Below are 72,089 nucleotides of genomic sequence, written 5' to 3'. Positions count from 1 at the left end.
ACGAAAATTCTTCCGCTAATTTGTATTTGAAGTGAGCGAGGACAATTTTCATTTACCATTATAAAGAGAAAATTAAGAATTATTCTATTGTACAATAATAATAAGAATTATACTAACATTTAAAGTTATCACCATATATATTCCTTTAAAATCGGTTATGGGGAAAAACTGATTTTGAAATCGACAGTGATGGTTGAAGTCCTAACCGATCATTTAACAAAAAAATGGTTCACCTCCTTCTATACATGAATTTGTGTCAAGTTCGAGTGATAAGAAATAGCAAAACTTTTCATACAAAAAATCAGATTCAAGAAAGGAGTGTATTGGTGTGGATATTACCTGTTCCTCCGAAAATAGATAAATTTTATGTGTGGTCATAGATATATATTGTGTGGTGATCAAACCGACAAGTTGTCTGTGATAGAAATCATCATAGGGAGAACTGCAACAATTTTTCAGAAAAAAAATACAGCATCTTTTCAAAAACGAATTCATGACTGAAGTGTTGACTTGGATTCGGTATGAAACTATAATGTGTCTATGAACATCGAAGATCTATTACGTACGTATCGCTGTGCCTGCGCCTGCTCCTGTGACGGGGCGGGGGGGGCCGCCACCTCGACCGCTGCCTCCGCATATGAGCGGCGCGGCCCCTTACCATGCCTCCTCTGAGCATTACGTTTGTTATCTTTGTGAACAATAAAATATCACATTAGGGCAAAAATTATTCATTCGGAAGGTATATACCACAGTGCGTGTAGTATATACAGAATTAATGGGGATTTCCACGCAAACTCGTCAAGCCTCCGTCCCTCACCATTTTTGTTCCCATCCATCCTTTTTTCTGACATTCAACTAACTCAGGATGGGTGAAAAAAAAAAATTTTTATAATTTTTGCCCACACTCGAATTCCGTCACCGGTTTTTGAGAAACAAAAAATTGTTGCACGCAACTATATGTTCAACGGTCTATTATATCTAGATCTGTAAATGGTATCGGACTTCGATACTAGGTCGATTTGTTCGTCTTGAACACTACTTTTCGATGTATATCTTATCGATTGTTTACGAATTTTTCGAAGTCAGTTTCGAGAATTCAAAAATCAAAGAACTGAATTTTCGTAAAGTATGGCATTTTTGAGTGCTTTGAAAAAAATCTCAATATATCTATGATACAACCTTTCCTTGATAATTATAATTTTTGCGCTATTTTAATTATTGTAAGGCATACGCCAGAAATAAAATAATACAAATGAAAAGCGTGGGGCGCATACGCCCCACGCGGCCTGAACGGGAAGTCTTCAAAAAACGGTCTGGCAGGGAACGTGTTAAATGTACAAATAAACCGTGAAATAAAAAAAGATAATGATTTTGCTCGAGTAAAATTCACAAGTGAGCTATAAAATAAACAAGAAAGTAAAGTTAATTGCACCGTATTCACAAATAAAATATGACATAAATCAATAAGCTAATTCCTCTTGAATAACTTATAAAACAAATAACAAAGTGACTCTTTTGGAATTGAATTCACAAATAAACTGTATAATAAAGAAGCGGAATGATTTTTCTCTAATCAAATCTTTAAATAAACTATGAAACAAAGGACAAAGTGACTCTTTTGGAATTGAATTTACAAATAAACTATAAAATGAATGAAAAAGCGAATTCTGTTGAGTAAACAAAAACATCAATGATACAAAATTATCAACTGACGGGATAGTTTTTTCCACAAGATAGAGATGGCTATTTGGATAAGCAATACCGAAGTAAATTTGAATACAAAGCTATTTGTTACGACTGATTGACTTAAAATAAGAGAATGAATAAAAAATTCAGCTAAGAGCAAATCACGGCCAAGTTTTTTACGAATTCTCATGAAGGAAAATTTTTTCTTTGTGTGTGGAAAAGATGGGTATTGTAGCATTACAAAACCCTGAAATTTGTCAGAATATGCCCAATGATCTCTACACCCATAACGCGAAAGTTGAAAGATTTGAAAACATAGCAGATAAAAGCGTAGCAGATTTCTATGACGCGATTGCAAAATCTTAATTCCCCTGAAACGTAAGCAACAATATCTATCCCTGAATGACAAAGAGCTTCAAATTTATGTGATGATGCCCAACAATTTCTATGTTACTATCATGAGATAGATTGCCCAGAGAAAAAAGCTTCCAGAAAATACGATGCTTGCCTTTTCTACGAATGATATGAATTGAAAGCTAGGAGGTAGTTACAAAATATGGAAAAAAGGCAAAATAACTATACTCATGATCATTCATAGAAATAAGTTACTCGGAAAGCAGTGACAAATAGACTGAAGAAATTGAAAATAAATACGGATCCTATACTATAAAATGTTATACTAGAGAAGAAAAAAACACCTTAGACAAATATCTAGTTAAAATGCCAATTAAGTTCTATTGTTGAAAGCAACAGCACAGTGCAAAAGGTAAAGAGTACTCAGCTCATATTGATTGATGCCCCACCAACTACACAAGTACTCAAAAACAAGGCGGTGAAATTTAGGCGATTACGTCCTCTTTCAATAAATAATCCACCAACCATCATTATCGAGTACACTATGCATTCGACGGTTCATCAAACCAACAATTGCATCAAAATACTCTGGCCTGGCGCGCAGTTCTTCCCACTTCGCTTCGACACGGAGACTCAGGCCTTCCTCCCTTTCCCTGGCTACAGGCCTCCAGCCCCGGACCATTCCAGACCAACAGTTTTCTATTGGATTTAGATCTGGAGATTTGGCTGGCCAGTTGAACCGCTGCAGTTCTGGGTGCTCTCCGTACCAGTTCCACACGCTTCTGGCTCTGTGCACTGCGCTATTGTCTTCAACAATACAAATAACTGGCACGGCTTCTACTGAGTAGAGGGCTCTTACGGAAGAAAGCAATGAATTTTCCAGAATACCGGTGTACTGCTCGGCATTCATACCTTGACTAATTCCCCTGGTCCAGCGGCCAAAATCTACCCCCAATACGCTGCAGTTACGCACCCGCTGTGGTGACCTGCTATCACATTTTGTGGATGGTAGCGTTCCCCATCTTCCCTCCACACGTCCAATCGCCCATCTGTTTCTGAGGAAAAGTCGTTCTCGTCAGTGAACATCATCGGACTCCACTCTTTCTCGGTAATCCCCACGGTGAGTGATCGTCAAGTCCATCTTTTCCGCCGCTCTCCTGCACTTCAGTCTTGCTTCCTTAAGTCGGGCTCGTACGATCCAGGGGCTGGCAGCGACTCCCACGTTGGGACCGATAGTCGTTGCTGCCTGAAAAGGATCAGCCCTAGCTTGCGCTACGATGGTCTAATGAAAAAATAATTGATTGAAGAAATCAATGAATTTACAAATAAGAAAAGAAATAAATGAGACTTATTGAAAAAACAGACCTGATCCTCGAGAGGTGTCGTTTGGCGGGCAGCTCCATTATCTCTTTGGTGGTCCTGGAGTCTCTTGATGCCACCTTCTCTGAATAATTGAATCCACCGCTTCGCCGTAGACCTGCTAATTCCTACTTCAGCTATGAAGATGAAATAGTCACAAAAATCGATTGAATTGATCAGGAAATAAGCTCTGTCTACTTTTCATGAACTATTTCACCTGTAATAGCCGGGATGGATAGACCAGACTCCTAGAGTCCTATCACTTGTCCATGCTTCGTCAGATCCATTTTTTTAATGGATGTTTAGAACTTTTTATGCTTTTTTTTCAGATTCTTTCCGAAGCGAGAATATAAAAGGCCCAAGTAACGCTTTTACACGATGAATGAGTAACAAAATTTCGTATTTCAAGTGTTTTTCCGATGCGCGGGCCCTCGATTCTCGCGCGTTGTCAATTGTTTTCGAATCCATCTCTGTGATTGGTGAATCACGCGCAGCTTTTGCATTCAACTAACTAATAATGAATCTTTGACATCTGAGAAATGACCGAATTTGAAGTTTTGCTCTTCAAAGAGAAGAAACACAACAATCGAGGAGATATTAGTCAGGCCAGTTTGAATTACTGGAAAACTTCACATTGTCAAGTAATGCTATTGAGATAATGTTCTTGCTTGTGTTTTGCTAATCTGGTCTCACTTCATAGTTAAATCGAGGATGCGTAGTCTACGCTGACAGAAGTAAGATCATTTGTGGAATCAGTAGGATTAAATGATGCGTATTCATTTTTCGAAGAATACCAAAGTTTTTATTCGCAAATAATCTTGTATATCCTGAATTTATAGCTCAGTATTTATTTTGGTTTTTCTCCATTTTCAACAAATTCTGTTTTATCAAATGTAATTTATGCTTTGTTTTTGCTTAGATTTAATACAAGCAACATACATTGTTTTGCACCTCCTATCGGATTTAATGGTTCCAAGCTTTATTCTCCACTTACATGTTTCTTCTGTGTCTATCAAGGATGGATTTATATAGCCTAAGAAGACTTATCCAGAATCGACGTGAGTATATACATTTAATACAAAAAATACTGTGAGTATCCTAGGCATCCTAGTATGAATTATAATAATGCTTCCGAAATATAATATCGAACATTATATTGAAAATGCCCATTTCTTTGTTGCTTGTACTCAACTGATCTAGTGTTGCCTTCTTTATCCCGGAAATTTCCATATATTGTCATATTTTTGATTGGTTTTCGTTTTTTTCCCAGACCCACAATTCAGGTGGTTGATGATAATTTTTATTATCGGATTCTCCGTTAATTACCAGTTGCTTAGTAGCTTCTCGTACGAAACGTACGATGTCACTACTACTGGTAGCAATGTCATCACTATTCTCAATTCTAATTTTTTTTTTGACATAATGATGGGAGATTTTACAATACTTCTTGCATACGATGTGACTATTATTCATATATTTGCAAAGTTACGTGAAGCACAGAACAATATTCGCATGAAGCAAGAAGCGACGTACACAAACCCGCTTTCATAAGTGGAGCATGTAAACATTGCGCGATTTGATTTAGGTTCTCGCAAAATGTGACTAGTCGAATTTACGGCAGCGCCACAGAACCTAATTTTGCAACCTAAACGTATATTTGGATTTGGGACATAATTTGCAATTTGCAATTGCAAGTTGTAGCAGCCGTCAGTCATTGCTGCACTGGCGAAACTACTACTACAGCTCCCAGTTGTTACTTGTAAAAACTCAACGGACAGACGCCCTTGAATAGCTTTCAAAACAATTATTAAAATAAAAGTTGAATTTTAAAATAATCTGAAAATGTATTGTACCGGTTCGCTTACAATCGGCTGATTTTATGTGAATATTGGGCGCCAAGTTGAAATTCAACTAATTTTGAGACTCTCCTTCTCGGTCGATTGGATATACGTCCTGCGGCCGGATACAAAAAATAAACAGGATTGGAATACGAGGTTTTTTTTTATGATTGCGTCGTAGGAAGGAAGGATTGATAGTGGCACGTAAGATTTTATTCAGGACACACACAATGACATGGAAGTGAAAGGAATTTACAGAGATTTTTTCTTAAGGCTGAGAGGATTTCTTTCCTTTTTTCACAAATTTTCAATTAACAGATATCCTTTTTTAGGGACTATCCTATCTATCTCTACAACTCTTTCTGTTTTCTCACGTTTATACTGACTTAAGGGTTCTACTATTTGCTAGACTAGGGTCTCTTATACCAGTAGGGAACAACCATATCCCGGATTCTAGACACAAGGAGGGAATTTAATGCAACCTCAATGCGTTGACTTTTAGTATTTCGTGAATTCAATTGAATTTAGGGGGAAAAGAGTATTGCTTTTGCTGGGCAGTTTTTCGGACATTGTGTTTCGAGGTGGTTATAACTCCGGACAGGCAGAGAAACCTAAGCGTCTCCGCGATGCCGGCATGCGAACCAAAAAATAGGGGAAAAATCAGAGATCTGGACAGGCAGAGAAACCGAAGCCCCTCCGCGATGCCAGAAACTTTACCGGGCAAAAGAAGTTTTTTTAAAAGATTTTTTGAAGATCTGGACAGGCAGAGAGACCGAAGTCACTCCGCGATGCCAGCAACTTCGTCTGGGTGATCAGGTACAAGGGATATGGAAGTCTGTTTAAGTGGGGAATTCGGCGGATTATAAATCTCCTTCATCCTTCTGTTTTTACGAGAGCCCCTCTTCGCTCATCTCCCTCTAGGAGTCACATATTCAACTTAGCTTGTTTAAACTATTTGCTCGGGGCCTTCTGAGGTACTCCCGGCGATCGCGAAATTAAAACAAGTGCAAGCGCGCTTCACGTATACTGGCCTACACACTTCCGTGGATCAGTATTTGTGTCGCTTACTTCTACGTATCGTTTTCTTACTATTTTTTAGAAGATTGGGCGCACCACGTTACAATGCCCCCCTAATGAATAGGTCTAAATGAGGAGAGTTGATCGCAACGTTTTCCGTTGAGTAGATCTCGATGCTTTCAGACATATTTATTACAGTAAGGACCGTGGTGTCGACCTAGTTTACATTTTTTTTTTTTTTGTTTTTTTTGAACGGAACTTGAACACAACACATAAACATAAACATGTAATACGTAACTAATAATAGTATTTCTAAAATTGTCTCTCTTTCATAACATTGGGGTTCATCACTTTCTTGGGATTTAGAAAAGTGTTTCCAATAAATTTATTTTGTTTTTTTATAGTTTTCGAGGAATTATTCTGTCGAGGTCGATGCACACTTTTATCGGGGACTGTCTTTTCGGGGCCAGGGATTTTGGGGGGACAGGGCTGGTGTTTTTCTTCTGGGGTTCTGGGGAAGATTTGCACGGGGAAGGGGGTAGGGGCGTGATGAGTTCGGAGACCTGGTAGAACTTTTGTATCAGCTGGTCGATCAGATCTTCTTCGCGAATAGTGGAAGTGGCGAAGATGGATGGATGCACAGGGGTGCAGCATCCTTCTTCGTTTAGGTATCCATGGAGAAAGAGCGGGTTACTCAATCCTGGTGTATTATTTTCTATCCCGATATAAGAGCTGTCGCCTATCCACCATAGATGAGCGGGACACGGGTATGGACGACGGGCCTTCCTTTCAAAGACGATTCCTGGTTGGTCTATCGGAATGAGTTTCCAGGATTCACCCTGTTCGTCTTTTTCTGGCGGTGCCACCGTTTGGATACCGCGATGAGTCCTGCTGCTGGGACGAGTTTTTTGCTGGCATCGCCCCAGCACATGGCGCCCCTTGGTTAGTGCCCAGGGTCCAGGCATCAGAATTCTCTAGGCGGCATATCTTGCGATTGCTCAGAGGAACACTCCTTCCTCACTGGTCTGGGTACCGACCTCCCGGGTTCCGGGGAGATAGCAACTACTTTCTCGGTCAGGCATCTTCTTCGTTGATTACTCGATTTTGAAATGTGACATTCCGTCAATTAACTGTGATTTATATGGGGATCCGTTTGCCATTGCCCGCACCAATCAGATGCGATTTCTTAGAATGCGTTTTTTGTCTTTTTCATGGCATTTCTAGTTTTGGCACGGATTTTGAGTTTTCGTGGTGTCGTGTGCATCGCCATCATGGCTTACCTGAGCAGGACCACTTGGAGTCTGCTGGGTTTGATCGGTTTTTGTTCTCCCGGCTGATTCCTTCTCCTCGTCGTTTTCGTAGGTTCGTGATGTCCCTCGTTAGGTTAATTTTGTTTTTATTTTTATTTTCATTAAGGGAGGAAATACTATTACTATACTACTCCCTATTTTACTTTCCCAGTTTTAATTTTCCTTATATCTACGGAGGTTATTCCGGTGGAACACCCCTTTGATCCTATTGTCCCTATGGATATCTGTTAATTCATAGGCATTTGCATGAGGTCGACCAGTTATAGTGAATGGTCCCTCATATAGGTGAAAAAATTTATTTATTTTCTGTTCCCCGACGGCGGAGGTCCTCAATGCTGTCACTAAAACTTGCTCACCTATTTCTAAGGGTGTTGACTCGATGCTGACTTTATTTCGTCTCGTGGCACTCCGCGTTAGATTTTCATGAATTAATCGTATTTGGAGGTTGCGCGGCACCTCGGAACTCCACGGAATTTTCAATAATTTTCTTATTTCATCGTCTGGTTTCTGACCGAAATGTGCCTCGTATGGAGTGAATTTGGTACTTTCATGGGTTGTTAGGTTAACATATTTTTGAATCTGGGGAACGATGTTCGCCCAACTAGTGTGTCTCGCACTGCAATACGTGCGAAAATAACGCCCAAGTTCCCTCATGATGCGCTCGGTCAGGTTACTCTGCGGATGGCGAATTGGAGAAAGTAATAATTTAATGTCGTTATCCCTGCCGAATTTCTTCCACGTGAGTGAAGTGAATTGGGTATCGTTGTCTGACAAAATTCTCTCTGGCTTTTCAAAGTTTCTCAAATAACTCACGCAAGTGATGGCGTTTGCCTTATTTATCGGGTATAGTGTGATGAATTTGGAAAATAATTCCATGGTGACGAATAGGTATTTTACGCCAGCTGTAGATACGGGTAGGGGACCATAGATGTCTACTGTTAGAACTTCATTTATGTTCGTAGGGATGTAACTGGACATGTGCACGCTATTGCGCTATTATTAGGCTTCGTTTGTTGACATATATCGCACGACACGACATACTTCCTAATATTCCGGTGATATCCCGACCAGATGAAAAACTGATCCACGTACGCGATGCATTTCTTACTACCCGCATGCCCTGTGATTCGGTGAACATGCTCAATCATTTTAGTGGTCATGAGGCGCGGAAGGCAGATCCTCCATGACGGATCACTACGTGTATTTTGACAAAGAACCCCATTAATGATTCGGTATTGAGGGTTTGAAGAATTCTGATTCTCTTCGACTTTTTGAATAATCTTACTATATTTTTCGTCTTCAGCTTGGAGTTGAGCTATATTCTTGATATTATTTTTCAATTCGCGACTGATCCCTACTTCGAGACGAGAGATATGGACCGTATCCCTTTTTTGTGTTTCGACTTGAGTTTCGTTGTCTTCCAACGGATTTCGACTGAATAAATCGGCGACCACATTATCGCGACCCTGGCAATGATATATCTCAAAGTCATATTCTTGCAAGAATATAGTCCACCGGGTGATTCGATTATTGTGAAATTTTGCCTTCATTAAGAAGGATAACGCTTTATGATCTGTGATGATTGAAAATTCTCGCCCTAACAGATAACTGCGGAATTCCGTGGCCGCGAACACTATGGCTAACAGCTCAAGTTCGGTAATGGAGTAAATTTTTTCAGCGGAATTCAGGCAACGGCTGACGAGGGAAATGATTCGAGCATGATTTTCATGATCATATTGATAAAGTATAGCGCTGATCCCCATCAGACTCGCGTCGGTTTGGACATGAAACTTTTGATCTAGGGAATAGTGACTGAGGACCACAGAGTTGAGAAACTTTTGTTTTAACTCGTCGAAATGGCGGTTATGTTCCGGTGTCCATTCCCATTCATTCTTAGGACTCAAGAGGTTTCGAAAAGGATCGGTATAGTTTGCGTATTTGGTGATAAAGCGACGGTAATAGTTACCGCTACACACCGAAGAATTTCTGTAGTTGTTTTAGATTTTTGGGTGGAGAGAAACTTTGTATTGCCCGTATTCGATCCGGGTCAATTTTCACTCCTGTGGTTGTTAAGATATACCCGAGAAACGTGATCTCCTTTCGGCACAGAAACGTCTCTGATAATGTAAGCGTGAACCCACATTGAATTATTCGCTTAAGTACTTGATCAAGGTAATCAAGGTGTTCGGAAAATGTCTGTGACGTTATTAGTAGATCGTCCACATAAACGGTAGTAAATTTGGCCAGATCGTTTCCAAAAGCGAGATTGACGGCGCGTATGAATCCGCTGCTTGCAGTTTTGATTCCGAATGGGATTCGGCAGAATTGATAGAGAGAAGAGTCATGTAAGAACGCGGTGTAAGGGCGTGACTCGGGAGCAAGGGGTACCTGCCAGTATCCGTTCGTAAAGTCCGTTGACGTTATATATCGGACATTGTCATATTTCTGAATGAGATCATCTACTGGTGGGGGTCTTTCATGATCAGCCTTCATGTATGAGTTTAATTTTTGAGCATCAAGGCAAATGCGAATCGTTCCATCTTTTTTGACGACAGGGGTAATCGGATTGAGATAAGGCGAGCTTACTCCGCTCAATTATACCATCATTTATCATTCGATTGATTTCCTCACTGACCGAGGCCCGACGTGAATGGGGAACTGAATAAATGGGACCAGTGATGGGACTATCTGTAGTTAAATGTATTTGATGTGCGTATCCCTGAACACATCCGGGTCTATTACTGAAAGCTTGGGAATTTTGTAAAAGCACTTGCGTTAGATCTTCTTTCTCGGACTCATTCAGAAAATCTAGTTTTGTTATCATCTCCTCTATTCGAGCTGGAAATGACACTCCTAATGGCACGGGTACGTCTCTTGGTACAAGTATTTGCTCAAATAAATTATTATCTGGAGGATTGGAATTTCCCTCTAAAATGTGATTTAGGCCTGCAGTTGGAGTCTGGGGCATCTCTTCGGATGGCATGAATTTCAATTCGTGACTGTTTGTTTGAGGAGGTCTGGGGTTGCAACCGAAAAAAGGTTCCGTCAATGTAATCCCTTTTATCCGAATTGATTGTGACTCACTATCGAAAGCTACCTGATTGTTACGAATCCAGTCGATTCCCAGAATTAAATCTTCATGAGCTAGCGGAAGTACGAAACAGATGGTTTCAATTCTCAATGAATCTACTCGTAAATCTAACATAATTTCGTGTTTCACGATAGGAGATTTGTGAAAGAATGCCCCGTGAACTTTCATGTTTTGAACGGGCAGAATTGCTAATTTATGACTCTTCTTGAGCTTTTCAAAGAACTTTTCTGACACGCATGTGATTTGGCTCCCTGTGTCTACCAACGCTTGAATTTGAATGTTTTCTACGAGAACCTGGAGTCATGGACAGCCGATTAAGTTAGATGAATTTTCATTAATTTCGCGTGGAGGGTTGACCTCGTCCATGACTTCCTGTGCGATATTGTGAATGCTCTGATTAGGGTCTAAACTGAGACTAGGGTGGTCTAGACCCGACGTCGGTTTAAAGAATCTCTTGACTCTTCATTTTAGGGTTGTATTGGCGCGCGAGTTGCTTCTCGAGCTTGGGGTAAGGTATTCTGATTTTGCTGCCGTGAGTTTTGATTCGAGGGTGGACTATTTGAATTCAATGAATTGATCTGACTACGCGGTGGTTCGGAGTTTTGAGGTGGCGAATTTTGACTTGGCCATCTCGATCGCGAATTTTGATTCTGCCCCTGCGAGCTTTGATTTTGGCAACGTGAGTTTGAATTCTGCCAACGTGAGTTTGAATTCTGCGCATTATAGTTTTGATTTTGAGAGTTGTTTGGATGCGTATTGCGATTGACACTCTCCTGATCCTGAGTAGATGCCGATCTTTGGTTCTAGAAAAACCGATTTGGAGAGCTCCCAGGTGGGTTTGGGTAATCTAGATACATTGGATGCTCCATGATGCTTAACCGTTGGATAATTGAGTCGGTATTGGCGCAATCAACACTTCCGATGAGTGATTGTACTACTTCGAAGGGAAATTGCCTAATTACATTGTAATTTATTTCAAACGTCGTCATGCGACTATCAACTTGAAGAACTCGATGCACTTGGTCGTAGAAATATTCCGTGAATGATAAATTTGCCCGGGGATCTCACCTACGATTCAACCATTCAGTTTTTCGACCAAGACGAATTGCCTCGTTTCAATAAGTCCGTAAAAATTCTTCGACAAATTCTTCGTAAGTTCGAATTTTTGTTTTTACAACTCCAAACCAAAGCTTGACACTCGGACCGAAAATGTTGTTACGCGTTTTTATCTCTGCCAGTCGGGCATCCCCTATGATACCCCATTTTTCGAACTAATCATTTAAATCGCTTAGAAATTCAGTAGGAAACACATTGTCTCTATTAGTAAACACGGGTGGGTTACTTCTAGCTAGATTCGCTAAAACCGGTGAGGGAAACTCAGTTAAATTCCGCGGTGGAGAGGGCTCGGGTATGACGTCATTTTCACCTGCACTTCCTAAATCATGGATTAGGACTTCTACGGGATTCGACCTAACTGTAATATGATCGATCTTTCGTTGTAACCATTCTTCGGTAAATTCTATTTTTTCGAGGGTTTTTCGATTTTGAACTGTTAACTGGTGCGTCCCATGTCGTACTTCGGTGCAAAAGCTATTAAAAAAAGATACTAGTGAAGCTATGGTACTACTTTCTTTGTCTGCTATTGAGGAACCTTCGTCGACAGAGTTATGTTCGTGAGGGCTTGCCTCTTGTGTTACGGTTTCCTTATCCACTAAGGACACGGATCCTAAGCGTCCTTCACCACGGGTACGCGGCATAGTATATATTTTTTTTTTTTTTTTTTTTTTGAATGAATTACTTTTTGTTTCCAAAACAAGCCCCGCGTTGGGCGCCAATTGTACCTGTTTGCTTACAATCGGCTGATTTTATGTGAATATTGGGCGCCAAGTTGAAATTCAACTAATTTTGAGACTCTCCTTCTCGGTCGATTGGATATACGTCCTGCGGCCGGATACAAAAAATAAACAGGATTGGAATACGAGGTTTTTTTTTATGATTGCGTCGTAGGAAGGAAGGATTGATAGTGGCACGTAAGATTTTATTCAGGACACACACAATGACATGGAAGTGAAAGGAATTTACAGAGATTTTTTCTTAAGGCTGAGAGGATTTCTTTCCTTTTTTCACAAATTTTCAATTAACAGATATCCTTTTTTAGGGACTATCCTATCTATCTCTACAACTCTTTCTGTTTTCTCACGTTTATACTGACTTAAGGGTTCTACTATTTGCTAGACTAGGGTCTCTTATACCAGTAGGGAACAACCATATCCCGGATTCTAGACACAAGGAGGGAATTTAATGCAACCTCAATGCGTTGACTTTTAGTATTTCGTGAATTCAATTGAATTTAGGGGGAAAAGAGTATTGCTTTTGCTGGGCAGTTTTTCGGACATTGTGTTTCGAGGTGGTTATAACTCCGGACAGGCAGAGAAACCTAAGCGTCTCCGCGATGCCGGCATGCGAACCAAAAAATAGGGGAAAAATCAGAGATCTGGACAGGCAGAGAAACCGAAGCCCCTCCGCGATGCCAGAAACTTTACCGGGCAAAAGAAGTTTTTTTAAAAGATTTTTTGAAGATCTGGACAGGCAGAGAGACCGAAGTCACTCCGCGATGCCAGCAACTTCGTCTGGGTGATCAGGTACAAGGGATATGGAAGTCTGTTTAAGTGGGGAATTCGGCGGATTATAAATCTCCTTCATCCTTCTGTTTTTACGAGAGCCCCTCTTCGCTCATCTCCCTCTAGGAGTCACATATTCAACTTAGCTTGTTTAAACTATTTGCTCGGGGCCTTCTGAGGTACTCCCGGCGATCGCGAAATTAAAACAAGTGCAAGCGCGCTTCACGTATACTGGCCTACACACTTCCGTGGATCAGTATTTGTGTCGCTTACTTCTACGTATCGTTTTCTTACTATTTTTTAGAAGATTGGGCGCACCACGTTACAGTATACATAATCACTTGTTCAGTACATCTTAAGCCGGAGTATACTCCAGCATATTTTAACTCGATTGCATCAATGTTTGGGGTCGATATCATGGGTGCGCTTGCCGGGCCAAAAAAATTAAGAACCGTGTTACGTTGCACAGATAACTGAAAATTTACGAATTCTTCTCCACGTTTATTGTATAAAGGCTCCAGAGGTCATGCCTCGACAATAATCATTTCAATTACCTGCCAAAAATTTCGAAATGATTATTCACCAAATATTAATTATATTTGTTCAAAAAATAAAATATGTTTTAAATATTACTCAACGAAATTTGATGCGTGATTCATATTCACTTATTTGATCCTCCCAAATCAAAACAGTAACTCCACAGTTATCTGCATTGTTCGAAGTGAATCATGCTGATTAATTATACTTAACACGAGACAGATTTTAGTTGAACATTGTACGCACTAAAGTAAATGGGAAAATGAGAAGAGAACAATAATAGGTATGTCAGTCACAATCAACTCACAAAGTGTTGTCCCCTGCAAGAATTTCATCCAATTTCTCTGTAGAGGTGTACTCTGGTATAGGTTTACGCCAATGACGAATGGCTATCAAACTCGGGCAGCAGAAAATCGGTTTCGGTTGAGTTTTTCGTGTCGTTATCAATTAATTAATTCTGAATTTTTTTTTGAAAAAAGATCGGATGAGCAATTTTGATATGAAGATGTGAATGAAGTTTTTTTTAAGTTGTTTTGAATGTTCTCGCTAGAAGAATCTTTACTCTCAACATGATGTTTTATTGTGTCGCGTTTTGATTTGATTTGCTTACTCAATACGATTTTATTTATTGAGTTTAACAAATAATAATATATCCAAGTTTGAGCTGATTTGGTTGGTAATTATATATTTAATTATTCCAAAATAATATTATTTAGTATTATGTAAGTGTTCGCTTTATGAAAGCAAATTAGTAACTAATTTGAAAAATAAAAATGCGCAATTATAAAAGCTGAACGAATTTATTGAAAAAAAATACAAACGTCAACTATTGAACCAAAGACAAAACATTCCCACTAATCGTTGTTTTATGAAAATCAAAATGTATAACATGTGCAATTAAATTATAAAGAATAAAAATACAATAAATCATGTAAACAATTTGAAAATTGATTTGAGGCGTCGGTATACACTTGACGACAATGTATACGTGCAAAAAAAATCGGAATCGGAAAATAAAATTCAAATAAGGAAAAAATCATAATTAACACGGATTTCTGGAAAAGTACGCACTTAGTCGCAGTAGTGCCACAAGTCGAATTTGCTATTAGCAATTCGTAAAAACTATCAGTAACCAATGAAAGTTCTGTTACTATCGTATAAATAACCGTCCGATTCTGTATTTCTTACCGACGAACTTATTAAAATACAGTATCCCGAAATTACGAATTTGCTTTGTGTTTTGCTTTTATTTTTTTTGTGCCCAAATTGTTGTTGACCCACGCCACTCTATCATTCATTCCGCTGTTGAACAGCCTCTGCCCAGCCAGTCACTCCGCCGGATCTGCATTCGTTCATTTAGTAAGTTTTGTTGAATTCGTTGAGTGTCGCGATAACGCGTCTGGCGCCCAACAATCTTTCGTTCCGTTTTTCCTTTTCATACAGATCGCGCTGAAGGCATGCCTAGATTTCCTGGTTGAAATCCGCCTTGGGTAAATAACCCAGCGTCGCACTGCGTGAAAAGTGTTCAAAGGTGTTACGCAATAGATTGTGCCCATCGCATGCAAATTACCATATTCATCTAGAGTGCCCTAGCTAAAATCTGCATTGTCGAACACAAATTGAGAGGAAGTGAATAGAACAAGCTAGCGAAGAGGACGCCTGGTACAGGCTGCTACAAATACACAGTTTTCATCATATGATTCGGAAAACTCCAGTCGCGAAATGGTATCAATAAAGCTCCGGGAAGCAAATTCTTCATAGAGGAAGAACTCAGCACTCAAAAGTACAAATGCCACGAAGGACGAAGGTCATGTTGCAAATATTATCAAGTGTGCTATAAATGTGCACTTTCTTTGCACTATTTTTGGGTCACCTCTTCTTTTTTCGCTATCATCTTGGACGGAAGAACGCAGAGGATTTCGAGAACAATAGCATCGGCGTTTTACATTAATTTATCTGCCAGAAGATAAGTTCTGGACTCGTACACTTGCAAACGTACGGACGCAACAATGATCGCTGAATTTTCCCGAACAATACGCAACTTCTCATCCTTTGGATGAGGATTTCTATTTGAGCACCAGTTTTCGGCGAGCAACTTGTGGCCTGTATTTTCAAAACAAACTACCAACTTGCGGCGGTTTTGAAGATCGTGATATTTTTATATTTTTGTTCTTAACGCCGTTTGACCGTTTGACAATCTGGTTGATAATCTGCTAACATCTGGCTCATCAATTCACTGATCGTAAATTGGCATTCTATGGAATTTTTTTACCAGAAATCGTAAAAACATTTCACAGCTGTTTCGATATTGGTAGACTAGTCGGATTTCACTTTTGTCTTTTTTCGAACTCAACCAACCGTCGCAATTTTTCTGTGGCGGTGCTGACGGTGGCGTCGATGAAGATGATGAAAATGATTGAGACGTGGAGAGGGTAACGCTGTTTCGACGACGAAGGCCCGTGTTGAAATATTACTTTTGCCCTAATTGAAGCCAGAACATGTTTTCTCAATTATAACTGGGCCCTATACAGGCACTATAACTAGGGCTCTTCCAGAAGTGTAACGGTGGCCATATTGGGCCCCGACTAGTTACCAAGTTCGGGGCCTGGTCTGAATACCTATCTGGCGCCACCATAAGATCCCGAATAAGCCCCCAATATATCCCCGGAGACGCTCTAATACAGTCCCGGACAAAATTAAGTGGACAGTCGTAATTATCGACAAAAATCATTTATTATTTTGACAAGAATCATTTTTGCGTAAAAATCTACATTCACTTTTCACAGAATGATACTCAATTAAACCGAATGAATAAGTATCATATTTAGATGAAATAATATAGATGAGTTTGTCGTTCTAGTTGAGAAAAATCTCAAATTATGGGTGGACAAAATTAAAAGGACATTATTCGGATATGTACGAAATCATAAAATAACATAATCCAAAATCAACGATATGGATATTTAATACTTAGTATTATTGCCTTTAGCCTTGATGACTGCTTCTAACCTTCGAGGAATGCTTTCAACCAATTTTTTCAGATAATCACAGTCAATTTTTTCAAATTCCATCTGTAGTCTTGACAAAAATTCTTTCTTATTATGTCGGTACTCCAGAGAGATCGTTCCATCCAACAAACTCCACAAATTTTCGATCGGGTTAAGATCTGAACTCTGTGGCGGCCATTCGAGAACTTCAATCCCACAATCTCTGAAAAACTGTTTCGTTTTTTTAGCAGTATGTTTGGGGTCATTGTCTTGCTGAAATATGAAATTCTCTTCCATATCCATTTTCAATACCGATTCCTCCAAATTCTCATTCAAAATATCAATATATTTATCAGCATTCATAATTCCTTCAACGGAAGCTAGATTTCCTACCCCATGCCATGAAAAACACCCCCAAATCATGATTGACCCACCTCCATACTTTACAGTAGGCGTAACATATTGCTTTTTGAGGGGTTCATTTGGCTTTCTCCAAACACGTTCTCTTTTTTTTTTATTGAGTAACTCAAATTTACTCTCATCACTCCAAACTACCCGCTTCCAGAAGTTGAGGGGCACATTAACGTATTTTTTTGCGAAACTCAATCGTTTCTTTTTATTCATTTTACTAATATGTGGCTAACGCACTGCTGCGCAGCTCACCAGGTTCGCTTCTTTCAATCTCCGTCTTACAGTTTTTGGACTGATATCTAGTTTCAACTGTTCGACTATTTTTCTCTATGTTACGTTTGGATTACGTCGAGCTTCTCTTACAATTTTTCTGTCACCGTGAGAATTAGTTTTGCGCTTTCATCCACGACCGTGTAAGTTTTCAATGGTTCCATGTTCCAAATACTTTTTGTAGATTTTTTCCACTGCACTCTTCGAAACTTTATGTTAGTTATTCTAGGTTTATATACTTAATAAAATCAACTCTTTATTCAATCGTTATTTTACTTTTACATAGTATTTGATCTTTGGTGTTCGACACAGCTTACTGTTACCTACTGACTTACTAACATGGTACAATAGCGCTCTTTATATATTCTTGTACTATAGTCTAGATCTTTCTAGTATATTTCTCCTCTAGTACTTTCTACTATCTTCTCTGCCTTTTATGTCTAGATGTTTCTAGTTTTCTCTTTACTGTCGCTAACTTACTTTCCTTCTTTACCTGTAATAGATTAGTTGGTATTGCTTTTTTCTCAACACTTTATATTTCCCAGCTATTTTCCGATAACTTATATTATTTTTGACGTCTGATATAATAAAATTTCGAATCTCTGTGCAGATTTCCCTTTTTTTCGTGGCGATATTGAGGTAATCTTTACCAACTCGATTATTACAAGTCATAATGCTTACTCATAACATTGTTGTTCACCTAATGGTTACGAGTGTTGACATTCATGAAAGTCGATATACATCTCACAACAGAATCAAAACATAGAATTCTGTACGTGTCCACTCAATTCTGTCAACTTGAAATTTTTCATCATTCCGATCTTGATCGAAAAATTCGTATGAAATATTATTTCCAATAGAAATGCTTGTTTGTTCATTCGAATTGAAAACTAATAGGTAGAATGAAAACAAGAAATTCCATTTTTATTGATTTTTTTTATTGAATCAAGATGACGTTCGTGGAAAAATTACGTGTCCACTTAATTTTGTCCGGGACTGTATATCCCAGAGGGGCCCTGCTTGGGCGCTCCCCAAGTTCCTAAGTAGTTCCCAAGATCCCCCCAACAAATCTTGACGTGGCTCCTGCTTAGACCCCTAATGCATCTACAGCCCGCTTTTCATTTACCCCTAGAAGATCCTGGCCTAGCCCAAGTAAGCCCTCTTCGTAACCCTAAGATAACCACAATGAGCTTTCCAGACATCTCCGATAATTTTTCAGCCAAATAACTTGCCATAGTACCGTTTTATTGAGAATGAACGATAACAGAGTAAATATATTGTAACGAAAATCTCTTTTTGTTAGTGAAAAAAAAACTTAATTAGTAAAATATATATATGTTATGTAATTCTGGAGGGAAATTAGATAAACCGATAACACCAGATTTCTCTGTAAAACAAAGTTTATGTTGGCTTTATTACATACGAATACCTATTTGCCATAATTACTATTTCACCTGTAAAACAAAGCAACTACATTCAATGTTAATTGTTACCGTTCCCTCATATACAGTTACACGTTCTAACTGTAATATGTCTAACTTGCTTCTGCGCTATTCGCTCTTTCTGCTAATCCGCACACTCATTCACCTAACCTAAGCTGTTTTGACTCTATCGTCCAAATATGAAATTATCGTCAAGCCCACCTGCGGCCAAGTACAAGTCATCTTAAGGCAGTATACTTCCTTACATATTGTTACTCCGGGCGGATAACCGGAGTGGGAAATAAACGGGTCAGGGGATTAGATTGGCAATTAGTCTGTTTTATTCAGAAAAGGTACGTGCGCTCTCTTCGCTAGTTCTGAACAGACTGTTATTTACAATAATAACAGCCAACTAGGCAACGTCAGATTGACAGACGTCAAAGACATCTGACGAAGAGTTTGGAGGTAGCGCCAAGGGGAGGCGGCTGACTGCCCGCGGTCAAACATCATGACGTTGGTCACAACGTCATGACAGCGCGACAGCAGCCCTTCCTGACTGGCACTAACCCACCTATCGGACCATGCGATGCGTATACGCCAATATCCCGTAAAGAAATTTCCCCCAGCGTAACACTGCCCTCCCCTTCGGAAAAGAGTCGTCCCGACTCCAAATCCTCCAAGGGGAGTCGCATCCATGTCCGGGCTCTTCATGGGTTGGTGTCAAAGAAATTGAGGTTGGCTGGAGGCTGTGGACCCTTTACAAAACGCCATTGCCCCTTAGCGAGCCGGCATTTGCCTAAAAACCTCAGGTAAAACCACAGAAAACCCTGAGGAGTTCGCTCGACACCCTAGCCTAGTATTAAAAACTAGATAATTCCGCGGGAAAGCGGATACGACTTTCTCTTCGTGACATCGTTGAGCCTACGATAGTCAACGCAGCATCGCTTAGTTCCATCTTCCTTGGAAACCAAAACGTCCGGGGTGGCCCACGGACTCGGAGGAAGCTTCGGACAATGTCCGCCGTTTTCGGGTCCGCTAGCAGACGCTTCCCGAAAATCTCGACGATGCTCCGGGAATCTTCGCTTCTGCGGCTCCTCAAGATTCTGCAACGTGCGCTGCAGGAAATCCTGAAGGTTCGGAAGGACTTCAGGGAGCTTGCCCTGGGTTAAACTCGTTGATGATGTCCCTCGGTGGTCAACGGGAAGTCTCCGGACACAGGGACCGGTCCCCCGTGGGTCAACAGCAGTAGTCTGCCGGACACGAGGAACGATCCCACGCGGAAGGGGAGTAAAATCCAGTCCGCGAAAGAATGACGGCAACCTCTTCCCTCCCCCGGAAAAGTGCACGGGTTCCGCAGGTTTCCCGGCACAGCAACTCTTCAAACGACTGGTCAGGAGGGGAATTCTCACATCTCCGAGGATGATCTTGTCGTCGCAAGATCCAAGAACCGGCGCAGCGTCTCCTGAGATCGTCCGAGGGGAAGACAAACATCCCGACCTGGACGAAATATTTAAGAGGTCAGGGCGAACCACTGACACTTCAGCGCCTGTGTCGATCACCCAAAGGCAATCGACACCGTTCACGGTACCGGAGGCGTAAAGGCCCGTTTGCCGAAAACCGCGAACAAGAAAAATATTCGAATTAAATGAGGGACTTGGTTGATCCGACTTTAATGGCAGCTTATGCCCTTCAAAACTGCCACCCTCTAGTTTTGTCCCCCGTCGGTAGGCTGCCTTCTAGCAGTAGATGAGGCGGGGAGTAGAGGAGCATTTCCGTTGTACCTATTGTCCACCTTGTACTTGTTCGGCGAAAACCGTCCTTTTGGCGGTGCCTGCCGCCAATTAGTGGACTCCGTTGCGGTGGTACCGGACTGACGACACGAGCTGTTGTGAGCCCGCGTCCAACAATTCTGGATCTCATGTCCATTCTTCTTACAATACGAGCATCGGCGTCCCTGAGGAGGAGACCAGCGAGCATCTCCACGGGATCTAGAACTCGGAGCAAACAGTTCGGCGCGTAGGCCGGTTATAAATTCCTTTTTCAACTGCGCCAAAGTTTTCTCGACCCAGTTCGAGAGTCCGTCAAACGTGCCAACCCTGATCTGGTGACGAGCAGTTGACCGTGACGGAGTGCGCAAAGAGCGAGAGAAAAGTGCAGCGGTTCTAGCCACTACCGATTCTGCTGCAGGAACTGGCGGAGATCCTCCGGAGACCGCTTCTGCATAGGAACGGCGTAAGGGGGCGCGTCCCGACGAGGTCTGCTTCTGCTGTGGAGAAGCAAAAGAAGCAGGTGCTCTTGCGGCACGAAAAGATGCAGAAGCCGGACGTTGGGGAGCATCCCCGCTAAAAGAGGGAGAATTCGCAACAGGGGTGACCACCCCTCCAGGAGCAGCCACGCAGCGAGCCCTAGAAAAAGCACGGAACGCTCGTTCCGGATCCCGGGGGGTCGCTAGGCCCCCCGGACTAGCAGCTACCGAAAAAGGAACTCCGCCCGAAGGCGATACTTGAGATGTCCTCGGTGCTGGAATCGGGCGAGCAGCGAGCAGCGGCGTCGGGGGCGTCCTTGGAGCAGGAGAGGGTCGTCCAGCTTCGGCCAATATCCCATGGTCTCTCAGAAGGATCGCCATCCCGGTTACTTGCTGCTGGAGACTCGCCATCCTCTCATCTGCAGCTTGTAACTGCCGGATGAGGACCTGTAGGGCTTCCAAAACCCCCGAAGAAGGTTCGCCGGCTGCAGGAGGTACAACCGGAGCGATGGCAGGTGAAACCTCTGCTACCGCTTGGCTTCGCAGGCGACCACGAAGGTCCTTCTTCAATACCATCTTTCAAAGCACTTTCACCCGCGCGCGTATTGGAATTAAGACAATCTAAATCCCCAGATCCCACTTCTGACACCAATGTTACTCCGGGCGGATAACCGGAGTGGGAAATAAACGGGTCAGGGGATTAAATTGGCAATTAGTCTGTTTTATTCAGAAAAGGTACGTGCGCTCTCTTCGCTAGTTCTGAACAGACTGTTATTTACAATAATAACAGCCAACTAGGCAACGTCAGATTGACAGACGTCAAAGACATCTGACGAAGAGTTTGGAGGTAGCGCCAAGGGGAGGCGGCTGACTGCCCGCGGTCAAACATCATGACGTTGGTCACAACGTCATGACAGCGCGACAGCAGCCCTTCCTGACTGGCACTAACCCACCTATCGGACCATGCGATGCGTATACGCCAATATCCCGTAAAGAGATTTCCCCCAGCGTAACAATATATTTATTTCAGTTGCGTATTTGCAAGTTTTCAAGACTTTTTCGCTCTCGGGCTACTTGAGGTGGAAATACAAAATGATGTGATAGGACGCTACTGCAGCCCAATGCGTTAGTTTTGTTTTAATCATGTGATTTTACCGCAACAAAGAAATTCTATTAGTTTTTATTACGTCGATTATAACCACTTTTGATTGTGATGTGATCGTACTGCGGCGCAATGCGTTAGGTTGAGCACATTCAATCAATTTAGGTTTCTTCTATTTCAACTCGGAAAAATGCTGATTGTGATTTGACCGTCCTGCAGCGTAATGCGTTAGGTTCGTCAAATTTAATCAATTGATTAGGATTTTCGAAGATCTATTCTTATAGGAGGATTTTGTGATGATTAGGATGCGAATGAAGAAAATTCTACACGTCATTAGGTTTCAACGCGAATAATGGCAATAATTCGTTTTGTAGTCTAATTTGACTATTACTTTCCAACTTTCTACTTACTCACTTTTACTTTTGACCTAACCCTATGAGTTTTCGCTCGGCGATTGTGCCTCTTTATTCCTTATGATTTTCTTCAGATGATCTGATTTTAATTTTTGACACTTGAGTGACGAGCACGTTTGTTTTTCTTGCCTTTTATAGGCCACTTTCCTCTTGCCTCTCTCTACCTTTTTGACTATGATCCACGCATGTCCGTCCTTTCAAAATCATTTTTACCCAAATGAGAACAGAAACCCCTTTCTTTGTCATACCCATTAACTACTGTCTTTCCTTGTTCGACTCATTGCTATTATTTCTTTCTTTATTTCATTTCTTGTTCTCTTTCATTTCTCTTCTGTTTTACATTTTTTTTTTTTCTCCTATCGTTATCCATACCCTCTCTGGTAAGACATGAAATTCGTCTCAATATATTTGTAAACCTTCGGTCCTTGAGTTGGTAGCCGCCACTTAGTGACCCAAGCAACTATACAAGGTCATTAACTTCAGGTAATGCCACTTCCTGTAAATCATGCTCGAGGACACGTCTTTCTTTGTCTCGCTGAGGAGCTTGAGGTCTGCGAACAGCGTGGTAGCTAATCTAGTTCTTTGCAATACTCAGGCAGTTTGAAAGCGCTGAATTGTATTGATTCTCTGAAAGGATTTGGTTTTCTCCGGAATGATGAAAATTGTTCAAAACAGCTGTAATAAGTAATAATTTCCTATCAACAGTTACTATCAATCCATACGGCATGGTTTGCAAGAAAGTAACCGGTTCCAGGCCTCTCTGTCATCCTGTCGGTGCAGCGGTCTCCAGTTCGAGTTTGTCCAGATGTTTTAGCTTTCGTTTTCCCTGATCATCTTCTATGATCGCTGTGTTTTGGATCGAGTTCCTCTACGATTCGGTACGGTCCATCGTAGAAGGAGTCCAGCTTGGCCCTCGATTTGATCTTAGCATACACGCGATCTCCGATCTGAAATCTCACGGGGTTAGCCTCAAAGTCATACTTTTCCTTGGAGCATTGTTTGGCGTCGTTCAAGTTGCTGCCTTCGACTTTGGTTAGCTCGTTCAGACGGGTGACGATTTTTCCATGTATCTTCTTGTTGTTGGCAGATGAATGTCGTTTCATTTCGTGTAACCGTCGGCGTAGAGCCTCAGGTAGTCGACTGATCCGATGTCGCTCCTTCGGAGAAATCTATCCGTCTGAGAGTGATATCCAGAGGTCGGCACGTGGTTCACCTTGTTGACCCCCAGAAATCCTTACGTGTTCTCGCTGGTGAACTATTTCTTGCGATCACTTAACAGAATTGAGGACACGCTGTAGGATTTTGGATAGTTCTGGCTCGTCAGTAGGTCCAGAATAGTCAGGATGTATTTGTTACCGTATTTGGCCGTTGGTATAGGACCTACCAAGTTACCCGCTATCTTTTCCTTTGCTTCGGTAGGGGTGTCGGTGATCAACATTGGTCCCCTGGTTTCGATCCGTGTTTATTTTTTGTCTTTGGTGGCTTTCGCAGCTTCGAATGGTGTTCTGTACTTTTTTCTGATTCCGGACCAGTAGTACCAGCCCATTGATTCGTTCTGGTTACTCCGTTGAGACTTCTAGTTTTTCCCAAGTGCCATATCTATACTATCTCGGTTCCAACATCACGATATTCCCATAATCGCTCGTTAACCCATGTGCAAGCCATAAACAACCTCGAAAGTGTCCCTGAAATACACCTCTCCATCAGCCAAAATCTGCTCATTGGTTTCGGAACTTATTTTTTGTAGATTGTCCAAATCATTATTATTAAAATTGTTATTGCTACCGTCGCTCTCCCGTTCCATATGCTATATTTTATGCACAGACCTTAGTTATAACTGAAATGGTTAGACACTGCGCGATATGGTTGAAGTTTGCGCAAAATATTTCAAGGGGAATTGACAGCAGTGCAACGGCAGAGGTGGGGATCTATTGCCGCTCGACCCACATCCATCGTACGTAAATTCCACTAGGGATATTCCATGCCAAACTCAATCATATTGTGTAGTGTCTAACGACTTTAGTTATGATCACGCCAAGCTTACATACATACGATTTGAAATAAAAAGATGTATCAACTTTTTATAACTATAATATATCTAGATAATACGTTTCAACTGAAGAGATAACTGAGATCCAAATAGGAGTAATCACTGCTCCAAGAATATATAAATATACTTTTACTTATACTACGGAAGCAAAGCAAAACGATATGTACACGGGTATGCAATTAATAAGTTTCAGTTGTGAAATGTCCGTTTTGGTTATTACATTTTTTAAATTTATTTGTCTGAAGTACTATACGATGTTGACGAATGATTCGGAAACAGTTCTTTGTAACGGGATTGTTTAGTCTAATATGCTTTTTTTTTATTTTGAATTCATCCAGTCGATTAAAAAACTGTTCGGGGTGATGCGGTAAGCTCTACTAATTGTAAGTTGAATCTACAAATTTTTAGAATTACAGGATTTTTTTACTGACGACGTCGACCCACGAATTAACCGTTTAAATCGGTGCGAGTCTACACACATAGCAGTGATTGGTTCTGCCTATAAGATTTCGTCACAAAATGCCATAATTGTCGGATAACTTCTGATTTTAAATTATGGAAGTGCTCGGAAGAACCTAAAATCATGCCCAGTTATTCACATGATATGCTACTGGTTACTGGAAACGCGACTGTTCAAGGTTAGTAAGACAGTAATATTTCAGATATCAATTGAAAATATCATGGAAAAAAAATGCAGATTATATCCATGGCATAATATATTTCGAATTTTGATTCATAATATTATGACTGGCTTTGTAGAATATCTGTTAGTTAAAGAATTATTGGTTGAGTTGAAATTTTCTTTTATGAAGGTGGGGTCGATCATACCAAATCTGCAAGAGCGAAGTGCTATAAAAGTGCGTGTAATAACACGAAGAAATGTTTGTGTCCAAAAGATCAACAAGAGATTGGCAATTATAATATACACCCTTTAGTGTGAGACCGTGGTATCAAAGAGCCAAAAACTAGTCACGACTTGAAATGAAAAATAAAATCTAGTTAAAATTGTAAGCATTTTTCTGATCTCTTTACAAGAGATTATCAGAATGATTTGTTAATTTTCATCATGTTATTTCGAAATGAAACATAATTGAATGTTATTATTCGATATAAACAGAAAGGTATCTTCCAAGAAGTTTCAGGTTTTTATTGACACAATGAGCTGACACACGGAATATTAATATTAGATATGTATGGATGGCAATAACGTGAAAAAATTGATCTTTGATAAATTAGAGAATTAATTATCTAAAGAATTGTACACAAAATTTGGATTAATGCTACAAGGAATTTTCTATGATAGGGAAGATGATACTAGCACGTCGCATGTTTCATGCAAAACAACTAACAAAACTCTAAAGCCTTTGCGAAACTCCATTTTTCCGAAGGGTTTTTCAGATAAAATCAACGCAATGTCACATATATTCTCTACTTGTCGGTAAGTAGAATCATCTATGATCAGAGATATATATAGTCTAGTGAAAATGATGTATTGTCATGAATAATTCATATAAGTAATTCATTATGCATGCATTCGTCTTTTTTAAGGTGGCCCAACGATCTGTATTTTACATTCTAAGAATCGATTAGGATCCGCGACTTGCAGCCGTAGCTTGTAGCTGCCGTCAGTTATAGCAACACTCGCAAAGCTACAACTTCCGCTGACAGTTGTAACTCTCGAAAAATTGACAGAGAGATAACCTTGAATTGCCAGGAAATCAATCGAATAAATCAATAGCTTGGTATTAAATTCACTATGTATACATTTTCACGTGTTCCGTAGATTTTAGAGCAGAGTATGCCTTAGCATATTCGAGATTGATATTTTCAATGACGTATGGGTACTCTCGGGACCAAAGAAATTGAGCACCGTGTTCCTTTGAATTGACAATTCAAAAAAAACGAATCCTTCCTCTCGTTTATTGTACATTGGATCGATTGGTAAGCATTTCACATTAATCATTTCAATAATCTGGCAATAATTTCTGAATAATTGGTTAACTGAAGTTGAAAAATATGGAACGAACATTGGAATATAAGAATTACTTCACAAAAGTTTATGCTAGCATTGATACGGAAGAGATTTTGTGCCTTGTATTTTATTTATAATATCTAAAGCACAATATTATCTATCCCTTTCACTCGACGCGGCATGGGTCGGATGCTGTCGAGGCCCATGTGAAAATTCACAATCGGGCGCCAGTTAAATATTAAAATTAACGAAACAACTTATCGGCTCGCTGTTTGACGTATAAAGGTTGAGACAAGCCCAGGGGGGGCTCATTCGGATGACCCGTAGGAAGGGAGAGTTTAACTTCCAAGAGTAAGTATATTATTGAGCGAAATATCAATTTATTACTCACAAATTATCGTAGTAGGTCCCCAGAAGATTCACAATTATAATTGTTTACGATTTCAACATACATTTGAGAGTAACAGTTTGCTACAAAGTTGGTCAAGCGACGTGTATACGATACGAAATAAATGGTCTAAAGCAACGTGAGAATCGAATATTACATATGAGACAAAGTACAAATCGTCTGTACAACAGACGAAACAAAAGTGTCTCACGTTGAACACTTACGGATTACCCGACTTGACTTAACAAGGATGTCGAAAGCGGGGTTATTCAAACTGAATGATGGGATTATTGCCTCAGATCTTTAATTTTCGCACTTGATATTGACGGCGAACTCAGTCTTCAGTTTCCTGTTACAGCCTCATATTTGGGTATCTGTTTTTTTCGAATTGAAACGGACATTCTCGATTTTACCTCATTATTAATAGCAAATTTAAACATATTCATGCTTCTCTTGCGACCCACTATTTTAGTGCCAATAATAGAAGCGACATATTCTACTATGCGCCTATAGTGAAATTACTCGAATCATGTTATTCAATCATACTTGACACAAAATGTGTTTTGGATCAAAATTGCACGCAATAAAGTAAATATGGAACTCAGAAGAAAGAAATCATAATAATGATAATCATGTTGAACTCACAAGGTATTATCCCCTGCCTGAATTTCGGCAGTGTATTCGGGTTTATTAGGAGTAACGGCTTCAGTTCCGGGAAAATTCAACGATTTGGTGAAGAGTAATTGTTCCAAAATACTTGTAAGAAAAAGCTTACATCAGTAAATTGAAAAAAAAATGTAAATACCATTAGTTGCAAGTGACGTGAAATGTACTGACTCGCTATAAGACTGTTCGTTTTCGAGAAGAACTTTAGCAGAGCCACGTTAAGATTCAAAAAATTCACCCTCTTTCTTGATTAACTTGAACTAATCAACAATAATATCTTAGAATTATTACAAAGTATATCACGTTTATAATTATTATTTTCATGATTCCATGATCATTATGTAATTAATGTTATAGGTAGGTGTTGATTTCTTCAAAGCAATTTAGTAACTAATTCGAAGAATAAAAATACACAATCATAAGAGCTAAATGAATTCATTTTCGGAAATGAGTAGCGTCTTTTATTGATCCAACGACATAACATGATGATCGAAGTTTGAGGAGGAAAAAAATAAAAATGTTTACCATGTTAGTGTTACGTCCCGCTGGAGAGACGTCGAATGCGTACTCCCGTTTACGGTATTGAGGTACCAATGAAAATGCAGAGAGGGTTGTGAGAAATGGAATGGATGAGTATTGCCAAACTACATTACTTTATTAGATGAATAGCCGAGGTGTTGAGAATTGTTTCGAAACCGTTGATGGTTGTTTGTGATTGTCGAGAGTGATTTTTAGAAAGGTGATTGGATTGTCCTTCGATCTCGTCGTTCGGCGAGAGGAGTTAGAAGTGAAGTCAGAGGGTAAGGCTCTGGGAAGAAGGACTGTCCAGAAGGGAGGGGAACTACATCTGACGATACAGTTTTGCGCTGGAATGAAATATTACTCGTCTGACTGTCATTCGTTACGATGACGTCTGTGATCTCTGGTCTGTGGCTTTTTAATTCTGACCTGTCAATCATTTTCCGATCTGCTAGTGTAGTGCTATGCCACGCGACGTTTTGCAATCTGCTGAGATGCAATAAGCTATATGATCTGGTCTGTCGATTAGATTAGCCGGTATCTCCTTGATGAACTTGCTGTGAGTCAATGGTAGAAAGTCGAGATTTGCGAGGAATTCTTCGTACAGGGGTGTGTGCCGGAAGAGCTTCCGGGTTGGTTAGCTCTTGACGTGGCATCCAGTTCGGGTTTTAACACTCTATATCTTTTACCGGGTACTGCATCGGATGACGATGTTGACGGTCTAGGTCGTTTTGTGTGTACCCTGATTTCTTCCATCTCGTGCTCCGACGTGTATGTTGTGTCCGTATCGTAGTACGGTGGTAGCTCTGGCTTCTTACGTGGTCTTGTGTTTCCTGAGGAGTCGGTGCTGTATGGGCGCTTGATCGACAGTAGTTGATGAATGTTAGTTTGGGGGTTAGGGCGATTTGATACGCGCAAGGTGTCGCTGGTGGATTCAATTATGATGATCTAGATACAGACTATAACAATGGTTTTGATGGGTTGCGACGAGCATTCAGAGATGGACTCTCTGAGAGACGGAAATATCAACAGCAATGTCATCGAACATTGCCTTGTGATATAATGGTAGAGCTTTCAAGAACTATCCATGCCTTCCTTATTCAGTTGGAAGCACTTACCAGTTCTTATCGTTACAAAGAACTCTGTACCGCAAGATTTCAATCACCAAATCTACCACCAGTCTCTTCGGAGGCGTAGGTCGAATCTCACCGCTGCCATCAAATGCGACGTCCCGCTGGAGAGACGTCGAATGCGTACTCCCGTTTGCGGTATCGGGGTACCAATGAAAATGCAGAGAAGGTTGTGAGAAATGAAATGGATAAGTATTGCCAAACTACATTACTTTATTAGATGAACAGCCGAGGTGTTGAGAATTATTTCGAAACCGTTGATGGTGTGCTTTTTGGAAAGGTGATTGAATTGTCCTTCGATCTCGTCGTTCGGCGAGAGGAGTTAGAAGTGAAGTCAGAGGGTAAGGCTCTGGGAAGAATGATTGTCCAGAAGGGAGGGAAACTACATCTGACGATACAGTTTTGCGTGGGAATAAAATAGTAATCTGAGTAGAAGAGACTGGTGGCCAGGTTACGAGAAGAATAATTCACGAAAAATTCTGCTCTGAGGCGGTAACACGCGATTTTAGTCATACACTGACATAAACACACACAAAAACAAACACAGACACAACCACGAGCAAATCGCACTTACACGTACCAGAGAAGGTTTGGAGCCAAAAAATACCGTAGAATTGACGAACTATGGGGTCCTGATCTCTGGTACGCACAAAATGCATGCATACTCACACACGAGGTAAGGTACGAGGTGTAAATCCTACCGAGCAACCTCTACACGGTACACCTTGGGTAATGCTGATGCCGGAGGTAATGATTAAATCTTCTGTTTGCGTTCTGAGTTGAATAACGCGATGGAAAAAAAAGATAAAAAAAAACGAAAGTGCGCATTTTATAGGGGACAGTTCAAGCTTGAACTTGGTATCACGGGCCACCCATCCCGCTATTTTTACGCGACCTACAAGGGGTCAAACTTCAAGCTTTCACACGGAGATGCGCAGGGGTGCATACGGAAGGTGACAGAGCTTCGAAAATTCAGATAAGGAAATACTGCGATAGAGTTTCGTAAAGTCAAAGTTTTGAGCTGCAAATTCGTTCTTGAAAAACTTCGATACGATAACTGGGTCGGTCAGGGTATTCGATCAAAGATTTATGGACAATAACTGCTTCAGAGTCGCATAACTCATGCAAAAAAAATCGTACGAAAAATTTAAGGGACGTGTTTTCAAGGGAACACTTCAACCTTCGAAATGACATCAAAAAAATTGAAATCTACCGACTGAGACACTCGGTGCACCTTCTCAAAGTCAAAAGTTCACTTGACGTTTTCGACATGAATTGAATCAGGAGAGTACAACTAGTGAACGCAAAAACGCAATTCAAATCGACTTGTAGCATCTGAAAGGTGAAGCTTCACGCTTCAAAATACTATTTTTTACAACTCTCTACCTCAATTTTTCGAGCGGTTATGAGTTTCCGAAGTCGGACGTTTTTCGGAGCAAAAACAGGGTGGCCCGCTAATTGTTGTGCTTAGTGTATATATACGTACGTATCTCTATGAACTTATCTTATCATCGCTCACGTCTACTCGTCACGACGGCCCAGGGAGAAGAGGCCTAATTTTTGAGGATACGTCGAGTCGACAATTATCGGCATTACCCGACAATTGTCGATTCTTCATGCCTTATCCCCGCCCTAGCATGACAGGTGCCTACAGTAGTAAAGTTACGGTCGGTATTCCCAATTCTGAATCGTCTTCCCTCGCGTTTATTGCTCTAACATATGCTCGCCCGTTTACGATTTTTACTATTGCTCCTCCTAAATACAATCCTTCTATCGTGTTTAGTTTTGGTAAATGACCTTCTTCCATCTCCTGGTTTCTTATCTTGATATAAAATCCTATGTTTGTTCTCCCGGGTAAGAGTACCGTCTCTCGATTAATGAAATGGAAAAATTCGTCATTTACTTCGACCCACTCGTTTTTATAATTTATGGTCGCTCCGTGCGTGTCGAAAAAATCTGTTCCAAATAGCGCGTCCTTTTGGATCGGAAAGTCGTTGGTGACTAAGTGGAATTCAACTATTATATCGCGGATATTTATTTCGACTGCACCTAAAGTTTCTACGTAACCGTCGGTTATTCCTGACAGATTTAATATTTCGTTCGGATTGATATTCGTCGAGGTTGCTAGCGCTCCGATCTTTAGCAAATTTGGTTCTGCACCGGTATCAATAAGGATGTTTATATCGGTCCTTAAATCGTCCGAAGATGCCCTTATCGTGGACCTCCTGGGCGCCATTCCGAGAGGTTCCGGCGCGGTTTCTCGTGTCGTCGCGATCGTACTGGGGTCTTTCGAATTTAAAACGTGGCCCGTTTTCCTGGTTTCGGTAAAAATTGCCCTGATTTTTCGTTCTACGGTAATTTTCGCGATCCGGGTTTCTATTATTGCGGTAATTATCCCTGTTTGTATAATAATTCGAATTTCCCTGGTAGGGGCGGTTTTGATTGGGGTTATCGCTACTCCTACTGTATTCCGAATTTCTTTGTCTCGACTGTTCGGGGTTGTCATTCGGATTCCTTTGATAGGGGCGGTTTTGATTGTAACTATCATTATTTTTTTTTGGTGTTTTAGGAACGGGGAAGTTTTTCACGGCGTCTAGTTTTTTTGGATCGGGTTTTAGCCCTTCTTCGGATATAATATGCCCAAGATAGTTTACTTCTTTCCGCAAAAACTCGCATTTGTCGGGTTGCAGTTTGAGGTTTGCCGACCTAAGTCTGCTAAGCAATAAATTACATTTTCGAGTATGTTTCTGCAATGAACTCGCATAAATAACTATGTCATCTGAATAGACGAACATTTCTGTTCCCTGTAGTCCTGTTAGGACTCTGTCCATTAGTCGTTGAAATGTTGCCGGAGCATTTTTCAATCCGAATGGCATTCTTTGGAACTGGTAATGCCCGAAGGGCGTAGAAAACGCGGTTTTTTCAGCGTCTTCTGCTGCCATTTTTATTTGATGAAAGCCCGATGCTAAGTCGAATACGGAGAAGTACTTAGCGCTACCTAACTGGTCTAGTATGTCCGTTATGTTAGGGAGTGGATAGGCATCACCTATAGTTTTATCGTTGAGTTGTCGGTAATCTATGACCATTCTCCATCTCATATTTCCCTGTGAGTCGGGTTTTTTTAGGAACGATCCAGAGAGGCGAGCTGTAGGGTGAAACTGAAGGAATGATTATGCCTCCTGTTTCCAACTCTTTTACCTGTTTTGTGATTTCCTCTTTGTGGACCGGGGGGTAACGATATTGTTTAGTGAATACGGGCATGTCGTCTGTTGTTACAATTTTGTGTTCAATAACCGTGGTGGCTTCTAGCTGTGTACCCGGTATTTGAAATCGATCGGCGTTTGTATTAACTAACTCCTCTACGTATTTTCTTCCGTCTCCATTTAGGTGCTCTAACCGGAGCAGTGATAATATATCTGGTGATCCGCCTCGTACTTCATTTATCTTCGTTAGTCTCGTTACTGGCGGTGTTTGAAATGACTGTGCCCTAAGGTTTGGCATTTCCACCTCTGTCTCGGTTTCTAACGTGTTAATGATTGGTAGAATGACGTGATCTTTTTCGACTTTGCAAACTGCTTGTCCTACATAGAGCCTTTTTGGCAGATTAATTTTTCGAATGTAAGCTTCTTTTGAATTTTCTGGGTTCGTAATTTTTACTTTTAACACCCGTATTGAACGCGCCTTGACCTTGTGCGTCCTTCCTAAGAAGGAGAAGTGGTCATTTTCTAATTGTAACTTCCCTCCCTTATAATCAATTATCGCTCCTGTTTTAGTGAATAAGGCTGATTAAGGCCTAAGGCCTAAGACGCCGTCTTGTGTGATGTTGAATGTGTCTCCTACCACATGGAATATTACTTGGATTCCTGAGATGCTGAGTACGATTTGCCCTAAGGTGTGTACTAAGTTATCAGTTATTCCTTTGATAAAGATTCGGACATTGTTATTGATTTGTGCGGGGTTTTTGATATTCTTATGTTTGATGATGTTGGGTTCTGCTCCCGTGTCCACTAGTAGGTTTGCGGATTCCACGAGGTCAGGGGATGTGATATTAATAGTGGGAACATCGCCTATTCCGATGTTGTGTAAGAGCACGACGGGATGGGTTCCGGTGACGTGCTTTTCTCCACATGGGTTACTTAGATCAGTAGACCTGTCCGGGGTTGGTCGTTCCGCCTGCCTACCGGAGGCGTTTCCCAACCTATACTTATTGCGGAGTTCTTCGCTATACTTCCTCTTTCGGCATTCTTCCAGAGTGTGACCAATGTTTTTGCAGTAGGCGCATGTGTTAGGGAGCCTGTTGTTACTTGGTCCTGCCTGTTGGAACCTGTTATCGCGCCTATCTCCCGGCCTGTCGCTTTGCCTATTGCCTATCGGGGGTGATCCTCTATTATAGTTCGTGGGTCGCTCCGTTCGCTCTATTCGCGTCATGCAATCGCCTGCTAGATGACCAATTCGGTTGCACCTTTGGCATGTAGGTGGTCTCGGTGCGTAACTAGGCGATGGTCGCTGTCGGTCTCGGTCACGTGCAGCTTCTTCCTCCATGGTTTTTCCAACCATTATAGCCTTTGCGCATGTGTATTCAAAATCAGTTGGGTAAAGGAGGATCAGAGAATGGCGGAAAATACTTGGTAATCCTCGTTTAAGGCTCTCCGAGGCTTCGTACTCGGTGTTATATATCAGGTCCCGTGTGAAGTACCCGGCTCTACGTTCACTGTCTAAGATCGCGTCTTTTAGTGTCTTCACCCGTATAACGTAGTCTATAATATGCTCGTTCGGCTTTTTGTAAATGTTCGCTAAGTCTCCTCGGTAATGATTGGTAGTCTTTAATGAGCTGAATAATGAGGTTAGTCTATCGGCGAATTCTAATACTGTGTCGAAATCATCTCGTGCGATGATTTGATAGGCTCTTCCGGTGAGCTTGTGTTCTAGTGTCCTTACTAGGATTCTTTCGTTTGCAGGCGAAATTAGTTCCTTTGCTTTCCAACATGCCTGTAGATATGTCGGTAATCGGTTCGCGTCTCCGTCGAACGAGGGGATGGTTTGAATAGCGTCTCTAATTGAAATGTAGGAGTCGGTGGTGTTAAGAGTACGATTTTGAAAAGTGTTAAATTGGTATTGTGGGGCTAATACTTGTTCTACTAGTATCGTATTGTCCGTTGAGTTTACCCTCCTTGGAGTATCCCCTGGTGTTACATCCGCCGTGGATTCATAAGTGGGGATGGGTGAAGGTGGTAATGGTGCCCCGACTGTTTGTGCGGGTTCTGTGGTTGTACGCGTCATTGATTCTTTTCTCCTAGCTATTTCTGCCCTAAGCCTTTCATTTTCCTGCGCTAATTCGGTTTGTTTGTCCTGAACTTCTTCTAATCTTTTTTCTTTCTCCCTGTTTCTTTGTTGCGCTTCGAGAAACGCTGTTTCCCTAGTTTCTAAGTCCTTTTCCCTTTGAACAATTTGTGCCTGCAGTCCTTCCAACTGTTCAGCTGTGAACGCTGCACCGCTGCGTGTTGTTGGAGGACCCATTGAATGACTTTTGAAATATCTCTTTTTTATTCAGGAAGATCCTAACAATTGTCGTTTCGCATCCCACCGCTATCACCAAAAATTTGTTACGTCTCGGGTTGATATTTTGCAAAAAGGGATTCTTGCTAATAACTACCCAAAAAGTAACGGGTTTCTGATCCCTGAGTGGACACGAAGTCGCTAGACACTATGTGTGGGGATGTCAGGGATCTAAGCAAATGTTGAGTCATATGATGAAATAAGTGAATAATAATTATTTAATGAAATATACTTGTTTTATTTCGTGCGGAAGGGCGTGGCGGGTATTACTATTGCTTATTAATTCTATGGGGAAAATAAGGAAAAGCGTCTTTCAGCACTTGGCATCGCTTGTCACTGGGTACGAATCGATTAAGACTATCGATTCTAGGAAGGAGCAATAATTCTGCACAAGGCACAGCTCAACACGGAATAGTAGGGTTTTGGTAAAGGCGTTTAATAGAATGTGGTTTGGGATTGGAATTCCTTATATTAAAAAAAATAGTGTCTTACCTTGATGCTGGGTTGCGGGTGGTTGATGCTGTACTGTGATTGCTCGATGCTGATCTGCGGCTGCTTGTGTCGTTGGGAGTGTAGGGTTCACAGGTAATTATTGAATTCAAAGTTAGCTTGATATATATGCTGGAGACCGAATGAATGAGCAAAATGGATAACTCGCACAACATTTTAAAATACGAATTAGATCAAAATTATCAAGAGAGACGTTAACAGTTTCACGGATCTGTTATAATTCTTCAAACAACTGATGAATCATTTGCAAATCACACGACTCTGCTCGAGCGAGTCGTCGAAGAAAGACTCGTTCCGTCCTTCAATTCATAGAGATGTAATACACTTCGACATATACAATTCAATATTCAATCACGATTTGATAAATCATTTAACACATGAAAAAAATGTATACAAGCAAGATGAAATTGTGATGAAAAAATATATTTACAGAAAAAAAACACAATTTATATTGAAAAATTTACAAAAAACCTATTCTTCAATATCATTGGAAATACAGACTATGAAGATAGAGATCAACCAATATCAAGAGACATGAAGTTTGAAATCGAATGATATTTACAATTGATTGGCATTCTTCACAGTTGTGGTTAGCTAGAAAATGATTCATTGATGTTCAAAAAGGTTAGTCATAGAATTACCGATAATGAATAATATGTTTGAAAAAAGCAATGGAATATGAAGCAAAAAAATGCAACACAAGCGAAGTATGTACTGAAGAATTTATAGTGGAAAAAAGATACTTCGTAAATCGAATGTGAAAGCGCATGATTCGGATTATAGTTGTAACATTAAATCAATCCAGAATTATTATTGCTTCAATACGTGAAAAAAAAACAAAGATCCAGAAAACGTAAAATAGGTCACAAATTTGAAATAGGACAATATCCAAACCAAACTATGAATAATGAATAGATGTTGTGTCAAATCGTATAAAATTACCTGGAAAAAGATTTCAAACCAAAGCATCACTAGTTTGTTGGTTTAACAAACACCAATTTTATATTACACTTAACGATCAATCTAATTTCCAGCAATCAATAGTCACATGCAAAAACTGGCCATGTGGGTGATAACATGAAAAAAAACTACTAAATACAGCTAAAACGAAGAGGGAAAACTGTTTATAATCAGTTTCAATTTTTATGAGTATGTTAAGAGCAGACGTGGATCTCTAGCTACGTCTGCGGGACTATCTTCTTTACTGGGCCTCTCCGAGCGGTAAGAGGAAACCAGCCCCGGGGATTCGTTGCTTGAATAAAATGCTAATGCATACCAGTGATTATAACCGTGGATAGGAACCCGTGTATTAGGGATGACTATTTATCAATACGAGGAAAACCCCAAACTAAGATAATTTACACGAATTCTATACAAAATTGCTATGTTTATACGTAAGACTGATACCAGATATAATTGAGAGAGATTAACTATCAGGAATACAAAATAACGTGGGGAAAAGGTAAGAATGGAAGGAAAAATAGAAAACTAATTAATTATGAGCCAGGGGACTATGACCGTAGGAAGAAGGACCGTGACTTTAAGAGCCTACCCCCAGGAGTTGCCAAGCTGCGAAGAGTCCGCCGTTGCCCCGTTCCGTTTCGGGAGATGGTGCCCAGTGTGCCACAAAAACCCAGGCGAGGTCAGTTTAAACCGTTGATTGTTCCTGGTGTGGTTCCTTTCCCCCTCCTCCAGCCCGTTGGGGTGTCGGTGCAGACGTCGTCAGTAGGATCTCTTCCTGGGTAGTAAGGCGCACTGCCGTCGTTCCCTCCTCGGTGTGTAGCCGCGATGGTGCACTTGCCCCCTTGAAGATTTTGACTGGCTACCGAGGGTTCCGTTGTTCTTAACGAAACCTCGGTTTGCTGTTGATGTGGGGGGTCGGTTGCCTAATTTTGATGGATTTTTGCAACCCGCTGATGTTGTATTTTCCGCCTGGCTTGAATGTTAATTTTATTTCTCACACATATATTCGTGTATCGTCGCTTGAACGCACGAAATAACCACGTTTCTCCATTCTTCTATTATGACCTCTATTGTCTGTACACCGAAGGATCGTTCATGGAAAGTCCCTACGAGGCGTCGCAGGTGTTCTCGATGATTCTAAGAAAGAGGTATCCTTGTTGGAAATATGTACCTGCGGATAAATCTTCGACCGCGAAAATGTAAAGTTTTTCATTTCCCATTATTGGAATTAACAACAGACACATCGGACAGGTGAGAATGGTTTTCATCTAGTTACTTATTTGTATTTCTCTCGCTCCTCCTACTTTTACCTCTCACCGATCGTAATATTCGGTGAAGTGCTGATTGGCTCTCCACTTTTGCAAGAGCCGCCTATTAGGCCCACCGCCTACTATATTTAGGCTCAGAGCCAGTGTCGATGACAATCAGTTCGATCGACACCACTGGAGATGGTAACAATTGGCGGTGAGTCGCAACAGTGTCGCAAATGTGTGATATTTACAAGCGTTTGATACATCACTATACTCGTAAGCGAAACAGATACGGGGCATGAATGATCAAATCAAGAATCCTTAGCGTGTGAGTAGAATGATGAATATCCAGTGCGAATAAAACAGTGATGTAACCGTGCTCGTTAATAGGTCCTCAACTTATCATGTGAAAACCGACCGAGCTTCAGGTTAGAGCGATTCCTCACCTTATGACATATCATCATCAAGTCGTTTATCGTTCAACAGGTTCGAATTGGATATTGAACACGATTTGCAGTCCCAAACAACAGGAAAATGGTTTTTCGGCTGACTTCAAAAGAGAAAATCGCAGCATTCATAAGAGTTGCGGGAGGTGGCTTGGTAATATTCAGCGGTGCGAACATCTATTCTGGAAATGAAAAGTTCTATGACAATGTGGTGATGCCACTCGTTCGCCTGATTGATCCAGAGACGGCACACAACCTCGCCATAGCGGCAGCTAAGTTCGACTTCATTTCCAATGGGGCTTACGATGATCCCATGAGATTGAAGTCTACAGTATGGGGATTAAACTTCAGCAATCCCTTGGGAATAGCAGCTGGATTCGATAAACAGGGAGAAGCAGTTGATGGCCTGCATAAAATTGGATTTGGATTTGTGGAAGTTGGATCTGTAACGCCGGTGCCACAGGAGGGGAATACAAAACCCAGAGTCTTCCGGCTGACTGAAGATAAAGCTGTTATTAATAGGTATGGATTTAATAGCGATGGTCACCAAGCAGTTTTTGATCGCTTACAGAATACCAAAAGTCATACAGACTTCACAGGAATTATTGGAGTCAACTTGGGCAAAAATAAAACTACTCCCGACCACGTGCAAGATTACATAGATGGCATCGAAAAATTTGCAGAGGTAGCCGATTACTTTGTGATCAACATATCTAGCCCCAATACTCCCGGGCTGCGTGCCTTACAGGATAAAAGCCATCTGGAAGAATTGATATCTAAGATCAACATGGCGTTTGAAGGGTTAGCTAGGAAGCCACCTTTGCTAGTTAAACTAGCTCCTGACTTGAGTGAACAAGAACGGCAAGATATAGCCGATGTTATCAATTCATCGAAATGCAAGATAGACGGACTAGTGATATCTAATACTACCATCCAACGGTCAAATTTAACGAGTTTCCATAGAGAAGAAACTGGCGGTCTTAGCGGAGCCCCACTGACGCACCTTTCGACTGCAATGATTGGAGACATGTATCGTAGGACTAATGGGAAAGTACCGATTATAGGCGTTGGTGGTATATTCACTGGTGAAGATGCTTATCAAAAAATCAAAGCTGGAGCATCGTTAGTCCAAATTTATACATCATATATATACCACGGCCCTCCAATTGTGAAACGAATAAAAAAAGAATTGAACGAACTTTTAATAAAGGATGGGTACACCTCTGTGGTTGATGCAATCGGCAAGGATTCCATTGAGTCTAAAACCTAGTGATCAAGTCTTATTTCTAATTCTCATATCTCAACTACAGCCATGTACGATTTACCCTGCAACTCATTCTCGGCTACTAACATCCGTACGACTGACAGAACTCCCAGACCTCGAATGGTGTATACAGGAATCGAATCACGATGATATCTTCACGTACATCTCACATTCTGACGAAAGTGTATTAAAAAATATGAAATATGTCGATCATAAGCCATCGAGCGTCATAAACAGAATTTCAGGGATGAATAAAATCTTACGATTTGAGTCAAATTGACGTGAGTTCGAAGAGAACTATAAATATTGTAGAGACGCATTTACAGATGCATTTACAATTAGTCGTCTATGTATGTCTATGTATGGTCTGCAGAGAGTTTGAAAGAATTCGAATCAGGCAATAGAATCAAATGGTCTTTAATATTTGTGCAAAGCTTGCTTGCTACAGTGACGAGTTATATGATGTTATATAGGAGAAGTATATTTTGTTTTTCCCTTGCTTCTACACACCGCCAACAAATTTGATATAGTGGACACTCGTGTGTACCAAGCGGCAGATATTTTTCATTGTATATATTTATTTCTTTATTGAATTGCAATATGATTGTATTGTAAAAAAAATGAGGAGTTCTTACATAATTATACGATATATGATTATGACTAATGGGTACATCTTTTATGCGATATGAAATATCCTCTTTATACACTAGGGTCTCGTGCTCGGGCCAGATTAGTCCCGAAACCCCCGATCCATATTCATGTGAAATAACCCACTCGCGTATATATTATATTCATTACATATTTCCCATAATTCCCACTGAAAATAGGTAGTATGCATCTTTTCCATTCGTTTTCGGAAGGAGTACCAGGCATGCTATTCTCACGCACGTGAGGACGATGTAAAAAACGGTCCCCGCCGATCGTCCCGCAGCACCCCGGTCGACGTAAAATTCGAAGCATTCTCTATGATTTCGACGACGTCGCACAACTTGACCCCTTATTGTTCCACCAGGAAAACTGTAGCTCAGCTGATTCCAAAGATATAACTTGATTTTGAATCTAACGTAATTTTCGACAAAGTTATGATTTTTTGAAGTAAAAGCTGCTCAATTCTTCGATTGGTAATAATGAATCGAAATTCACACTAATTCAAAAATCCTCCGGCACGAAATCCTAACTTACCGTGGACAATCGATATGCCAAATTGAGTAAATATTTGAGAGATGACTGACCCAGTTCGGGTGGAATGGCCGATATTTGAAACTGAAGTATATTGACTACAGACCTAAGAAGAATAAAGTACTCTGACATCGATCGAAGAGTGTTAGTTATGATGAATCGGTACAGTAGGTATGAAATAAAAAGAAAGATAATAGTTAACTTATGAACAACTGCTGTACAAAGGGTTGAGAGAGTGATGAACGTCATACTTGAGTCACATTCGGCGACCAGAACTCGATCTAGCTATTGAAGCAAGATTCTTGTCAAAGAGACCTACGTTTTGGAAAGTTGTTTACCTTTCGATTCGCTACAGCTCTCTTCCCCTAGTGGGATCGCTTTTGGAAAGGTTTTTCGTGAGTGTTGTGCCAGGAGAAAGACTAGTTGGTTTCGGATGATGTGGAAGGGAGCTCCGGATTTTTCATCGTCAGTTTGCTCGAAGATGGTCTCTGGGAAGGAACTCTTGGACTGTAGCAATAGAACAAGTGCTGATGAATCTTTCAAAATCAGTATGCTCCTAGGACAAAGGAATGTGTTGGTTGTGATGAAGCGATATGATAAGTACCAATGGCAGGCAAACGTCGTCATAGTTGGCTTACCGACAACTGCCGGGTGCGTGGCCAGTAAGTGATTCAACTGCAGCTGACGACGCACCTCATTGGACGTAAACCTTCTTTGTTTTGAAAAGTCTTCCACCGTTTCGGTCATTTGGAACTTTTGTCGGCGGGTAGGATTGGAGCGGAGCTTTTCGTTTGTGAAGTCCCAGAAGAGAAACCGAATTCTTTCGTGACTTCACATGGAAAGAGCCAAAGAATTTGTTGACTTCATTTCACCTGTGGAAGTAGGATCCATTGATTCGTCGTATTAGGACAAATACTGCCGCATCTTTCGGTATTGAAATGCTTGTGGTGGAAAGGAAAGTGTTAATTGCGTTGATACGGCACAGCAGGTACATTAAGGAGGCATTGGTTATGATTGACTTATATACAACTTTGGGAGAGGTAGGTTGGATTTTGTCACCTGCGACTTGTAATGACGAACAGTATCAGCGGGAGACCTCCATCTTAGAAAGTTTTTCTCTCTCTGATTTTGTTACAGGTTTTATAGCCGAGTAGGATTGGAAAGGAACCCCAAGTTTGTGGCGTGCCAGGAGGAAAAGCATCCTTTTGTGAATATAAAACAGCCAATCTCTCCGAATCGACAACCTTATCACACAACCAGATTGACTCTACCTGCCCCTTTTCGCCGCCATCACCTCAAAGTTCTCATTCCCCAGGTGACAGTCCTTCACCTACCGACACCCTGTCTCCGGTACTTCTACCACAGTTTCCGAAACACCAGCATTTCACCAATCACCCCACAAGTCATCAGGGTACATTCACCTCCCCTGCATCCCCTGAAGTCATCGACCTTACTACGAAACCCGACACCTATTCACCGGGTGTACCTCACATCACCTCCATCCAAACCATCACCCATACCCGATATACTCTGCTCCGCTCAGTCACATTTTAACCATTCACACCCGCTACGCCTCAAGACCGCTCTCAACTCCCATAAACAAACTTATATAAACCCAACCACTTACACATACTACTATCTTAAATCGCCTATCCACTCCGTCGTCAGAGCAACAATAACTGGTACCTAGAATCGTAATAGTAGAAATATTGATAACGAACGCAATTTTAGTTGTAACGTCTATAAATATACATCCTTCAGATCCCTCCTATTGACTACTTATATCGAATCACTCTCCGGACGTGACAAATGCAATTTCACTTGAGCATAGCCCGTGCTATGATGGGTCGTCACATTTATTAAACGCTTTATTTGAGGAACAAACTTAGCCTATTTAGTGTGCTTTTCAGCACAAATCGCACGGAAGAGTCGTCCGAGCTCGCGCATTACCCTCTCCGTCGGGTTTGATTGGGGATGCCGAATCGAAGAGAACGCGACGGAGATTCCTTCTTGTTCTAATCTGGTCCTCCATCTACTCGAGGTGAATTGTGTACCGTTGTCAGATAAGATCCGCTTTGGTTTGCCGCAACGCACCATGAAATCGTCAAAGATCTTCTTCAGAATAACCTGCGTCGTGGACCTTTTTATGGCGTATAGAGCGATCAGCTTAGAAAACGCGTCAATGAGAACAAAAATATATTGGACCCCACCGGTCAATCTCGGCAGTGGACCATAGAAATCCACTGTTACGAGTTGGCATGGCTTTGCCGCGCGGACGTGCCCATATTCGCCGTCCATTTTATATGTTAAATACTTAATACGTTGACATAAATCGCATAATAGAGTGTAGGATTTGACGTCCCTCGCCATACCGCGCCAATAGTAAATTCTGCGCGTGTGTGTTAATAATTTGAAAGTTCCCGGGTGTCCTAATCGGTGGCGTTCGGATTCGATGATTAGATTCTGCAGTTTGGCTGGAATAACAACTCTCCAATTTTCGCCTGATACCTCACGATGGAACCAAACTCCCTCGTGATCCTGCCACTTCTTCGCAAAGCCTGCTTCACCTCGGCGACCTATTATGCTTGCTAACATCTCATCTTGACCCTATAGCTCTCGAAGTTTCTTTAGGTCTTCACGTAGAATTGGATCCATCTCGAGTTGGCATATTACAGCTAATATGTTTACGTTGCAAGATTTAGCTATCGGCGAATTGTATGACAGCAACTTAGAAACGATCAGACGCTCGGGATCGATGTGACAAAAACTCTTATTTGGATTTCTGCTAAAAAAATCGGCAACGTAATTATCACGGCCGCTACAGTGTCTTATGTTAAACGTAAATTCTTGTAAGAGTAGGTTCCACCGAGCTAAACGGGCAGTCTGAAATGGTGTTTGGCGCAGAAAGATGAGCCCCTGGTGGTCAGTTATAATTTCAAATTGTTCACCCAACAAGTAAATACGAAATTTCCGGACCGCGTACACTATAGCTAAAAGCTCTTTCTCAGTTGTGGTGTAATTCAACTCCGTGGGTTTTAGGCATCTACTGACAATTGAGATTATCTTATGACGATTCTCGTCGTCCGTCTGATACAGTACCCCGCAGATCGCTCGATCTGACGCATCGGTTTGTAGACAGAAATCCCGACCCGGTATAATGTGATATAATAATACGATTTTCAAAAAGTTCTCTTTGAACTCTGCGAATGCTTTAGAATGGTCGTCCGTCCACTGCCAGACCGTGTTGCTTTTCAGGAGGGGCCAAAACGGATCCAGCTACTTGGCGTGATGGAGCGCAAACTGCCGGTAATATTTGCAAACACCGAGGAATCGTTGTAATTGCAACTTATTATCCGGTTCAGCGAAATCCCTTATAACGTCCAATTTATGCGGATCCGGTCGTACCCCCTCCGGAGTAAGAACGAATCCTAGAAACATTACAGATTCTTGGACAAGTTTAGCTTTGGATAACCTCAAGGTGAAGTTGCATTTCGCTAATTTCTCAAATATCAATTCCAAATACTGCAAATGATCACTCAAGTTTTTAGAAGACACGAGGAGGTCATCGATGTAATATGTTAAAAAGTGGTCAAACACACCACCGAGAGCGAGATTCAGGGATCTAATAAACCCACTCCCGGCGGTTTCCAGACCAAATGGAACGCGGCAGAACTGGTACAATGTAGAACCATACAGGAAAGCGGTGAATGGACGAGACTCCTTACCTAGAGGAATCTGCCAGTAGCCGTGCGTCAGATCGAGGGTCGTAAAAATTCGGGCACCCTAGTCGCGATGTATCAGTTCGTCTATCGGCGGTGGTGTTTCATTATCGCCCTCGACCGCGTCCTTCAACTGTCGTGCATCAAGACAGAGCCGTATGCGGCCGTCCTTCTTTTGCACGATGCGCAATGGATTGCAGTATTGGCTCCGCGAACGCTCAATTATCCCGGCCTCCAATATTTCATTTATTTCACCTTGCACCGAACTTCGCAGCGATAGCGGGAGGGGGTACGATCTTCTAATGAACGGTCTTTCTTTTTCCCGTTTTATTTCGTGTTCGGAGTTAGAGACGCAGCCAGGTTTGTCGGAGAACACCGATCGGTAACGCCTTATTAGAGCTATGACATCGTGTGCATGCGACGGGTGCAGTGCCGAAAGCTTCCGCGCGACTGTAAGGAAGTCCCCCTCGAAGGCGCAAAAGTAACAAATAAAACAATAGCTGTTTATACGAACATGGTTCCTTACATCAAGTCCAAGCGAATGGTTGTGGTCGGATATGACAAAATATCTACGCGAAGTCGGAGGTCCCTCCGCCGTAAATATGTCACCTAGTCAGTTGGTGGCCTCTGATCCAGTGTCCGCATCCAGATTTATCGACAATAAGTTCAAGGCTGTGCTCGATTTCATATGTTCTCCAGATAATCCCATTAGGAAAGTAACGCATTTCTTTTGGAGGAGAGAATACTAAGGTAGAGGAACGCAGCATTTTCATTTAATGATCTGAATCAAAGATGCTCCGATTCTTGGAACATCTTCCAATCAAGAGATAGCAAACTTTATTCTCAAATATGCGACTTGCAGAATACCATCTAAAGATGTTTCACCAAACCTCTATCGTCGTGTTAATACGCATCAACGGCATACCCATAATTCCTATTGTTTGCGAAGTAAAGCGAACAAAAATGGGAAATCTGGAAAAGTCTGTCGTTTCGGGTTTTCTCGAACAATCACGAATAATTTCGTTATGCGAGACGTGGCCATTTCGATCGCTGGCAGGCGAACGCTTAAGTCAAAAAGCAGATTGTACGACCTGCCCCGCTGAGAAAAAGGAAGGAAATAATAACGACTACAACCCGGCAATTCTTACGGCCTGAAAAGGGAATATAGACATTCAGTTCATCGGAGAAAAAACTACACTCCTGAATCGGTTCGTCACTAAATACGTCGCTAAGCCCGAAAAAAGCAACTCAGACACAAGTTTCGCAGACGTAAATTCCACGAAATGTTGGTTTAGTCGTTTATGGAATTTTGCCTCGCGCATGTTGAATCATAGAGAATGTGGAGCTCGTGAAGCCGCCGATACTCTATTGGGGATCCCATTGTAGGGCACAGATCCGGAAACTGCCATCAGGTGGGTAGACGTGAAAATGTTCAGAAATAGAAAAGTAAAATCTCGCAAGGAAATCGAAGCCTTGGAGGCCGATTCCACTGAAATATTTTGCGATTCGTTAGTCGATACGCATTATCCCGCACGACCGAAGGAATTGGAAGCTACCAACCTCTACGATTTCGTACAATGGTACGACATAACTAAGGTAGAGCCCACAGGTCAAGATGTAGAATATTATACGATGGGCAAGTCGCTGTACTTAAAGAAGCGTAAGCGTCCATGCCTAGTAAATCACTACAAAAATAACGTGAATATTTAACCCGAACGTTATTTCTACGCCTTGCTGCTACTCTTTCAATCATAGAGAGATGTAGATGAACTCCGCAACGGGTGCGATACTTATGCTGAGTCATTTTGATCAATGCAATCAGAACTTGCACAAGCATTGGAATATCACGAACGCATAACCAAAATACAAAAAGGTATGAAATATGCTAAGGAAATGATTGAAAGAAAAATCGCAAATAACGCAAACGACAAAGATAATTCACGAAATAGCGATACTGTACCACTCGGTTGCGTACCTATCGAGGCTGAAGGTGCGATGAAGGAATTCAAAGACGCAGCTGAAAAAGTCGAAACCGTAGACGTTTTGGAAATGATAAGCAGGCTGAATATGGATCAGAAAAGAGTTTTTGATCAGGTTATCAAAGCGGTGAGTTCGAACCAAATCTTACGACTTTTCGTCAGTGGAGAAGGTCTGCATCTGATCAATTACGATCCTCACTCTGTATTAGCGAATGGATCAGCCATTTCAGAATATAATAGAATGAGGAAAATGTATCGTCCAGATCTGATGCCAATGACTTTCACGTCGATGAAAGCAAAGGAGATACCTGACTGCAGATGGTCGATACCGAAAGATGTCGTCACATGTCAGGCACCAGCGGAAGAAACTGCAGCCAATTCGTGGCGAATAAAAGGCTTACAAAATGTTGATCACGTATCTTGTTACGCTAACGCAACAATCCAGTGTATATTACACTGCAAAACACTCAGAGACCATTTATTGCGTCAAAATGAAACAGATGATGTCTTGAGAACGTTAATTAATGATTATGCTAACTCAAAAGCCTCGATGAATGTATTTACCGCTAGAAGACTTGTGGGTGAACAGTTTACTGCGAATGAGCGGCAAGACGCGTCCGAATTTTTAACCGGTCTAATTTCTAATCACAATGACCTTAGCACGATTGTTGAGCATCAGCTGACGATAAAACTGCTCTGCAAAAATTGCGGTTATACTAATACCTTGATCGAATGCAGTACAATATTGTCATTGGCACTGCCTAAACCTTGCAAAAAAACACCAAGGTTATTGGACATATTCAACGATAATCTATCGCACTGGAAAACGGTAAAAGGATCGTGCGGTACTTGCAAATCGGAAGAAATGTGCGTGAAAACTGAAATATTATCATCAAACAGCTGTTTAATTATTCAGCTGATGCTATTTCCGGTAGAAAACGGAGAAGTTATGAGATCGAACAAGTACAGCATAAGAGCAGTACCCACAGAGAAAATTATGATCTGCGCAAAAAGTTACAAAGTAGATGGTGCGATTTTCCACCATGACCGCAACATAACGGAAGGACATTATACAAGCACGCTACGAGAAGGGATGTTCGCCTGGGTGAACGCTGATAACGAGAATATCAGAAAGCAAACCTGGCCAAGAAATGCAAAGGACGGATACATATTCTTCTTGCGCCAAATTTAAATGCGGTGTAAGACATATCGATCAAATATAAAAACAAATATAAAAAAAGAATTAGGCAAATGCCATAGAATCGCAACTATAATCCCTGCACATCAGTAACTTCACCATCGCCGGTCACAGGCCTGGGCGAGAACGGAGGTAAGCTGCAAGCACGGTTTATGGTTGCACAAATATAGCTGGTAGACCGAAGTGCAATACTCGTCCTCTTCAAAGACACGCAGGGCACCCTTAATCGACCAAGGAAATCAATGGATGCAAAACTGCCAGCAAATAGTAGATGAGCCGATTGATAGCCCAACAATCTAAATATTACTCTTCGTATATAATCAAAGTTTTCCACCTATCGCATAAGAGATGAGACAAACGAAGAGGTTAATGTAACTCGCAATAGAATGAGTTTATGAAATAGAAAAAACAATATAACATGAATGCAACAACTATAACGCCTGCATGTCAGTAACTCCGCCATTACCGGTCCCAAGCCCGGATGAAAAAGGAGGAGGGCTGCATTCAGGGTTATAGTTGCGCACGATGGGGGGGGGGGGGGGGGGGGGGGGGGGAAATATCTATAAAGGATGGAGCAGCTGATAGCTACAGGTTATGCATCCTTAATTATATCGTAAATTTGTAAATCCACGAATCAACAGAAGTTATTCGACTATTTGATGAGGATCTACAGCTTCGAGTTTTTAATGCTTTTCAGACGCGATTCTCCGAATTGAGATGCAGTTCTTGAAACCATGATAATGGAGCACCCCTAATGAGCCACAGCTAAGAGTTTAACATTCATACGGGTAAAATAATAATCGGAGAACACTGCACCCAGTGCCAAGAATATAACTCCACAAATACGAACAGCGAACTGAAAAACTACGGACTCTGTTATAGTTTAGCAATTGCCATTCCACAAATACGAACAGCGAATTGAAAAACTATGGACCATGTTATAGTTTAGCAGTTGTCAATGCATTTCTGACATAAGACCTATTACATGAGTTATATAAAATTGACTCACGAAATTTTTAACTGTCGCAGCAAACACGTAGAGCTCCATAATCATTTGATAACCGTAAAACACAAGTGTGATGATCACTTAATTCAGAGACTCGGTAAAGTCTAGCGCAAGGTACATTCAAACGAGCAGGCGCTCTATCGAGTGCACGAAAGCGCAATGAGGATTGTCGTTTTATTGAACAACACACATACCAACAATATGACAGCAAATGCGGAATCTCATCGCTATCGGGGGCGAGCTTCCATTCAGGCCTGACAAAATACAAAAAGTTATGAAATCCCACAGAAGGCACCTACGGTGCAAAAAAGTTCGCCAAGTACATGAAATGTTCAACAGTAAATAACATCAGAATATGTATATCTAATGATTAATTAGAAGAATTCATGAATAATAGGAAAAAAAGAATCCAAATCAATTACTGTGCTAAGTACATGGAACTTTGCTACACGAATAGAAATTCTCGAGAAGATTGGAATGAGAATAAAACATCCCTAATAATTAATTAAAAGATGACGAAATTGAAAAGCAATTGATGAAAATCAATTCAATGAATCAAAAAACAATAAAGAAAAAATAAATGAAATTAAAAAAAAAAATAAAAAAAAAAAATTGGGGGTAGTAGGATTCGGCGGGCTTTTTAGGACAAAAAATTCAGAATTCTTGCAGGACAATATAACACCAGCCCGCCAAGAACTACGTACTTCCAATTTTTGTTTTTTATTTTTTTTTTAATTTGATTTTTTTTTTCAATCTCTATTGTTTTTCGATTCATTGAATTGATTTTCATCGATTGCTTTCCAATTTCGTCATCTTTTAATTAATTATTAGGGATGTTTTATTTTTATTCCAATCTTCTCGAGAATTTCTATTCGTGTAGCAAAGTTCCATGTACTTGGCACAGTAATTGATTTGGATTTTTTTTTTTTCTATTATTCATAAATTTTTCTAATTAATCATTAGATATACATATTTTGATGTTAATTAGTGTTGAACATTTCATGTACTTGGCGAACTTTTTTGCACTGTAGGTGCCTTTTGTGGGATTCATAATAATTATTTGACTTTGGTGGCTCACAATCAGTCTTAGCACAGCATAGCGATGCTCAAATGTGTTTTTTCCTCAGAAATCGTTTGTCAGTACAACGATGTGGTAGGTTTATTACTACATCGTTGTCAGTACATATGTTTGACTATGTGACTATAATAAAACTATATATATTATGACTATTATACAATCCGCGACGCACTCCAACTCCAATTTAGAGAAGAACATCTAACAAAATTATATTTTTGCCGGGCTTTGCACTTTGATTCATATTCGCATGCTGAATCTATCTTCAAATCATATTCAATTATTCGACAGTTTTTGTTCGTCTATTACTTGATTTTTTTCGTAAACGATTTCGATGTTTTGTCGTTGGCTAGCCTTCAGACTACAAACGGCATTTCACCAAGTATATTAAACAAGCATTCTCCTCAAAGCATATTCTAAGATAATTTCAATTCATTTACTCGGATAATTGTATTTTAAAAATTTGCTCAACTTATTACATAGCACTGAACCCATTGATTTATTTTGCATTTGCCATAATTTATCGGATTGGAATTATTTCGTGCAGATTTGTCTGCCTCTAATTTGGATTCTAATATTTTTATCGTTGATTGTGCCCTTTACAGGGTGGCCACACGATCTGAGAAAAAAAAATCCCTGACTTTTCCATGACTTCCCTGACTAACAATTAAGTTTTTCCCTGATCGAATAGAGGAACAAAACAGCAAGAAATTGGGATACTTGAATCTCATTCGTTACATTCAAAGAGTAGTTTGAAAATTGATGAATATGTGATCACCATGTCCGCTTTTTTATGAAATAAGATGACAAACAATTCTCGACCAGTTTTATATAGATCAATTTATTTTCATTAAATTGCACTTTTAACTTCGAGGAAGCTCTCAAATGAAACATTTCGAGTTTTATCACAGAAAGTTATCACTAAATATGGTTTTTATGAAACCAAAGAAATTCGAAGCACATCAATATCCCTCGTTTACTTAACCCTAATTATTGACTATAGTATTCAAATACAGGTACTTGATAGAAAGAATAAGAAGTTCAACAACTCATAATTGGCTCGAACTGCAGTCAGATGCATTGCTTCTTGAGCAAGGCTATTTGGTCGTCCAGGTACGCTTTTTCTGTATCGGCATTCCTTATCAGTTCACGTTTCTGCTTTTCAAGTTCTCGAAGCTGAAGTGTAACTACTCTCTTTTCAGCATTTGCAAGATCACTTTGGGACCGTTCTTTTTCTTGCCGATTCAAGGCTTCTTGATATCGCGTTCGGGCGTTGCGAGCAGCATGAATCATTTTCTTCGTAATAATAATTGATTTAACGCCTCCAGCTAACGTGACGAAATCATAGACTTGCCTTTGTGCGATTAGTGATTCCTGCTTTTGATTTTCAACTAGGCACTCTCGGTTAACTGAAAATCCCCTCTCCAGATCAGCATTTCCATGGGACAGGATCAAGATTTTTCTCAGAAATGAAGTCAGTTCTGCTGTCTCCCCTTCTCTTCCTTCAACCAGCGACATCCATAAAGTATCTAATCTATCGTTTTTTCTAGAAAACTTTCCCATTGATTCTTCGAACATTTTTGTTTTGCAAACGTCCATAAATTGCCTGTGAGCTTTATCAGCATCGACGCCAGTAATTCGCCGATTTTCCACTAAGACTTTCAGAGCAAGTCCAATACGAGCATCGCGAATGGTTGGTCGTACAGCTACTTCAGGATCCAAACAGGATATTCCTTTTGTAAGCGTAAATTTCAGAGGAGAACGCATCTGAAGTTTTTCACCCAATTTTTGGAGGCAATTTCGACACTCTTGACGAAATACTGATATATCACGGTCATTTAGTTGGGTACGTACTTTTCGCATCGCATCATGAGTTGCATAACCCAAATCGACGTGTTTGATATCGAGAAGATTTTGTTTGTCAGAAAAGTTGACTTCGTGTACATATTTTGCGGCATTCAAGACTTCACTTTTAACGAATCTACTCATGATGTTTCGAATCACTTTGCACAAAGATTCAAATAACAGAGGAGCCATTGGCTTATCAGCTTGAAACTCCGTTAAAAATGGTTGCACCTCGGCTGCGACAGATTGAAAAAATCTTAGTTTGCACGTTAATAGAGGATCCTTCAATATCGATTGCACAATTTTGAAGCTTTTGGTGTCAGGTATTTTATTATTAGACAGTGTTTCAATATACTTTTTGACGTTAGGTATGATATCAACCGCTCTTTCTGCGACTGAATCATTTTCTAGCCATCGCACGCTGCAGAACTTTTGCGGAAATACTTTTGAGCCGGAATAGTGTGTATAATCTCCTCTCCGAGCTGGTGTGTCTTTGAAGATAACGTAGAGAGCACGGAGAAATTCGGAAATTTGCCATGAGGTTGCTTTGATGCCCGCCTTAAATGCACAATTTACGGTATGCAAACCGCAGCTACCAATATCAACTAGCAGGGGATCGTCAGGGTCCGAAGCCAAGCTCTCACGGAGATCACGATGAAACTTGACATTGACATTCGGCCCATCCATGGAGACTTGAAGAAGCATCTTGATTTTGAGCTCGGACAGAGCCGATGTGAATGCGCGTAGCAGATCTGCAGCAGTCGCGTGATTTAAAAAAGCAGATGTGAAATATCTCGTTGTCACTTGGTTATTTCGCTGACACCAGAAACGGACAGTAATGTCCATTTGCCCAAGTTGCGCAACTTTATTGAGAGACTCATCAAACCCAACCACAATATCAGTGCAATTGTTACAGTCTTGAACGAGCTCGTTATGAAAAAATGGGGCTAGGCCATGCACCAATAGGTACGCTAATTTCGTACGTTGCAATTGTATTTTTTGGGCAATTGCTGAGTCCGGAAACATAAGCGTGAAAAGTGCTACACCTTTGGCAGCCGCACGCAATGAGTTGTGTGCTTCCACGGTGTGCAAACACCACAAAATTTCCGCACGAGTCACACTCTCTGATAACAGAAATGAGGTAATCCTAGGCAGTTGCAATGAACGGATTTCTGGTCCATCCTGTTCTGCTGAATCGATCGATAGCGATGTCGTGGTAGAGGCTTTTGCAGTTGAAGCTGATTGAGATGTAGACGGATTCCTGATAGCCGGGATGATTGGCGCAACTTGAAGTGCATTGGGTGAGAGCAATGCAGCAACATCGTGGGATTTCCCCCTGGTGTTCCATATAATTCGGTGTTTTTTCGATTCGGCGTGGCTTGAAAGCGCACGTCTACCCATATTGCTTAGCGAAAATGTAGTATGACACCAAGTGCATTGAGCACTATGCGGTTTACCGGAAACAGCTTTGAGCCACGCGGAGAAATCGACCTCCTGAAGCCATTCTTCGTTGAATTTGGTGTTTTTTGTAGGTCCCATTTTTTTCGTCTATGGGCTCGATATCTATACCGCAAAAGAATGATGAAGTAAAATTAGGCAAATGTTCTAGAAATTCAACGAGTCAACTTGACAAATGTAACGGTTAATTTTTCATGAAAACTGACTATTAATGGCGACGGTGAGAAAATTCGAACGTTTTTCACAGTTTTGTATATGTATGTATACATATATATGTATATATCGTAGATAGTAGCTATGCAAGTAAAATATGAAAAATATCGCGTTCTTAGAGGCATGAGGCTGTACTAAAGCATGGAAGAAAGAAGAAAAAAATTGAGGTTACGACCTTTTACTTGTATATTCAAAAATTTTGAAACATAGCTCAGTTCGACTGATCCATGCGTTTGGTTGTTATCGAGAGCTTTTGCATGAACATTTCCAATCTCTTAATTTCAATTGCTTCAACCGTTTGGATCATTTTCAGAGAGAATAATATGAAAAAAAATTATACGCCCTTTCGCCACAAAAATTGCATTTTTTGGTGGTTACGACCCTATGCGATTACACACACGATATTCATTATTAATATCTGACAAAATGCAATTCGAAATGATAAAAATCGATATAGGGGAAGGTAGGGCAAAACGGGGTACCTAAGGAAAGCATGAGAGAAAAAAAAATTTAGTTCCAGAATGATGTTTTGAGTCCTTTTCGATCATTTTGAACGAATTTTTACAAAATTTTCGAGGTCCCTATTTTGCCCCACTACCCCATATTGCCCCGCGTTCCCCTATGTTATGTTTGAATAAACACAAACAAGGTGTTTTATGGTCTTTTTAAGAATTTTTTCGGAATTATCATAGCTACGGTGTTTATGATTGTTGATATGTTATTGCGGCATCCTGCTCGATAAAATTGATGTTTCTAACCTCGATAATAAACCATCAAATGTCGAGTGAATTCAATGTTTTACGTACCTTGAATGAAAGTAAAAATACAGCTTCAATTTTTCGAGCCACGGTGAGTGGAGCTGCGCTTTCACACTTGCACAGACTTGCCCGCGAGCCTTTGCGGTTGATGCTCCGGCGCAAGCGCCAAGCGCCGCACAGCGTCATACGCGGTCTATTTGAATCGACTTCGCACGTCCATTTATAAAAATAGCAATTCGGTTGATAGTGAAATCCAATTTTGTAGTCACGCCTAAAAAAATTCCCTGGCTAACGACGAAATTCCCTGACATTTCCCTGTTTCCCTGACCGATTAATAATTCCCTGACATTTCCAGGTTTTCCAGGTTTTCCCTGACCTGTGGCCACCCTGCTTTACTACTGAACCTGCATTGACTCGAGTTAGCGACCATTACCGCTATGTTCTAAAAATATATATGAATATTAGGGTAGGTAAAAAAAAACTTCTATTTTTTTTTTTGAATCTCACACACGAAAACTTGTTGCTAGGCACCTTTAGAAAGGATACACCCAGCATGGGCTCTAAATATTAATAGGAACATCCTCCTCATCATCGATTTCCAAATTCAGTTTGATATATAGAAAGTCATATTTTATCACCAATAGCTTGTTAAGCCCATACTATGGTCGATATCTGTAGGAAATTGAATGCTCTACATGAATTGTCTCCCATACTGTTTCGATGAATCTTACAATTTCAAAGATATTCGAGGTAAAAAATTGAAGAATTTAAAGAAAAATTACTTTATTTTTTTGAATTTTGTTGCTGACTAAGTAATAATTATTATCAAATAAACTGCATTGATTCTTGTAGGAAATTTAACGCTCTACAAAAATGGTCTCTTATACTTTTTCGAAATTCCGAAATTTTTTTTTTCTTATATTTACTGCATATTACGTCCGGACCTCGGTCCAAACGTCTCGCCGGACCATTCTTACCAATTCCCAATACATATCAATTATCACCACCAATTCAACCGGATGCAACCCGATATCCTTTTTCCTGCCTGACTATTTCAATTGCCATTGGTCATTGCTCGACCTTGCATCAGCATGACATGCAAGTGCAATGACTTCCCGATTCGCACCCTGTCAGCTACACGTGCACTCCCACTCCACCTAGCCCCTCTTTCAATAAACCGAACTTACCTTATTTTTAATCTTCATATCAAAATTACTTCTGAACTCAGAACCAAACAGTACAGTTTTCCAGGACATTGTTCCTTAGACACACACCAAAATCCTGGATCGGTCACTCTACAAATATTCATCAAACACACCTGTAAGCCTCACCGAGCCTGGTCAAAAATAATCATTACTCTTCGAGACTGAAACACGTCTGATTACGCTTATAAGCCTCCGCGAGCTTGGCAAATAAATATACTTCGCATCATAATCATCTACAAACTCTCTATCACCTTCATCACTTCGAATCCTTTCCTGCAGTTGCATTTAATTGCATGAAACGAGCATAATTCGGAGAACGAACCTGAATAATAACGCCGGTGAACCTTTCAGCTACGTAAGATTGGTGGCAGCGTTTACCGACGTAACACCAAGAAACTATCAAGGAAAATTGATCCTACCGTTTTATTCACGTGAATCTCCCCAGAGACAATTTTATCATACCTATTTCATCTTTACACTCATACACTGATTTTTAGTCGATTTTTATGTATACAAAGGTTTTTTATACTTACCCGCGCCGGTTTTATGTTATTCATGTACATGCGTGAATGAGGTGGGAATGCTCAGGCTTGACTTAATATTGTCGCATTCCAATACTTTACAATAAACGGGCATCTTCTATGACACAACATTTCTATTACTGATATCATTATTATTTATTATGATGATGCCTTTTAAATACCTTCTGTAACTTTACATCTGGCGCCCGAACAAAAGACTCGAATATTTTACGAATGAATGTGAGAATTGCGTATGGATGAACTATTAATGGGTGAAATTAATCATAGTCCAATCATTACTAGGGCTAAAGAGGGCTGTAATCAGGCAGCAGCGATATTGACGCCATCACCTATTGCTAAACGAAAAAGGCCGCGTTATAACCCCACCTAATCTATTCGCTTATTATTTCTTCATCATATGTCGCCACAGAGTCATATTGAATATGGCCGATTGCGGCAGGATGTTTAGTCTTCAGGTTTAATTTGCCGAAGTAATTACCGGCTAAAATTCATAGTAACTGACTATCGCCATATTGGTTTGACCACCTCGGAACGGCCACTCTCAATTCTCTCTTTGAACTGGCAACACTTATATTTGTAAAGAACTCAATTTCATCTGCTCACAAATAAAGTTCCAACTATTCTTAGATCTTGGATTTTAATCTTCTACCAGTCAACGGATCCTAGTTATAACGAAAGGTAGTGCTCCCTCAAAAGGGGCACACAACAGCCGTGTCACCTTTAAAACAGAACAATGGAGGAACAATTAGGACAATTGAGATTGGAGCAGGAAAACTTGGCTAGACAAAGAGATGAGTTGCAAAGAGAGAAGGAAAAACTACAATCACCACAGGAATCAACGGAACAGGTTCGAATACTTCAAGCAGAAAAAGCAGTTGGCTTAAAAACTGCTAATCAAAATCGTATAGTATTAGCCGTTAATAATTCAATTCTCGCTACAAACCATTTGTTAGGTAGGTCGGCGAATCATTCTCAATATTTAAAAATGGACATCAAACCTCCGAAATTTTCTGATCAATTAAATCAAAATCCTATGGAACTTTCAACAGAATGAGACAATTATCTCAGAAGTAATTCCGTAAATGAACCTCAAACTTTTCCGGTTATAAGGAGTCTCTTTTCTGGAAGAGCAGAAATTTAGTTTGATCTAAATAGAGATTCATCTGATAATCATGAAAGCTTTGAAAAAATTTTCAAAAACGAATTCTACCGTAAAAGTAACTATGTCAAACTAGGGCTGCAGCTCAAAAGTGGTACAAATTCTTTTCCCATGTTCTTCATCGCAAACAGATGGTAGCCCATGTAATTGTATGGTGGGGGACGCCATGAAACCCCATGAAAAAACTTCATTATAATTTTTCAAACATATCCGAGCAAATCTCGAATATTCCACACACGCACAACACGCACGCGCGCGCGCAAATTTATTCACTAACAATAATTCATTTGCATCCAAACAAACCCAACAAGCACTGCAAACACATTGTGGTCTTGAGATTCTATGTTCACTTTGAACGAAAGAAGGTGAGTAACCACAAGAAATATTGATAATAAAATCATTCACGACACAATGAATTGTAACGGGTGTATTAGTGCCATATCCCTAACTTATCACCTGACTTCTCATATCTTCATGCTAATTTTTTTTTTTTTTTCTTCTATTGAAATGTATAGCGTCCCCCAGTATAATATCACACGGGGTATCATGTGTTGACAATATAGAGTGAATAAAAAAATTTGGACCACTTTTGAGCCGCAGCCCTGATTCGACATAATTATCCAATATTCTTCAATGTATTCCAATAGTGTATTTGTTGAACTCAATGAACCCCATATCAATATCCATGATAGTACTTCCGGAAAAAATTTGCAAAAATAGTATTTTTTCCCAACGTCTGAGCCAGAACGATCCCTGGAAATTTTCGAAGATATTTGATTTTCAATATCAATCATTTAAAAATTATTTCTTCATTGACATGATTTGAATATTGCTCACATACATTTCTTTACGGTCCCTCAATAAAAGCTGTTAATTTTATTTCTCACACATATATTCGTGTATCGTCGCTTGAACGCACGAAATAACCACGTTTCTCCATTCTTCTATTATGACCTCTATTGTCTGTACACCGAAGGATCGTTCATGGAAAGTCCCTACGAGGCGTCGCAGGTGTTCTCGATGATTCTAAGAAAGAGGTATCCTTGTTGGAAATATGTACCTGCGGATAAATCTTCGACCGCGAAAATGTAAAGTTTTTCATTTCCCATTATTGGAATTAACAACAGACACATCGGACAGGTGAGAATGGTTTTCATCTAGTTACTTATTTGTATTTCTCTCGCTCCTCCTACTTTTACCTCTCACCGATCGTAATATTCGGTGAAGTGCTGATTGGCTCTCCACTTTTGCAAGAGCCGCCTATTAGGCCCACCGCCTACTATATTTAGGCTCAGAGCCAGTGTCGATGACAATCAGTTCGATCGACACCACTGGAGATGGTAACAATTGGCGGTGAGTCGCAACAGTGTCGCAAATGTGTGATATTTACAAGCGTTTGATACATCACTATACTCGTAAGCGAAACAGATACGGGGCATGAATGATCAAATCAAGAATCCTTAGCGTGTGAGTAGAATGATGAATATCCAGTGCGAATAAAACAGTGATGTAACCGTGCTCGTTAATAGGTCCTCAACTTATCATGTGAAAACCGACCGAGCTTCAGGTTAGAGCGATTCCTCACCTTATGACATATCATCATCAAGTCGTTTATCGTTCAACAGGTTCGAATTGGATATTGAACACGATTTGCAGTCCCAAACAACAGGAAAATGGTTTTTCGGCTGACTTCAAAAGAGAAAATCGCAGCATTCATAAGAGTTGCGGGAGGTGGCTTGGTAATATTCAGCGGTGCGAACATCTATTCTGGAAATGAAAAGTTCTATGACAATGTGGTGATGCCACTCGTTCGCCTGATTGATCCAGAGACGGCACACAACCTCGCCATAGCGGCAGCTAAGTTCGACTTCATTTCCAATGGGGCTTACGATGATCCCATGAGATTGAAGTCTACAGTATGGGGATTAAACTTCAGCAATCCCTTGGGAATAGCAGCTGGATTCGATAAACAGGGAGAAGCAGTTGATGGCCTGCATAAAATTGGATTTGGATTTGTGGAAGTTGGATCTGTAACGCCGGTGCCACAGGATGGGAATACAAAACCCAGAGTCTTCCGGCTGACTGAAGATAAAGCTGTTATTAATAGGTATGGATTTAATAGCGATGGTCACCAAGCAGTTTTTGATCGCTTACAGAATACCAAAAGTCATACAGACTTCACAGGAATTATTGGAGTCAACTTGGGCAAAAATAAAACTACTCCCGACCACGTGCAAGATTACATAGATGGCATCGAAAAATTTGCAGAGGTAGCCGATTACTTTGTGATCAACATATCTAGCCCCAATACTCCCGGGCTGCGTGCCTTACAGGATAAAAGCCATCTGGAAGAATTGATATCTAAGATCAACATGGCGTTTGAAGGGTTAGCTAGGAAGCCACCTTTGCTAGTTAAACTAGCTCCTGACTTGAGTGAACAAGAACGGCAAGATATAGCCGATGTTATCAATTCATCGAAATGCAAGATAGACGGACTAGTGATATCTAATACTACCATCCAACGGTCAAATTTAACGAGTTTCCATAGAGAAGAAACTGGCGGTCTTAGCGGAGCCCCACTGACGCACCTTTCGACTGCAATGATTGGAGACATGTATCGTAGGACTAATGGGAAAGTACCGATTATAGGCGTTGGTGGTATATTCACTGGTGAAGATGCTTATCAAAAAATCAAAGCTGGAGCATCGTTAGTCCAAATTTATACATCATATATATACCACGGCCCTCCAATTGTGAAACGAATAAAAAAAGAATTGAACGAACTTTTAATAAAGGATGGGTACACCTCTGTGGTTGATGCAATCGGCAAGGATTCCATTGAGTCTAAAACCTAGTGATCAAGTCTTATTTCTAATTCTCATATCTCAACTACAGCCATGTACGATTTACCCTGCAACTCATTCTCGGCTACTAACATCCGTACGACTGACAGAACTCCCAGACCTCGAATGGTGTATACAGGAATCGAATCACGATGATATCTTCACGTACATCTCACATTCTGACGAAAGTGTATTAAAAAATATGAAATATGTCGATCATAAGCCATCGAGCGTCATAAACAGAATTTCAGGGATGAATAAAATCTTACGATTTGAGTCAAATTGACGTGAGTTCGAAGAGAACTATAAATATTGTAGAGACGCATTTACAGATGCATTTACAATTAGTCGTCTATGTATGTCTATGTATGGTCTGCAGAGAGTTTGAAAGAATTCGAATCAGGCAATAGAATCAAATGGTCTTTAATATTTGTGCAAAGCTTGCTTGCTACAGTGACGAGTTATATGATGTTATATAGGAGAAGTATATTTTGTTTTTCCCTTGCTTCTACACACCGCCAACAAATTTGATATAGTGGACACTCGTGTGTACCAAGCGGCAGATATTTTTCATTGTATATATTTATTTCTTTATTGAATTGCAATATGATTGTATTGTAAAAAAAATGAGGAGTTCTTACATAATTATACGATATATGATTATGACTAATGGGTACATCTTTTATGCGATATGAAATATCCTCTTTATACACTAGGGTCTCGTGCTCGGGCCAGATTAGTCCCGAAACCCCCGATCCATATTCATGTGAAATAACCCACTCGCGTATATATTATATTCATTACATATTTCCCATAATTCCCACTGAAAATAGGTAGTATGCATCTTTTCCATTCGTTTTCGGAAGGAGTACCAGGCATGCTATTCTCACGCACGTGAGGACGATGTAAAAAACGGTCCCCGCCGATCGTCCCGCAGCACCCCGGTCGACGTAAAATTCGAAGCATTCTCTATGATTTCGACGACGTCGCACAACTTGACCCCTTATTGTTCCACCAGGAAAACTGTAGCTCAGCTGATTCCAAAGATATAACTTGATTTTGAATCTAACGTAATTTTCGACAAAGTTATGATTTTTTGAAGTAAAAGCTGCTCAATTCTTCGATTGGTAATAATGAATCGAAATTCACACTAATTCAAAAATCCTCCGGCACGAAATCCTAACTTACCGTGGACAATCGATATGCCAAATTGAGTAAATATTTGAGAGATGACTGACCCAGTTCGGGTGGAATGGCCGATATTTGAAACTGAAGTATATTGACTACAGACCTAAGAAGAATAAAGTACTCTGACATCGATCGAAGAGTGTTAGTTATGATGAATCGGTACAGTAGGTATGAAATAAAAAGAAAGATAATAGTTAACTTATGAACAACTGCTGTACAAAGGGTTGAGAGAGTGATGAACGTCATACTTGAGTCACATTCGGCGACCAGAACTCGATCTAGCTATTGAAGCAAGATTCTTGTCAAAGAGACCTACGTTTTGGAAAGTTGTTTACCTTTCGATTCGCTACAGCTCTCTTCCCCTAGTGGGATCGCTTTTGGAAAGGTTTTTCGTGAGTGTTGTGCCAGGAGAAAGACTAGTTGGTTTCGGATGATGTGGAAGGGAGCTCCGGATTTTTCATCGTCAGTTTGCTCGAAGATGGTCTCTGGGAAGGAACTCTTGGACTGTAGCAATAGAACAAGTGCTGATGAATCTTTCAAAATCAGTATGCTCCTAGGACAAAGGAATGTGTTGGTTGTGATGAAGCGATATGATAAGTACCAATGGCAGGCAAACGTCGTCATAGTTGGCTTACCGACAACTGCCGGGTGCGTGGCCAGTAAGTGATTCAACTGCAGCTGACGACGCACCTCATTGGACGTAAACCTTCTTTGTTTTGAAAAGTCTTCCACCGTTTCGGTCATTTGGAACTTTTGTCGGCGGGTAGGATTGGAGCGGAGCTTTTCGTTTGTGAAGTCCCAGAAGAGAAACCGAATTCTTCCGTGACTTCACATGGAAAGAGCCAAAGAATTTGTTGACTTCATTTCACCTGTGGAAGTAGGATCCATTGATTCGTCGTATTAGGACAAATACTGCTGCATCTTTCGGTATTGAAATGCTTGTGGTGGAAAGGAAAGTGTTAATTGCGTTGATACGGCACAGCAGGTACATTAAGGAGGCATTGGTTATGATTGACTTATATACAACTTTGGGAGAGGTAGGTTGGATTTTGTCACCTGCGACTTGTAATGACGAACAGTATCAGCGGGAGACCTCCATCTTAGAAAGTTTTTCTCTCTCTGATTTTGTTACAGGTTGTATAGCCGAGTAGGATTGGAAAGGAACCCCAAGTTTGTGGCGTGCCAGGAGGAAAAGCATCCTTTTGTGAAATCCGGGTTGTAGTGTTGGATCGTTCGGCGTTGGTTTTCCTGTAGGAATAGGAACCCTCGATTTGTGTCATTGAAGCAGAAACTGCTGTATTTTGCGATATCCGTATGCTTGTGGAACAAGAGGAATTGCTGGTTGTTTTGATTCGAGACAGTGGGTACGTTGGAATACGTTAGAAACTTAAAGTTTATGATTGACTCGCACCCATGCTGTTTGTTACTCACGTGATTGCTTCGCGAATTCGACGAACTTGATCACCTTGCATAGCATCAATCAATACATCTGTTTTACGATATATTGAAAACTTTATAAGGCAATCACTGTCGGTAGCGATTACCAATGATTCGACGAGCTTTGTCCTTCTAACCTCACAAGCGGACGACGAGCTGGTGAGTGAACACCCGATATTTCGATCATCGATCAAGTCGACAAACATGTCGCACTATTCAGAGTTTTATTACCAAGATTATTTATGTTCGTTCATGGAACTAAGAGTGCTCTCACAAGGGCATGTAAAATACAACACACATCCCAACAATGACGATTCCGTCACTTCTATTCTGTGCCGCCATTGTGTTGACTTGCCACTAGACGGGCTCTGATATCAGCTGCCAGCGCGGCAAGCGGTAGCCATGAGAGCGCCGCTTTTCTGGGGCCCAATCACAGTATAGGGAATAACCACACCCGCGGTTTCTCTCCTACAGAATTATGTTGGAATGGTTTTGGATATAGCTGGCTGTACGATGACGACGGTGGTGAATCCGATCGAAACGACCTACCGGTGATCAAAGAATATCATATCCCAGCTCTCCGACCACTGACGTTATTGAAATTACACTTAAATGACAGCTCGTCCGCGATTCATATAGCGAAAGTGCATCCAAATTTCCCGAAATGCTTTTGATTTAGGAGATACCTAATAAAACAGTCAGCGCTTTTCCTATCCCCTAGCAGTAAAGTTACTCGGTAGTCCGCCCGTTCTTTTGAATGTACTTGGCGCGAGACTCTACCGAGTCTCTTGATATGGTACATTGTAAGTGGCGCTCTGTAGGGAGACAGAGCGATGATGAGTTAGAAAAAGGCTCTCTCCTCCTCCGACCGATGTAAGCGATTGACGCCGCTCACGATGAGCAACGAGCTCATTTAGTCTGTAATTTAATTCACTATTGGGCAATAAAGCCATTTCTGATTTGATTTAAGTGAATGCAGTCTCTCTTTTTTTTTTCTCATCCCTAACCACGCACCTTAACAAATATATCACTATTGTCACATCATCATATGTGGAAAAAACGTCGATTTCATAGCCGTCACGATCCTACCGAGAGTTCAGAGTGAGCTGCTCTCATGATGAGTGGTGAGACGCAAGTCATTCGCACGCGCTGGTTCATATCAAGAGAATTACAAACAACACAACATATTGGCTCATATCACGTCATCGTGAGTAACAGTAGAACCAGTTCGAAAAAGAGTTGATTCTCTGTATCTCATAGACGAGATACTCTGTCTGGTATAAAACAAATAGATTCCACTACCTGGTACGAAATACCCTGGATCAGACTTGGTCATCGGCAGAAGCGCTATTGGGGGATATCAGTCATAGGTGGCCGTGGTCACGATCGATGAGATCAAAGAGGGCCTATGGGATTCGTACACCGGAACATTTCACGGGAAGTACCATCGAAGCAAGTCAGCATCATTGGATTTGAGAAGTGGTACGAAAAAAGGATCAGCGGATTTATTAAGTCCACAGGGCGTGCAGCCGAAAAAGAGATACCGAGTAGCACGCAGTTCCTAGATTGTGATGCAATAGCTTTCTTGAACAATCGGATCGGTCCAGCATTCGAGTTGAAGAGCAGCCTTTGAACCAGCAACATTCGAGGTCCCCTTATTCAGGAATTAGGAGACTGCAGATAATCCCAGCACCAACTGAGTTGCCAGTATGGTGCCAAAATACTTGACGGAGAGAATTTCTCTTGCCGCTGTAGCCATGGGGGACACAGATGAGGCTCAAATGACTCAGAGATTGTGCTCGAAATTCTTTTCTCTAATCGAAGAGGTGAAAGCAGGGGATAGGATTTCGCAGGATTTTCAGACAACGTAAGGCACCAAAAAAATAACCATAGACTGACTTGCTTCAGATGGCTTTTGATTTAATTCACAGGGTGAGTCTCATCAAAGCTTTGGAATGATTCGGACCTAGTTGCCAGGAAAACGCGCCTAGTCAACTTATCGAGTGAACAATCATATCTGTAGAATTCACGGACTGTATGAGGCTTATAAAAACAATTCCGAACATGATGATAACCATGTACTGGTAATACCCGTTTTGTATAGCTCAAATTGTTTTTGTTTCGTTCGAAAAAACGAAAATACTGATTCCAGTTATATGTAAAAAAGTATCATCATATGTCCCTGTTTGTCCATCAAGTCCATGTTTCAATTCAAGTCCAAGTGAGTTGAAGAACAATGGCACTTATTGCTGCACTGCATTCCTTTATGTAAATAAGTATATCTAAACGCATCGACGAAGGAAAAGACAATATAATCTACTTGGAAAAAATTTTTGAAGAAAACGTTCCAATTAACACTCCTTGTTTAGACCTATTCATGAGGTAGGCATTGCAAAATGGTGCGCCGAACCTTTGAAATTTGGTTTCTCAAACGTAGGTTACCCGAGACCTAATGAATCAATACATCAATACAATAAGGTATAATACACACAGGAATAAGTGTCACTGATGCCGATTCACGGGAACCTGTGAGAATTCATTTCACCGAATCGGGTAATCTCGTGATTCGATAAAAAATTAGTTACGGGTCATTGCGTCCTACGCACCCTTCACAGGTGCGCGACCCCCTCGGCTGGTACCAAGGCGATCGTTCGGAACATCATACAATTTTTTCGGAAAATGACGAATTTTTCGATACTCGCGAAATATTGCCTTTCTACCAGTAGTATATCTATGCCAGTAGGGTTATACCTGCGACAAATATACACCTGTAGGGATGATTGAATATCTCGCAAACCAGTTGAAGCCTACATGTATTCAAAATTTGAGACCGATATTAGCGGGTCATTTACTGTTTCTCTTCATGTGGATTTGCGACGAGAAATTTCATTAATTGGTACCGCGAGTCGTAGGGACGCCGCGCGGTTGCCTAGGCGAAAACTCGATCAAGAACTGCGCACATTGCGAGCTCCAAACATTTTTTTTCTCCTGGACAAAAAAAAAACCTGTTCATCTGATTTTTCTTCACGCTTCTCAATATTTCGAAATGAAAGCTGTCCAATTCAGCCGGTTAAAACAGTTGACCTAGCCAATTATCTGGCTGACTGCTCGGCTGAGTCGGTTAACCGAAATAAGCTAGGCTAATTAGCTAAAAGTTGAATCGGCTCATCGGCTATTTTTTAATTTCACGAAATATCCATGTTTCGAAGAATTGAAACACGCATTTTTCAACTATGACCAGAATTGATCATAATTATTCGAATTTTGCAGCACAGTCTTAGCACAACATAGCGATGCTCTGAAAACATTCAGTATGTTTTATCGATTATAGGGGCGTACAATGGCGTTTTTTTCTTTGAGATTATCTGTCAGAACATATTTTTGACTATATGACAATAATATGACTATATGTATTGGTATATTTGCCGGGCTATGCCCTTTGTATTGTATCCGCCTTCTAAAACCTACCCCCAGATCATATTCAATCATTCGACACGGCTTTGTTCGTTTGATACGAGAGTCTTCTTTTGAACAGCGATGTTCGTGAGTCTTGAGCCTGACTTCTGACATACCACACCGTTTTCTCAAATACAACATTTTTTCCTGGCATTTTATCTTTTGGCTTTATTGATTTGCATTCAAATTATTGGCTTTCCATTCATTTCATTGATCTCATTGGCCTTTCTTTGATTTACTTGCGACGCCATTTGATCCGGCAGCAAGTTTTTTTGTTCTTATCGTTATAAATTTATAATTTTCTTTGAGGAGTGCGATTTTACGGACTTGTATTTGCCCAGCACCATTCAAACCCGCTTCAATTACTTTATTGATCTTTCTACCGCTCGCGCCGTTTTGACAGTATTATGACTATGATAAAATCTGCGACGCGCTCAAACCCCGAATCGGAGAAGAAACTCTAAAAAAATTATATTTTTGCCGGGCTTTGCTCTTTCGATTTATATCTAAACCCAACCCTGAATCATATTCACTTATTTGATCGTTTTTGTTCGTAGATTACGAAATTCTTCTTGTGAACAACTTTGATGTTCGGGGTTTGACTAGGCTTCACACTCAAACTGCATTTTGCCAAGCATATTAAACAAGCATTTTTCTCCAAGTATGATTTAAGATAATGATCATGTATTTACTCGGATTATTATATTTTATTGATTTGCTCAACTCATTTGCTGGCACCAAACCCATTTATTCATTTTTCATTCGCCATAGTTTATCGGTTTAAAGTTATTTCGTGTAAATTCGTCTGCCTTTTATCCGGATTTCTGTATTCTGATCGTTGAATTTGCCCTCCACTGTTGAACCCGCATTGACTCGTGTCAGCGACCATTTCCGCTCTAACCGTTCCAACAATTTATATAAATATATATATAGTGAGGATCACGTGGAATTGTGCACCCAGATCCTGTGCGCAAGCATGAATTGGAAAAACAGTTGATTTTGTCAGCTGCTAACGTGTAGTATCAACCGCTTCAGGACCCAGTTCGAGCTGTCAGATTGACCATCTCGGATATAGCTGAGGTCTCGGTATTCGAACATGACTAGGATATGTTGTGACAGGTGAATATTGCAACACGAAATCAGCCTCAGATGATTAGGGTGACATAGGATGAAATAAATATGAAATTTTATTGACCAACTGAATAAGTATCATCAATCCTCACTGAAATTAAAAAACTGGGAGTCACAGAACTGATAGAGAACTATTATTTCACAATATGACTATGAGAACTTTTGTGAGAAATCTTTTGTAGGCTACTGGGCTTGTCAAACTTCTGGTACCTGCAACGAAAAACCATGTATTCTTAGCACTGCGAAAATTCGATTCCTGCCCATTCTTGGTGTCGGCTGTCAAACAGATCAACGTGGGTTAGTTCTTCATGGGTAGCACCCAATTTTTTGATCCGGAGCGGCATTTGGGCTATCGATCAATAACGATTATTAACGAGTGAACATCAGAGCTACACCATTGGCTACTGTCTGCGACGATGACAGGAAACGTTGACAATACCCAATTATAGCAAGGGTTTCGGGCAGGAGATTCGAAATTGCTTTCCCGCGAAAGTATGGATCAGGGTCGTGGTATGTTGCTCTTTACATCGTTGCTATGCGTTTGACAATTTTCATGCAGAACCAAGCCTACTGGAAGCGTCCTCAAGCTAAAAAGCGTCTATCTGAGAATGCTAAGAGTATTGCGAGACAAATTGAAAAAAAAAGAAGAGAGAACATGCCGGACCACCGCTGGACGACTCCATGAAAGAAGAAGATGGTTCGGCTCGATCATCAGGAGATCAGCTATCGGGAGATAGCGCGGTTCATGTCGGGGATGAATCCCGATAGACAAGTTCCAGGGTCGACGATTCGCCATGTAAGTTAAACATCTTTAAAAAACTTTGCTCTTTTTCAACAACTCCTTTCCTGAACTACTTGACATCAACAGATCATTAATAAAATTCAATGATACGATAGAATTGAGCTCCGCGGTTGCGCGACAAGTTGTCCAGTCGGGCAAGAGCGTAGACGAAGATACCAGGCTGAACATCTGCATGGCCTACGAGAAGGCGAGCCAGCCTACGTCGAAGGTCGCCCAAGAGTTTGGAGTCCCTAAGGCGCCGGTGCTCAGAGTTTTGCATGATGCGGGCTACCGATCATATAAGTTCCAACGACATCAAAAACTCATGCCTCAAGATGCAGAAAGTCGTATGGCTTCTTGCGGGCAAATGATCGGAGAGCTGAACGCCGACGGGGGGCTACTAAACGGGATCTGTTTCACAGGCCAGAGTACTGTGGTGCGGCATGGAAGGTTAAATCGGCAAAACGTTTGAGTTTGGTCTTGCAGCAACCCTCGTTTGGTTGTTCAGTCAGCTGCACAATACCCGCAGACGTTGAATGCCTGGCTCAGCGTTCTCGGGGACCGTCTCATTGGGCCCTTCTTCGTAGGCAAAAACCTCAATAGCGCGAGGTATCTTCGTCTACTCCAAGAGGACATTATCCCTGCCTTGGGGGCAGTGAATGGTGAGGTAAGCGTAACCATTTCCAAATTATTAAATGATGCAATGCAATTTGGTCACCATCATGTTCAATTTTTAACGCAAAACTTTGTTTTGCATCAGGAACCCATCTGGTTTCAGCAGGACGGTGCCCCTCTGCACTACCCAGCCGCCGTCAGAGCCTACCTCGATAGGCAATTCCCCGAACGATAGATCGGAAGCCGCGGTTTCTTTGCGTGGCTACCGCGTTCACCAGACCTTATCCCGCTAGATTACGGTATCTGGGCGCACCTTGAAAACCTTCTCCACGCGAGGGGGAGGATTGTGCGAATCTTCGCGAGCTGCAGAACAGGGTATTGGAAATACTGGAGGGCCTCAGTCCAGACATCATTTCCAATACCACCAGGGCGTTCTATGATCGCTTCGGGTACTGTTCTGCAGCGGAAGGACTGCACTTCGAACACCTTCTCTAGGGTCTCGGTAAACGTTATGGCTGCAAGGAAATTCTACTGGCCCCAAAAATTGATCATGTTGAGTTCTAATTTCTATTGTACAGTTTAGGACGTACCTTATGACCACACAGAATACCTCACTCACACTTTTTTTCTGATTCAATGTTTCTACATGAATTACCGTTGGAGATATGGTTAAGAGTTTGGCGCGAAGCCACTTGAAAGTGTATTCTGAATACATATTGCTTGTGGTTGGTGTTTTTCTCTTCATATTATGAACATTTTCTCAAAATATTACAACACAATGCACAAAACGTTTCACTGGCATTATTCATGTTTTAACGCCTCAAAAATGGTCACTGTCTGGAAGAGCTTACACTACGATGGAGGTGCGGGGATCCTAAGTGAGTTGTGCCACGCGGGACACGTAACCGAAGTCGTAATTAAAAGGAAGTCATCCTCTCATAATCCTGAATACGGTGAGTCCCACTCTCCCTAATGAATTGACTATCAGATGCTCAGCAGTCATTCTGATTATTTTTTTTCGGGTTGCAATGGAGTTTATTAACCTGTGACGAAGTAGTGTGCGGAGATGACATTTTGTTATTTCTGTACATCTGGCAGTTGTTGGATTTATCATTGCATAGCGTACGAAGAAATGCATGTACGGCACGATCACTCAGTAGAGGAACAAGTCCTCTGAAGAACATTCAGATCTGATTCAGTTATCTGCCACGTGAAAATTATGACTTGAATCACTATAAGTTGTCGTCACATCTCTATAGTACTTATGACATTCATTCCAGTCTATAGCATTATCACAAGACTTCATAACTACAGGATAATCAAGCTGTACGCACTCTGGTGAAGCTACTGCACTTCCAGACCCGATTGGATTTCAGCAAATTTAATTTCAAATGAGTGAACCTTCGACACTGAAAAAATGACCAACTTTTTCTCATTAGATAGGTATTATTAATGTACACGAATTGAGTTAATACTGATTTACAAAATTATTAAACGAATGTGGTATTCTGTTGATTTCGAAGAATTCACTACCTTTTTCTTTGACAATGATACAAATCCCACAATGCATATCGTTTCATTAATAATCAAAAAACTATTTGTAATTCAATTCTCATGTCTAATCAATCATTTGTTATAGAAGCTGATTAATTTTTCCTAATTTTTCCGATGGAATTTCAACAATCATGGCATTATAATCTAACGTAACTCTGCCATATTTGAATGTCCGCCTGTTCCTTCCCCCCCCCCCCCCCCCCCCCATTCCGCTCGCTCGCCGTGGTTTTGACAGTTGAATCTGAAATCTGAGTGTGTTGGGTGTGCAATATCACGTGATCCCCTCTCTATACTGTGACGTTGCATTTTTGCCGCCGTCACTTCCACTCGGAAAATACCGTTCACGTCCCGTGTCACCTGCAGAACATCCGTTGTATCGCCATCTCCATGAAACGGTCTATGCTTAGCCATTTGTAGTCATTCAAATTTATCGCCGTTTTGTCGTCATTATTTCGTAACCCCCGCCCGCCCGTGTTCATCGAGACTATCGAGATCATCAAGAACCTCCGGAATATCGAGAGCATCTGGACCTTTGTGACCGGTGATTCGCCGGAGTACCGCCGCAATACCGAACCTGACGCTTTGATGAAAAAGAAGTGTGAATCTGTGTCTGGATGCCACGCTGACGGCGTACTGGGTCAACGCCAATTCGCCGAGATCTCCCGTTCTCGAACTGGATAGCCTGGAGCTGAACCAGTCCAATGCAATGCAGTTGGATGCTTCTGCAACGGCGTACAGGGCTGTGCTTTCTCTAATATGCGCACGACTGAGCCTCCCGTTGCCTAGACTCACCAGCCAGGAGTTGGACCAACCCCTCAAAACCTACTGTCTCGGCCGTTGAAGTATCACCGTAGTTGGCCAAGGAAGCTCCCGGTGATCTATCAAAGAGGACTGCAAGGAAGGACGTGGATGCAAGTCCCGGTGTGGCGCATCACGATCCCGCTCCTCCGGTGCATTGTTTGCCCGCTGAGGGACCCGAAGATGTCTTCTGAGATGGCAACAGTACCAGAAGTACTCAAGCCAGCAATACGCCAGTCAAATGCTGACCCCCATCAGACGTCGTATCACCAACGGTTACCCCCAGGTGACACTACGCATCGCACATTGCTCCCACCAGTCATCCCGTACCGCGTCGCGCGTTCCGCCCACGCCAAAAAGGATCTATCGAGGGTGAAAAACCAATAATCAATAATTGCCAAAATTATGGATCACGAGGTCGGGACCATTATTGCACGCCAAAATCATCGCCTGATCCCCGGAACCAGCAAGGATCTCGGTCTTCTTTTACGCCGACCGTCTTTGTGACCAGACGCATTTACTTAGTTCTTCAAGTCCGGTATTTTGTCGTTTTTGTAGTGCCAACTCAGTTTTCATTTCTACTATCTTATTCTCTATTCTGCGATTTTCTTTGCTTTTTTTTGATTTTCTTTTCTCTTCTGTTATTTTCTTCTTTTTTTTTTTTTGTGCTTTTTGATTTTGCCTTTATTTATTCACGAACAATTCTCTGGTGCAAGTGCTATTTGTGTAGTGTATCCCGTTACCGCCAGCGAGGTGAGAGACGCATATATTCTATGTGAAGCCAACGTTAATTCAGCGAGGCAAAATTTATCTGGTGTATCGCTCAAAGTGTTGAATCAAGGGATCTCTCTCTGGATTTCCGTATCGTATCGCGCCGATCTGAATTATCCGAGGGCCGATTCTTCAATAATTGAAGATTATTATCAAACTGTCACTATTCCGGCTATCGCTATCGCCCGCTTAAGCTTCATTGTTTTATCCCGCTTTGATTTGGTTACCTGCAATTTCAATGATATTTTTTATCACCGCTACACTGTCTTGCCACCGTTCTTCGAGACTTTCGCTGTAGTTGTAGCCGTGGGATTAGCACCCGTCAATTAAAGACCTATCTATTTTTGGTTGGTACGATAAGACTTCACGTGAATCCGCCTAACGAATCTTTACGCCCGCTGCCGGACGCAGCGTACTGATTAACTTACGGTGGATTCACATTATGTTGCATATAAGAGCTTGGAGCTCGAATCAGTCAAAGGGGAGCGGTGCGAATTATACAGGCTGACGACGGAGATTTATGATTTCAGTTATGCTCTATGGGATTCTATTCACAAATTCATAATGATAACACTTCAACGACAGGGAGTCACTTGAATAACTGAACATGGAAATGGATAGAACATTATTATAATTATTACTTGGATGTGATATTCATATAATTTTGCGTATTGAATTGAGATACTTTATGTCAATTCAGGGTAAATTCAAGTCTACAGAATTCCATTGTTCATAGCAACGGCAGAAACATGTAAGTTGAGAATAAAGCGTAGAAATGTTAGATCTGATCCGTGGTGCGAAAC

General features: G+C 41.0%; 2 protein-coding genes and 1 long non-coding RNA gene across 3 annotated transcripts; 2 read left to right on the top strand and 1 right to left on the bottom strand.

The window, feature by feature from the left end:
- The first annotated feature begins 36,032 nt into the window (after nt 1–36,032).
- On the top strand, nt 36,033–41,417 carry LOC125502024 (dihydroorotate dehydrogenase (quinone), mitochondrial-like). The gene is made up of 2 exons (XM_048659504.1): nt 36,033–37,994; nt 38,153–41,417. Exon 2 carries the CDS (start codon nt 38,201–38,203, stop codon nt 39,380–39,382), a length of 1,182 nt encoding a protein of 393 aa, XP_048515461.1. The 5' UTR covers nt 36,033–37,994; nt 38,153–38,200; the 3' UTR covers nt 39,383–41,417.
- A 14,865-nt stretch (nt 41,418–56,282) lies between these two features.
- On the top strand, nt 56,283–59,812 carry LOC105683578 (dihydroorotate dehydrogenase (quinone), mitochondrial-like). Its single transcript, XM_048659503.1, has 2 exons — nt 56,283–58,179; nt 58,338–59,812. The coding sequence occupies exon 2, from the start codon at nt 58,386–58,388 to the stop codon at nt 59,565–59,567; it is 1,182 nt and encodes a 393-aa protein (XP_048515460.1). The 5' UTR covers nt 56,283–58,179; nt 58,338–58,385; the 3' UTR covers nt 59,568–59,812.
- Nucleotides 59,813–59,959: 147 nt separating this feature from the next.
- LOC125502039 lies at nt 59,960–62,309 on the bottom strand. Its single transcript, XR_007279843.1, has 2 exons — nt 62,175–62,309; nt 59,960–61,991 (listed from the first exon to the last, which is right to left on the bottom strand). It is a non-coding gene; the product is annotated as an uncharacterized LOC125502039 (long non-coding RNA).
- Nucleotides 62,310–72,089: the final 9,780 nt, after the last annotated feature.

Source organism: Athalia rosae, chromosome 8 (assembly GCF_917208135.1).
Source record: "Athalia rosae chromosome 8, iyAthRosa1.1, whole genome shotgun sequence".
NCBI classification, from domain to species: Eukaryota; Metazoa; Arthropoda; class Insecta; order Hymenoptera; family Athaliidae; genus Athalia; species Athalia rosae.
The sequence above is the reverse complement of the archived record's forward strand: the minus strand, read 5'-3'. Positions and strand labels throughout refer to the sequence as shown.

What these genes read in the sequence shown, in the direction of transcription:
- LOC125502024 (XM_048659504.1), top strand. Translation starts at nt 38,201, where the DNA reads ATGGTTTTTCGGCTGACTTCAAAAGAGAAAATCGCAGCATTCATAAGA.
- LOC105683578 (XM_048659503.1), top strand. Translation starts at nt 58,386, where the DNA reads ATGGTTTTTCGGCTGACTTCAAAAGAGAAAATCGCAGCATTCATAAGA.